Raw genomic sequence first — 72,089 nt, 5'->3', positions numbered from 1 at the left:
TGCATTGTGGGCGTTGTCATGTTTTAGCACATGGTGACCGTCGCAGAAGAATTTTCAAGGCTGTCATTTTGGATTGAATGAATGGAAGGAAGACAAAAAAAATATTGCCAAACTCGACCCACCATGCCAAAGACTCTGCTAGTTTCACTTTTTGTCTCGTTATGATTTTAATAATTTTGGCTCAAAATAACTCTCCACCCTTAGAAACAAGCAGGCATGTTCGGGAGTGGAGAAGGGAAATTTAAAACTAACTGTTGGTCTCCTTCAGGCATTCCTGGGCTGAGCTGCCTTTTTTTTTTTTTTTTTTGGAGAGGTATGTTAAAAATGGTTGTCTTCCTTAAGACTTTCTTATCAGAAGGTTGATGAGATAGGGATCTGATTTGCTGTTTAAGGATTGCTCCAATGTAACATAAAAGATCGTCTAATCACAGCATCTAATTTCTGAGAGGAATCAATTCTTGCAACATCAGTGCAAGTGTCTTAAAAAGAACTTTTACAAGAATTATTAACAAACTACTATGTAGCCTCCATCCTGACAATATGATCAAAATGTGTGCACAGGTCTAAAAGGACAGCAGGAGAGCCATAGAGCTACAGGGAAGAAGGAAGAGGCTTTGATGCTCTCCCAACACACTCCCATACACACGTGTACACACACACATTCATGTACACACATGCACACACACAAGTGTACGGACATGTACACACACATGCACACACACACATGCAAACATGTACACATGCATATATGCACATGTATGCACACATGTACATATGCATGCATATGCATGGACATGTGCACATGTACACACATGCACATATGCACACATATGCATGTACACACATGTACATGCAGCACACGTGCACGCCATCACCAACTTCTGGAACATTCCCCTGTAGACTGTGTTGCTGCTGCCACTCCCCTCTTCACCCCATGCTGTTGATGGAATGTCTGGGTGGGGTGAAAGCAAAGCTGCAGTTTGATCTGCACAGGAGGAAAAAGTAAAACCTTACCCCCCTTCTGCCAATCAGTCCTGTCCCCCCATCTCTGCCCTGGTCAAGTTCCTGATTGCTTGGGAAATGCCACAGGTTTTCCTGCATAGTTATTTGTCATCATGCCACTGAGCAGTGAAATCCAGTTAGTTTGTTGGGCAACAGATCCTCAGTCACGAGATCCCATCATCTGGGGTTTGTGATAATCTCAACAGTGACCAGGTGGAAGCTCACCGTGGTCCATTCCTGGAGAGAGTGTGCTAACAAAATTCAGCGGAAAAGGAAGATAGGAGAGAAGACACATAAATTACTTTCAAGTGCCCCTGGAAGAACAGACTTGTTTGTCTATAAAACATGTCTATTCATAAAAGTCCTTTCTTTAAGAGCTTTGGACAGGGGATTTTTTTTCGATGTAACTCTAAGTGCTTGAATATAATAAAGCTGCATTTCTCTAATAATCCTGTGTAGATGAGAGGCTGTATGCTACTATGGAGGAAAATATTGCCTGGGCTTCCTTACTAACTTGCTGTGTGGTCTTGGGAAATTCACTTCCCTGAACATGGTTTCATTTTCTATACCAGGAGTCCCAAACGCCCAGGCCATGGACCAGTACTGGTCCGTGGCCTGTTAGGAACGGCGCTGCACAGCAGGAGGTGAGCAGTGGGCGAGCGAGCATTGCCGCCTGAGCCCCACCTCCCGTCAGATCATCAGGCATTAGATTCTCATTAGAGCGTGAACTTTATTGCAAACAGCACATGTGAGGGATCTAGGCTGCAAGCTCCTTATGAGAATCTAATGCCTGATGACCTGAGGTGGAACAGATTCACCTGAAAACCAAAACCATCATACCCTGGCACCCCTTGCTGTGGAAAAATTGAATTCCATGAAACTGGTCCCTGTTGCCAAAAAGACTGGGGGCTGCAGTTCTATGCGTTGAAATGGGTAGGACGAGATGACCTCTGAGCTCCTTCCAGCTTTACTGTTTTATGAATGTACAGCTTTTCACTGAAAAACAGCCTAAGATCCCACCTCATCAGGCAGAAGCACAGAGTGGCCTGAGAAACACTTGGGCTCACGTGAATGCTGCCACCTGAAGTGTCCTTGAGACTTCTGACTTGACTTCAGCCCTGTTTGTCATCTCTGTCCATGGCATCCTTGGTGTACTCAAGGTTCATCTCTCCAGAGGGCGGTCTCTGGTCAGGTCCCAGCTTCAGCTTTCTGGAGGATGCCAGACTGTGTCTTTGAGGTGCCCTTGATGTGAACTTGTGTGAACTCCATTGCCAGGATTCTACATCAGCCTACCTCTAACACACCCTCCGACTCTGAAGCCCAGCCAGCCAGCCATTTTTGTGAGACATGGTAACAAACACAGAAATGCAGCTGAGCATCGACTGTGCAGGGTGGGGCTGGCACAGGGTCATGGCACTGGGTTCAGAGTCAGGGCTTCTGGATTTGGGGTCTGGCTGTGTGATCCTGGGCACATTGCTCCCAACTTCAGTCTGCAAGTGAGAACACGAATGTCCCACCCTCCAAAAATCTCATGGGAGCCAGGGTCACGTCTGAGAACTACCCAAGATAATACGGAGGAATTGATTTATAAACTATAGCATGCAATAAAAAAGTGGAAGCTTGTGGTTCCAGGAAAACCCGAGGAGACACGATGATCTCCCTGGAAGGCTACCCAGCTTCTAGAAGCCACTTCCAACCTGTCAATCCCTTCAGCGTGTACAATAGTCACATTAGGCAGTGGTTCTGTTTTGCCACATATCTCTGCACTGTTTTTCCTACAGAGTAGCCTTTGCTGCCTCTGACGGCAGAAGCCACTCTTCCTGTCCCTTCTTGCTGCCCACAGCACCTGGTGGGACAAAGGACTCTCTACCACTGCATATACACCAGCATCATTTAATAACGAACAGTTACAGACAAAGTGGTTTTCCCCTAAAGAACAAAAAGCCCTTTTGACTAATATATTTATTTCTGGAACTCATTCCTAAGGACACAATCTGAAATAGATAAAAAGTGTTGTATGTAGAGATGTTTGCTGCTAAGTTATTTTTCAGAGGAAAAAGTCTTAATTAAATGTCCACAGTAGGAAAAGGGTTAAATAGATTTTAGTGTCTCAACTAGGTAGACCATCTTAGTCTGTTTGGACAGCTATAACAAAATACCATAAATTGGATGGGTGACAAACAACAGAAATTTATTTCTCGTAGTTCTGGAGGCTGGAAGTCTGAGGTCAGGATGTCAGCATGGTCAGGTTCTGGTGAGGGTATTCTTCCGGGTTGCAGAATGCCGACTTCTCACTGTGTCCTCACGTGGTAGAATGGGGGCAAGAGAGCTCTCAGGAATCCCATTTATAAGGGCACTAATCTCAATCATAATGGCTTCACCCTCATGACCTAATCACCTCTCAAAGACCCGATCGCCAAATGCCACCACTTTGGGGGTTAGGATTTCAACATAAGAATTTTAGGGGACACCCACATCTAGACCTTAGCATAGACTACAATCCAGCCCTTGGAAAAGATATTTGAAAGAGTGGAAGTGGTTCAGCATCACATTTAGCGAGAAAAAAAAAAAAGAATAGAGTATAAAATAGTATATGTGGATGGCATTGAATCTATAGATAACCTTGGGCAGTATGGCCATTTTCACGATATTGATTCTTCCTATCCATGAGCATGGTATGTTCTTCCATTTGTTTGTGTCCTCTTTTATTTCACTGAGCAGTGGTTTGTAGTTCTCCTTGAAGAGGTCCTTTACATCCCTTGTAAGTTGGATTCCTAGGTATTTTATTCTCTTTGAAGCAATTGTGAATGGAAGTTCATTCATGATTTGGCTCTCTGTTTGTCTGTTACTGGTGTATAAGAATGCTTGTGATTTTTGCACATTAATTTTGTATCCTGAGACTTTGCTGAAGTTGCTTATCAGCTTAAGGAGATTTTGGGCTGAGACAGTGGGATTTTCTAAATATACAATCATGTCATCTGCAAAGAGGGACAATTTGACTTCTTCTTTTCCTAACTGAATACCCTTGATTTCTTTCTCTTGCCTGATTGCCCTAGCCAGAACTTCCAACACTATGTTGAATAGGAGTGGTGAGAGAGGGCATCCCTGTCTTGTGCCAGTTTTCAAAGGGAATTTTTCCAGTTTTTGCCCATTCAGTATGATATTGGCTGTGGGTTTGTCATAAATAGCTCTTATTATTTTGAGGTACGTTCCATCAATACCGAATTTATTGAGCGTTTTTAGCATGAAGGGCTGTTGACGAGTTTCTTCACAGAATTGGAAAAAACTGCTTTAAAGTTCATATGGAACCAAAAAAGAGCCTGCATCTCCAAGACAATCCTAAGTCAAAAGAACAAAGCTGGAGGCATCACGCTACCTGACTTCAAACTATACTACAAGGCTACAGTAAACAAAACAGCATGGTACTGGTACCAAAACAGAGATATAGACCAATGGAACAGAACAGAGTCCTCAGAAATAATACCACACATCTATAGCCATCTGATCTTTGACAAACCTGAGAGAAACAAGAAATGGGGAAAGGATTCCCTATTTAATAAATGGTGCTGGGAAAATTGGCTAGCCATAAGTAGAAAGCTGAAACTGGATCCTTTCCTTACTCCTTATACGAAAATTAATTCAAGATGGATTAGAGACTTAAATGTTAGACCTAATACCATAAAAACCCTAGAGGAAAACCTAGGTAGTACCATTCAGGACATAGGCATGGGCAAAGACTTCATGTCTAAAACACCAAAAGCAACGGCAGCAAAAGCCAAAATTGACAAATGGGATCTCATTAAACTAAAGAGCTTCTGCACTGCAAAAGAAACTACCATCAGAGTGAACAGGCAACCTACAGAATGGGAGAAAATTTTTGCAATCTACTCATCTAACAAAGGGCTAATATCCAGAACCTACAAAGAACTCAAACAAATTTACAAGAAAAAAACAAACAACCCCATCAAAAAGTGGGCAAAGGATATGAACAGACATTTCTCAAAAGAAGACATTCATACAGCCAACAGACACATGAAAAAATGCTCATCATCACTGGCCATCAGAGAAATGCAAATCAAAACCGTAATGAGATACCATCTCACACCAGTTAGAATGGCAATCATTAAAAAGTCAGGAAACAACAAGTGCTGGAGAGGATGTGGAGAAATAGGAACACTTTTACACTGTTGGTGGGATTGTAAACTAGTTCAACCATTATGGAAAACAGTATGGCGATTCCTCAAGGATCTAGAACTAGATGTACCATATGACCCAGCCATCCCATTACTGGGTATATACCCAAAGGATTATAAATCATGCTGCTATAAAGACACATGCACACGTATGTTTATTGCGGCACTATTCACAATAGCAAAGACTTGGAATCAACCCAAATGTCCATCAGTGACAGACTGGATTAAGAAAATGTGGCACATATACACCATGGAATACTATGCAGCCATAAAAAAGGATGAGTTTGTGTCCTTTGTAGGGACATGGATGCAGCTGGAAACCATCATTCTTAGCAAACTATCACAAGAACAGAAAACCAAACACCACATGTTCTCACTCATAGGTGGGAACTGAACAATGAGATCACTTGGACTCGGGAAGGGGAACATCACACACCGGGGCCTATCATGGGGAGGGGGGAGGGGGGTGGGATTGCATTGGGAGTTATACCTGATGTAAATGACGAGTTGATGGGTGCAGCACAGCAACATGGCACAAGTATACATATGTAACAAACCTGCACGTTATGCACATGTACTCTAGAACTTAAAGTATAATAATAAAAAATAATAAAAAAATAAAAAATAAAATAGTATATGCACCATTCATTCATTTATTCAACAAATGTTTCTTGAGCACCTACCACGTACCAGGCATTCTCACAGGCCCAGGAAATGGAGTTGTGCCCATGGCAGGTGCACTTCAAGCTCCGGTGGGACGCAGCCACCAGTGGGGGAGTGGGATGGGGGTAGACCGGCTATAAGCAAGCAAATGAGTCAGCAGGAGAAATGCCCAGCGGTGCAAAAGCTTCCCAGAGGTGATGGTGGAGAACAGCCCCCGCCCGCCATGGAGACAGCCTCCATAGAGTGACCTTCACGCCAAGGTTGTATTTGCCAGATGGGAACACCTGTGGGAATGCCAGTGGAAGGAGCACTCCAGGCAGAGGGAAGAGTTGGAGCAGATGTTCTAGGGTAGGGACAAGGGGGGCTCGCTCGAGGAGGAGAGAGAGGGCAGTGTGGCTTCTGTCCTGGGGGCAGCGGGACAGGAGTGAGGGGGGCGGGAAGGAGAGCAGGGGCCACATTCTGAGGTCTGATGGAAGGGGAGGCACAGAGCGGGCTGAAACTTAGACGGAAATGAAGGAGGATGCAGCAGTGAGCTGGGTGCTGGGCAGCCAGGAGACAAGGGAGGCGCGAAGACAGAAGTACTGGCTTTCTCAACATGGGGACGAGGGGCAGGCACCTCCTGACGGCAAATCAGGAGCCTGGCTGGAGCAGGCTAGGAAACAGAGGCAGTGGCTGGAGTCAGTTCCATCAAGGAGTCCTGTGGATGAGGGGAGCGGAGAAAAGGGGTGATGCCTAAAGAGGGCCGTGGGGTCTAGGGAGGCCTTTGTCCCCCAAGTGAAGATCTAGGGTGGCCTTTTTCTGCTGTTGGGAGTGAATGGGGAGACGTGGATGATTCAGGAGGCAGGAGGAGGAACAAGTTCCTGAGAAAGCAAGAGAGGACAGAATCCAGAGAGCAGTGGGGTGACGGTGCTCCCCCGGGAGAAGGGTGCTCCCTCCACAGGCCACACAGGGACACAGAGGGCATGGGGCAGGAGCCGCTGGGCTGGGGACATTGGTCACGGGAAGATGAGAATGTTTCTCAGATCACTTCTGTTCTCCCACTGAGGTATGAGTACAGGTGAGACTGGAGAGCTCATGCGGGCCTGTATGTGGGTTTGGGGACAGGGGCAGGAAGGTGATTTCAGTGGGGAGGAGAGGTCATGGGCAGGGAAGTGCTGGGTGCCCACTAAGACTTATGACTGGGAGTTTTAAGTTGCCCTCCACCAGCATGAATGTGAGTTTCTAGATAATTAGAATGTGATAACTACATAATCAGGACACAGGATGACCGCATACTGCATACCGTGTGTATACATAAAACCAAACTTTAAGAAATGGAGGGGAGATACACCAAAATACTCACGGAGAGGGGTTTTGAAGTGGCGGGACCATAGGTGATATATTTTTCTGTCCTTTCAATATTATATGTCTTCCAAATGTCCTATGTTGAGCTTTTATCGTAGTGGAAAAATTAATTATAGCCTTTTAAAAGAAAAACTATGGAAGCAAAGGCGAGGGTAGACACAGTTCCCTATATATCAGATATTTTTATCTGCCAGGGTTTCTCAGTGATACTCCAGCAACGTATTCAAATCAGCTGGAAAGTATTTCCAGTTAGCTTTTTTTTTTTTAAGATAAACTTTTAATTTTGGATACTTTGCAAGGAAAAGAAAAGTTGTAAACACGGTGCAGAGAGTTCCCGTACACTGCTCATCCAGGTTCCCCTATTGTCAACATCTCACAGAAATGCGTTCCGTTAGTCAGAATTAAGAAATTATCCTTAGTCCATTACTATGAACCAAGTCACAGACTTTAATTGGATTTTGCCAGTTTTCCCACTAATATCTCTTTTTTTTCCTTCCAGCATCCAATCTGATATACCACATTGCATTCAGCCAATTAGCTCTAAAAGATTCCTTGGCCCATATGCAAGAATTGTTTATTTTTTAATCTATCTCAGAGGGTTACTGTGAGAATTAACTGAAATAATCCGTAGGGAAAAGCTTTGTAAACCATAAAGTGCTACATGATATTGGATGAGGTTGATGATGGGTTAGACTCATGGGCTGAAATTGAAGGAAAAAGAGACTAATAAAAACTTGCATTTGTATATTATCATGTACTATCATCATGTACTTCTTAAAATGCTTGAGGCCTTCGTCTACTAATAAAAAGCTATCACTTATTAAGTGCTTGCTGTACACATCAGGCACTGTGTTAAATGGGCTTACCTCTCTTAGTTTCCTAGGACTGCTACACCAAAGTGCCACGAACTGGGTGCCTTAAACCAACAGACACGTATTATTTCACATTCTGGAGGGCAGAAGTGCAAAACTGAGGTGTCAGCAGGGTTGGTTTGTTCTTGGAGGCCCTGAGGGAGACTGTATTCCGTGCCTATTCCTAGCTTCTCATGGTTGCCAGCAGTCCCTGGCGTTCCATGGACTGTGGAAGCTCCATCCAATCCTTCCTCTCTCATCACATGGTATTCTCCCTGTGTGTGTGTGTTTCTGCATCTGTGTCAAAGTTTCCCACTTCTTATAAAGACACCCGTCATTAGCATACCCTAATCCAGTAGGATCTTATCTTAACTTGATTATACCTGTTAAGACCTTATTGCCAAAAAAGGTCACATTCACAAGTTTTGGGTGGAATGGATTTTGGGGGGAACACTCTTCAACCCACTGTGTGTTCCAGTTTATTAACTCATTTACTGTGGCTCCTCAACCTTACGAGGTGATGCTTTTATCATTCCCAATTTACAGACAGAAAAACTAAGGCTTAGGGCCGGGCGGGTGGGTCACGCCTGTAATCCCAGCACTTTGGGAGGCCGAGGCGGGTGGATCACTTGAGGTCAGGAGTTTGAGACCAGCCTGGCCAACATGGCGAAACCCCATCTCTACTAAAAATATGAAAATTAGCCGGCTATAGTGCGGGGTGCCTGTAATCCCAGCTACTCGGGAGGCTGAGGCAGGAGAATCACTCGAAGCCAGGAGGCAGAGGTTGCAGTGAGCCGAGATTGTGCCACTGCACTCCAGCCTGGGCGACAGATCAAGACCCTGTCTCCAAAAAAAAAAAAAAGGAAAACTGAGGCTTAGGAAGGTAAATAACTTGCCCAAGGCTCAAGTGGTTGTGCTCAAACTCTGGCCTCTCAAGCTCCATCTTCTTTTTTTTTCTTTTTTCTTTTTTTGAGACGGACTTGCCCAGGCTGAAGTGCAGTGGTGTGATCTCAGCTCACTGCAATCTCCTCCTCCTGGGTTCAAGCGATTCTCCTGCCTCAGCCTCCCTGGTAGCTGGGATTACCCGCACGCACCACCATGCCTGGCTAATTTTTTTTGTAGTTTTAGTAGAGATGGGGTTTCACTGTGTTAGTCAAGAAGGTCTCTATCTCCTGACTTCGTGATCCGCCCACCTCAGCCTCCCAAAGTGCTGGGATTACAGGCATGAGCCACCGCGCCCGGCCAAGCTCCATCATCTTCACCACTTTCCCGGTGTTTTCCAAATTGGGATTCAAGGATGTGTCTCGGAACTCCTCTATGTCTCAACAATAAGTTTTAAATCTCGTTCTTTTATTCTGACAATACTCTTCTAAAAATCATTGTCAGCATATTGTGGAACCTTTCCCTGTAACCAAATATTGAGATGTGACATCCTTGTAACATGGCTAGAATTGTGTTGATTTCTGGGTAAACTACAAGCAAACAGCAGAGGACTGTCCATGAAAAGTACGCATCTTGGAAGAAACCCCAAATGACGCCAGGGAATGCCGGACAAACACAGGAGTCTGGGAGTTAAACTGGGAAAAGCTGCTGTGGTTGAGAAGGGTGAGGTCCGGGTTTCACCACGAGACATGCAAGAGCACACACTCAGGGAACTCCAGGGATGTGAACGGGACCAGCGGGCACAAGAGTCACATTGCAAGAGGATGTTTTAGTTCTGGCACAGCATTATCTGTTACGTTAAATTCCTGCTTTTAATTGAGCTCTTACAGGTTTTATGGCTTTGTATTGAATCTTTAAGTTTCTCTTGGTTCTTATAGATATATGAGAACTATCAGCATAAGGAAGTTACACCTAATTTACAGTTTGCACATATTTGAGTAATACTATTGTAAGAAGAATTCAGCTCAACACCTCATGAGGATTTGTTCTAATTGGAGAAAAACTACCTTCTGCTCTCTTGCCTTTGGATTTCACTCCTGTGAGCAGCCAGCAGAGTGGGGTGTGCTGTCACCCTGCACTGGAGGGGGGCCGAGTGGGGCACCTAGTCTCAGAGAAGGCAAGCCACTTTCCAAGTGTTGTCACAGGAGTGGTTCATGGAAGAGCGGAAGAGCTAAGAAGACCTACCAGCCGGTCAAGACTCCAAGCTGTAACGCACAGAGAACGCAACTCAAACTGCTGTCAAACTTAAAGGGAATCTATTGGTGCATGTTACTAAACAGGTCAGTGGTGAAACTTATTTTAGGCTGCTTTTGATCTGGGGTCCAGGTTTGTGACCAGGACCTGGTTGATATCTTCCTTTTCTCCTCCGCTCTGTCTCTCATAGGTGAGGACTCTGAGGTTAACTCCCCGAGGGTCCTCAGGGGCAGCTGGCAGCTCCCGGGACTTCGTGCTTCTCCTTTCAAGTCTAAGGGGATGAAACAGTCTAGAGGAAGCCCACGAGTGTCCTGTTGGCACCAACTGAGCCCCATTCTCGGAGGGATCCCTGGACCTAGGGAAGAGGTGAGCTAGTCGACTTAATTCTAGGTTATGTGCTCACCCCAGAGCTAGGGGCTGCAGCCAGAAGTTCATAGACTGGGCATGGCAGAGGTGGCATCCCTCAGAAGGGAGGAATCTTCCCCTGGAAGGGTGAGGTTCCTGGGCACAGAGTAAATAGGTGATGGACACAGAGTAATAGATGGCTAGGAGACAAAACCCAGTGGCTTCGATGGCAAGCTCTCCCCTGAATTTTCATCCCAACTCCACCACTTTCCTCACTGAGTGACCTTGAACGAATTGCTTAACCTCTCAGTTTCTCAAATGGGGATCATGATAAGAATATCTACATCATAAGGGGTTTTTTTGGTAAACATTAAATGAGATAACACATTTAAAGTGATTAGCCCAGCATCTGGGACCAGAAGTCCTCACCAAATGTTAGCTGTTATTAACAGTAGTTTTTAATTTGATTTCCAAACAGAAGCAAATAATGAAGAAAGTAATGTCTAGGGTCAGGGCTGATGGGGACTATTCTGAGGCTTGACCAGGTAAAGAGCCTGTACTTATTTGGGATAAATATCCCTGGCCCATCCCTCAGTCACAAAACCTCTTAGAAATGGGGTTAGTGGGCTGGATGTCATGGTGCACACCTGTAATTCCAGCACTTTGGGAGGCTGAGGCAGGAGGATCACTTGAGCTGAGGAGTTCGAGACCAGCCTGGGCAACACAACAAATTCCCATCTCCACCAAAAATTGAAAAAATAAACCAGGTGTGATGATGGCACACACCTGTGGTCCCAGCTACTTGGGAGGCTGAGGCAGGAGGATTGCTTGAGCTGAGGAGTTCGAGACCAGCCTGGGCAACAAGACAAATACCCATCTCTACCAAAAATCGAAAAAATAAAATAAACCAGGCCCGATGATGGCACACACCTGTGGTCCCAGCTACTTGAGAGGCTGAGGCAGGAGGATTGCTTGAGCCCAGGAGACTGAGGCTGCAGTCAGTAAGCCTGGGCAACAGAGCAAGGCCTTGTCTCAAAGAAAAGAAAAAAAGAAGAAGAAAGGAAATGGGTTGGGGTGGATGGCCAGGTTTCCTTAAGGGTGAAAAAGTTTCACTTCAAGGATGTCCAGTGTCAACAAAGACCTGTGAGCACCTGTGTTGGCTGTATGTGTGAGTGTGTGCATGTGGGGGCATGTATGTGCATGTGTGGGACATGTGTGTGAATACGTATGACTGCGTGGACACATGTGTATATGTGTGCATGTATGTGGGGTGTGTGGGCATGTGTGTATGTGTGCACACGTGTGTGCGTGTGTGTGCACTCGCACGTGTGTAGGGGATCTGGAAGAGTGACTTGAGTTCTTCTAACCAAGCTCAGTTTTGGAGCCACGCAGGGAAGAGGACACAAAAGGTCAGGGTGGCCCAGGGGGACGAGGGCCCATGAACCGTGACACCTGCCAGAGGCCAAGACACAGCTTAGGGTTCCCCAAGCCTCACCCTTCCCCTTCCCAATGAGGCTGTGCCCTTGCCACTGCTGACCTTGGTTCGAGAACCACGAGGACCCCAGGTGTGTGACACCCTGAAATCGAACTGCATGGAGATAACGTGTAATTTCTCTCCATACATGGTAGGAACCTGTGTACGAGAAGGCAGAAGAGTAGCAGGAATTCCTCTATTTTCCCTGCAACTCTGGCAGGACCCAGCTGTGCCATGCAGGAAATGAGGCAAAAAAGAAAAGCCAAAAACCCAAAACAAACACAAGCAAACAAACAAACAAGGAAACAAAACCTTTGCTGTGCTTGGTGCACCTGCTTCTGCTCCATGGAGCCGTGCACCCTCATGGAGTTCTGAATTCTTGGCTAGTGCCTTGGAACTCATTTGAGGGGTGTACATGTGTGTAGGGGGTATCTTCTTGCTGTTCTTTAATCTACCTGCCACACTGCCATGGAAGTGTAAGCATCTTGTGTGTGTGTGTGTGCCCAGCTAGGATCTGTCCCCTCCTTCCCTGTCTGGTACCAAAACAATAAACAGCCTGCAGATGGGCATCAGGCAGCAGTAGGGGTGGTGCCTGTGGTAGAAACCTGTGTACAAGAAGGCAGAAGAGTAGCAGGAATTCCTCTATTTTCCCTGGGTGAGGGCCAGAGTCGGAAAGAGGAACAGAGCCCTTGGATGCTCTAACTCCCTCCAATTGATCAGAAATTAACAAAGGAGATTTAGATGCTCCAACATTCTTTTTTTTTTTTTTTTTGACAGGATCTTGCTCTGTCACCCAGGCTGGAGTGCATTTATGTGATCTCGGCTCCCTGCAACCGCCACCTACCAGGTTTAAGCTATTCTTGTGCCTCAGCCTCCCAAATAGCTGGGACCACAGGTGCATGCCACCACATCTGGCTAATTTTAGGCATTTTCAATAGAGACAGGGTTTCACCACCTTGGCCAGGCTGGTCTCAAACTTCTGGCCTCAAGCGATCCGCCTGCCTCAGCCTCCCAGTAATGCTTGCTGGGATTACAAGCATGTGGTACCTCACCCGGCCAAGATGCCCCCACATTCTTTTCAAAGTTTTGGTTTTCTAGATAAGGTTCTAATTCAAGTTCATGTTGAAAATTTAATTAAGAACCATGAAAAGGAAATGCAAGGAGTAAATCAGTGAAGGTGCCATTGGTGTGAGCCCATTGTCTCTCTTAGAATGGCAGGGTCTCTCTCTGACATGCAGTCTGAGGATTTGTAGCATGAAGGATTGACAATCATTTTTGAAGATGAAACTGCAAAAAAAAAAAAAAAAAAATGTGTAGTGATGCCTTCTCAGAACCATCTGATTCATAACCAGGATGAAAATGGAAGGACAGACTTAATGATACACGCCAAGATTTATGTACAGAGGTGTTTATCACTGTGCATCCACAGTGCCCAAAATTTGGAAACAGTCTGACTTCCTAAAATAGGGACATGCTTAAATCATGTCACTTTCACATGCTGGACTTGCATGTAGTTATTAAAAATCAAAACTCTCAGATTGCCTAACAGAGAGAGACTCTGCCATTTTAAAAGAAAAGGACATACTCACATGCACCCACCCTCACATGCTCCCCACATTTGCTTTTTATGGTTTTTATTTAAACGTTCAAAAATATTTAACAACAGGAAATACCTATCACTCAAGGCTCAGCTTAAGAAAGCAGAATTCAAAACTCTATATATTGCATGATCCCAATTTTGTGTTAAAAGTACAAAGAAAAAAAGACCGGAAGAAAATCCTCCCATATGGTAACAATGAAAATGATGTCTTCACCACTGAGTCATGAGATTGGTGGTATATTTTATTTTCTTCTCTACATTTTCTTTACCAACCTTTTGCAAATGAATATATATATTCCATTTTTTCTTAGAAAGCAATTTTAAGGACTTTTTAAAATCACAGGAAATAACATCGGGACACATCAAGGCCTCGGTACACATTGCCAGTAGATTAAAAGCTTGGAAAGTTATCTTGAGAATCCTCACTGAGTTGCAAGAAAATAAAAAGACCAAAACTTCCCTACACTAAAAAATCTTTCCTCCACTAAACTTCTCCCTGATGACTCCAAACTCTTGTCTTCCTCCTTCCTTTGCCATCTAGCCTGCTTGAGTTTTCTCTGTGCCATCTCTCTGTGCACCTCCATTCCTCTCCTCAGCTCCATGGACACTGGCCACCTCCTGATATTTAAATCCAGAAGCCCAGACTAATTGCCATCTGTCTTAATCACCTCAGGCTGCAATAAGAATAGCACGGACTGGCTTAAATGGCAGACATCTATTTTCTCATCATTCTGAAGGCTGGAAGGTGATGGTGAGTTTGGTTTCTGGTGAGGGCTCTCTTCCTGGCTTGCAGACAGCCACTTCCTTGCTGTGTGTTCACATGGCCTTTCTTATGTGCATGAACACGCTCGGTGTCTGTTCTTCTTCCTATAAGGGCACCAGTCCACTGGATTAGGGCCCCATTCCTAGGACCCCATTTGACCTTAAAGGCCCTATCTCCAAACAGAGTCACATTGGGGGTGAGGGCTTCAGCATATGGGCTTGAAGGGACACATTTCAGTCCATAGCCCCACTCCTGCCTTACTGACAACTCTATGACCACCAGCTCCCATTCAGCTTCCAGGCACTGTGCTCCTCTGGTTCTATGCCTGCCTCTCTGATATTCCTTCTCTAGCCCACTCACTGCTACACCTTTTTAACTTCCTTCTGAAATGTTCAGGCGCACAGGAGTCTCCTTTGCTTGCCTTATCCTGAGTGATCTGGTCCATCTCCAGTGACCTGTGTGCTGACGGTGCCCAAATCTCCACCTGTCATCCTCAACCTTCCGCCTGGGATTCAGTCCTGTACTTCTTTACTGGGGGTGATTCTACCTCCCAAGGGACATTTGTCAATGTCTGATTATTTCTGGTCATCACAACACGGATTGAGGAATTCTCCTGGCATTCAGTGGTTGCTGCTACACATCCCACAGTGCCAGGACAGACCCACAGTGCACGTGCACAGTTACCCAGCCCTGAAAGTCAGTAGTGCTGAGGCTGGGAATTCCTGGCTATATCTTGACTAAAGGTGTCCCCATTTCCTCTGCCTGCCAAGCAAGACCCATCCTCCTCTTTTGACCCCCTCACACCTGGCTCATCCAAAGAGATCCCCAGCCCCTCACCCTTTACACTCCCATGGCTGTGGCTGAGGCCGTCCTCAGGTCTGCCGGCCACTTGCCTCTTCTACTCCTGACCGTGTGCCACTGCGTCGGAGCTTCCTTTCTACAATGTACATATGACCATTTTGCTCTTCCCAGTTTAGATGCCGGTTGGCTTCAGGACATCATTTCTGACCACATCCCACCATGCAGCCTGGGCTCCTGGAATGAGCCTCTCATCACGCCCTGGACATGTCACGTCCCACGTGACCTGCCCTAAACATGCCACATCACGTCCCACGTGACCTGCCCTAAACATGCCACATCACGTCCCACGTGACCTGCCCTAAACATGCCACATCACGTCCCACGTGACCTGCCCTAAACATGCCATACCACATGCCGCCTCTGGCCCACCTGCTGCCTCTAGGCCTGGTGTGCCCTCCCCTTCTACTCTTACGCATGTGATGAGGTTTAACTCATCTCAAAAGTCCACTTAAAACATCGTGTCCTCAGTGGAGCTCTTCATCTGCCCTGACAGGTGGACAGACCATCTTCCTGACACAGCCCTACTTCCCCTCTGTTACACATGTGAACGTGGATTGTCCACCTCCCTGGGAAGGCTGGTACTGGGAACTCTGGAAGGCAGGGGCCAACTCTCCAAGACTCAGATGTCCCACAGTGGGGTTCTGCTCATCACAGACACTTAAAGAAGGCGTGTTGAAGGAGCGCCTGCTCAGGCAACCCCAGCAGACAGGTTCCAGCAATCTGTGCGTGTGTGTACTGACTTATGCAGAGTCAAATGCCCAGGGGAAAGTGGATAACCCAGAGACACGTGCAAACATGTGGGAAGTCGGACATATCGCGATGTGCAGTCTCAGGAAAACGCAGGTGATGCCGGCAAATTCTTTGGGCTCAGGGATCTTTTCTTCCCATTGTTTTCTTTCTCCAGAAGAATGTTAAAAAAAATACCTAAAAATAGGCCAGGCACAGTGACTCACGCCTGTAATCCCAGCACTTTGGGAGGCCGAGGTGGGTGGATCACGAGGTCAGGAGATCGAGACCATCCTGGTTAACAGGTGAAACCCCGTCTCTACTAAAAGTACAAAAAACTAGCCGGGCGAGGTGGCGGGCGCCTGTAGTCCCAGCTACTCGGGAGGCTGAGGCAGGAGAATGGCGTGAACCCGGGAGGCGGAGCTTGCAGTGAGCCGAGATCGCACCACTGCCCTCCAGCCTGGGCAACAGAGTGAGACTCCGTCTCAAAAAATAAATTCATAATAAAAAATAAAAATATACATCAGAAAGAGAAAAAATTATGCCAATCCTGCACTTGGAATATAAAGTAAAAAGTGGTATTCTTGCCTTTTCAATGTCTTTAATTTCACACCTGGGAGAGAAACACCACCAACAGTTTGGAGCATATCCTTCCAGGTCTTCTTCTGAAAGGATATGAAAAAATAGGCACATCTACTTTAGTAAAAATATATAAATAAACTAGGGCTATGTTATGTGTATCGTTCTGCAAATATCTTTTATCCCTTAAAAAGGTATCTTTCCCCCAGTCAGTATGTATAGCTTTTCTTCATTGTTTTTGACAGTTGCATATTATTTCATTATGTGGATGTACTGTTATGCTTTCGTAATACTACAGACTTCTGCAGTGTAAACTAACATGTTTACATCTAGCACTAATACATGATTTTGAAGGAACCATATTCCCGATAAAGAGCTATGGGCCTAGATTATTGGCTAAGTCAAGGAAAGTATTAAAATGCATTCACTTGCAAAAGATGCTTTATAATTGAAAATAAAAATTTCTCTCCCTCCCCTTCCTTTTTAAAGCCCACGTACTGCCTATTGGAGATTACTGTGATATTTTTACATTTATCATAAAGTCTCTTCTGCAGAGAACTTGTTGAAGAGGAGGCAAGTCTCATGCATTTCTGTCCTCCCTCTCCTCCTTCCCACCCTCCTTTCCACTCATTCTCAACCAAGAAAACCTAAGCATAAATCTGCCTTCAATGGCCCACAGAACAGGTCATCTCAACACATTTGAGAAGACTTGGTGGCTGGCCTGGTGAATCGTTTGGGAATTTTTGAGTTATGAGTTCCTGCCATAGACATATATATCAATAAATTACCAAACAAGCAAGAAGTACTCAGGATCGTTTGCCTGCAGGTGTATTTGTTTATAAACAATTAGATTCAACACAACTACAGAAAGGTATTTTCATTCTATTCTAGCAAATGCAACAATGAAGTTTGGTGGCTGGAGAAGTTCTTGCTCCATATAAAAATAAAAATGTTCAGGCCGGGCACAGTGGCTCATGCCTGTAATCCTAGCACTTTGGGAGGCCTAGGCAGGAGGATCACCTAAGGTCAGGAGTTCAAGATCAGCCTGGCCAACATGGCAAAACCCGTCTCTACTAAAAATACAAAAATTAGCCCGGCATGGTGGTGTGCACCTGTAATCTCAGAGACCAAGCTACTCAGGAGGCTGAGGTTGCACTGAGCTGAGACTGCACCACTGCACTCCAGCCCGGCAACACAGTGAGACTCTGTCTCAAAGACAAAACAGAACAAAACAAAAAAATGTTCAGTGCACTGCAGCAATATGTTCTGAACAGTATTCCTGGATTTGTATTTTTTATGAAAATAATCTGCTGCTCTCAGTTCACTTGTAAAGTTGACTGACCAGTAGCCATGAGAAAAATATTTACTTACAGAATTTCAAGACTGAGTTTCTTCTGTGGAAGATAGTTGGGTGTTGTTGAATATCAGAGACCAAAAACAACAGATGAATTACATGGCATATACAGTCGAGATGGCAAATATCCAAGGAATTGGGATTATGTGGTGAAATCTAAAGGATCTTCTGGCCAATCTCTTCTTCTCACCTCCATGATCTTAATAGAACTTGGTAATTTAAACAATATGCATTTTGACTATGAGTAGTTTGAAAGCTAAGTGACTCTAAGTCAGAACCTTCCAATCAGAAGTGAGATCGCATAGGGTTAGGCTGTCTTTAAGACATCAGGAAATAGCATGAGATGTTTCCTGATTCCAAGGGCATACATGTTAATTTAGAGTTTATTTAGGGATTTCTTAGAACTGGAAGGGCTCTTGGAGTCACCTGGTCTCAAGGCCTCTGGCATCAGAAGACCACAGCCTACTGGTAGGATATCTTCTCATGACTCACGGTGGTAGATACAGAGGCCAGAAGAGCAGAGCAGCTGGACATCTACAGGGGGACACCTTAGAAACGAAAGATCCACAGAAGGGCTGAGATCTAAACTCTGCTGAAACCTCTGGATGATTGCTAATGTCTGCACATGCATAGAGACCCCAAAAAGCCTAGCCAAAAAATAAGCAGAAACCAGGGGGCAGGGCCCACCTTGAAAGACAGACTGGTCCTGGTGAAAAGAGCTGTGTCTTTGAATCTGTGTGTTCCAGACCTACTCAGAGCTTGGGCAGCAGTAAGCAGAAGCCTAACTGGCTTGAGGCATCAGAGGGAAGAACCGAACCTGGCAGGGCAACTGGAAGTTCTGAGGACCAAAAAGAAGAGTCCCAAAATCTGAATGCAAACTGTGTCCAATTGCTGATTCTTGGACTCTGCAAGCGTATTCTTCAAACACTTGGCAGGTGGGTGTAAGGGCACTAGGCACTGTTGTAGTTCATGTGCTGTCATTAATTTACTGTCTCATCTTGTCGATGGGGCAGACAGCAGCCAGGTCTGCGGCTCCTTCAGCTCCTGCCAGGTCCCCTTCAGCTTCTCTAACGTCTGAGCCAACCCCATCACTAAATGCAGAAGCAACAAACAGACACAAACTGTTTAACCATCTCCCCTAATTACGTAAGGTCAAATCCCAATTAAATTGCATATTCTCTATCACCTAGTGGTTCTTGCCGTTGCTGTTGTTTTTAAATCACACTCTGACCACTATGCCATTCAAACAGTTAGCATAAGAAACCTGGAGTGACTATAATAATGTCAGATGAAATAAACTTTAAGTCAAAGAGAATTACTAGAGACCAAGATGGATAATTCATAATGGCAATGGGGTTATATGGTAGGAAAATAAATCAGTTATAAATGTAGGTCTGAGTAATAACGGGGTTGGAAAATACAAGAACAAAATGAACAAAACTAAAAGGACAAATAGAAAATATCTACAATTATAGTTGGAAATTTCAATACTCATATTTCATTATTGATTTCAAAAAAGTCAGTAAATACATGGAAGACTTGGTCAACACTCTCAACCAATTGGACTTAGTTGAGATTTATTCCATCCAATAAGAGCAGAACACACATTATTTTCAATGACACATGGAACATTAAAATAAACCATATGCTGGGCTGTTAAACAAGTCTCAGTACATTTTAAAAGACTGAAACAATACATGTGTTCTCTGACCACAACAGAATTAAACTAGCAGTCAGCAACAGACTGTATCTCTGGAATGTCTCCAAGTATGTGGAAATTAAACAAACACTTCTAAATAACCTATAGATAAAGAAAGAAATTTCAGGAGAAAGTAGAAGTTTTTTTTGAATTGAATGAAAATGAAAGCACAATTTGTCACAATTTATGATAGGCAGCTAAAGAAGTGCTTAGAGGGAAATGAATAGCTATAAATGCTTGTATTAGAAAAGAAAAAGTTCTCAAATCAATAATCTGAGTTTCCACCTTTAAAAGCTAGAAATAGAAGAGCAAATTAAACCCAAAGTAAATAGAAAGAAGGAAATAATAAAAAGTAAAATTCAGTGAAATAGAAAACAAAAATCATAGAGAAAATAACTGAAACCAAAAGACTTTTCTTTGAAAATGTCAATAAATTCAATAAAGTTCTACCTAGACTGATTAAAAAGAAAGACAGAAGGCACAATATGCCAATATTATGAATGAGAGAAGAGACACTAATACAACAATTCTACAGGCATTAGGTAAACAATTAGGAGTTATTATGAAAAACTCAATGCAATGCACGTGATAACTTAGACAAAATATACAAATTTCTTTTTTGAAGTGCAGTGGCTCAGTCTGGGCTCACTGCAACCTCTACCTCCTGAGTTCAAGCAATTCTCCCACCTCAGCCTCCTGAGTAGCTGGGATTATAAGCGTGCACCACCACACCTGGCTAATTTTGTTGTATTTTTAGTAGAGACGAGGTTTAACCATGTTGGCCAGGCTGGTCTCAAACTCCTGACCTCAAGGGATCTGCCCCTGCTTGGCCTCCCAAATTGTGGGATTACAGGCATGGGCCACCACATCCAACCTACAAATTTCCTGAAAGACAATATCACCAAAATAAACTCATTAGGACATAAAAATATGAATAGTCCTATATTAATATAAAAAATGAATTCTCAATTAAAATCATTCCTGCAATGAAAATTCTAGATATTAATGACTTTAGTGGTGACTTGTATGAAATATTTAAGAAAGAAATAATACCAATTCTATAGAAAATCTTTCAGAAAATAGAGAAAGAGGAAACACTCCCAACTTATTTTGAGTCCAATATCACCCTGATATCAATGCCAAATAAAGACATCAGGGGAGAAAAAGGAATCTATGAACCAATATCGTGCATGAACAAAGAAGCAAAAATCCTTAAGAAAATATAGATGACCCTTGAACAACACAGGTTTGAACTGTACAAGTCCACTTACCTGTGAATTTTCTGTTGCCTCTGCCACCCCTGAGTCAGCAAGACCAGCCTCTTCTCTATTTCCCCTTCCTCAGCCCACTCAACATGAAAATGATGAGGCTGAAGACCTTTATGATGAGCCACTTCCACTTAATGAATAGTAAATATATTTTCTTTTTTATGTTATCTTAATAACATTTCTTTTGTCTGGCTTACATATAACATGCAAAATATGGGTTAATTGATTATGTTACAGTAATGTTTCTGGTCAAAATTAGGCTATTGAGTTTTGGGGGAGTCAAAAGTTATATGCAAATTTTTGACTGCCTGGGGGTCAGCACCCCTAAGCTCTGTGTTGTTTAGGGGTCAGCAATATTATAAAATCAAATACAGAATAAGAAAATGCATATAGCAGGAATGCAAGGTTGGTTTATTGTTAGAACATCAATCACTAAAAATTACAATATCAATGGAATAAGGAGAAAACCATGTGGTTAACTCAACAGAAGCAGAAAAGGCAGATAAAACTTGATAAAACTTGTTCCTGAAAACTTTCTGTAAATCAGAAGCAGAATGAAACTTCCTTAAACTGATACAAGGTATTTATGAAAAGCTTATAGCTAATATCATACTCTACCATACTTGATAAAATAGTAAGCATTTTCCTCTCTAGGATTAGAAATAGGTCAAGGATGTCCACTCTCACTGATTCTATTCAGTTTTGTACTAGAAATCCTAAAGTTTGCAATAGGATAACAAAAAAGTCATACAGATTAGAAAGGAAGAAATAAAACCATGTTTATTTTCAGGAAGTATGACTGTATACATAAAAAATCTTAAGGACTCTCCATAAAGTACTGTAAGTAATCAATGAGTTTAGCAAGATCCCAAAATACAAGGTCAGTATACAAAAGTCAGTGACATTTATATGTACTGGCAATGAACAATTGAAAAATGTCATTTTAAAGTACCATTATAGAAACATTAAAAATACGAAGTATTAACAAAAGATGTACAAGACCTGGACACTACAAAATATTGATAAGTTTTAAAATATAATGAAGAGAAGAGCTGTAACATGCACAGGAACCAGAAGATTCAACTGTGAAGATACTAAGTTTTCCTAAAATTGATCTATAGAGTCAAGGTAATTCTGATCAGGGTAATTCTGATCAAACTCTTAATAAGCATTTTTTTATAGAAATTGACAAGTTGATTCTAAAATCTGTATGAAAATTCAAAGGACCTAGAATGGCCAAAACAATTTTTTAGGCAAGAACAAAGTTGGAAGACTCAAGCTACTGGATTCCAGGCTTACTACTGTAGAGCTGCAGTAATAAAACAGTGTGATATTGGCATAAGGATAGACATATAGACCAAGACTCATTTATATGGTTAATTGTTTTCCATAAAGGGACCAAGATAACTCAACGTGAATTTTTTTTTTTTTTTTTTTGGATGGAGTCTCACTCTGTTGTCCAGGCTGGAGTGCAATAGTGTGATCTTGGCTCACTGCAACGTCTGCCTCCTGGGTTCAAGCGATTCTCCTGCCTCAGACTCCTGAGTAGCTGGGATTATAGATGTGCACTACCACAACTGGATAATTTTTTTTGTATTTTAAGTAGAGACGGGGTTTCACCATGTTGGCCAGACTGGTCTCGAACTCCCAACCTCAGGTGATCTGCCTGCCTTGACCTCCCAAAGTCCTGGGATTACAGGCGTGAGCCACAGTGCCCAGCCTGAAATTTTGGTCTTTTGAATAAAGGGTGCTGGAACAATTTGTTAGCCATATAGAAAAAATAAATCTCAATCCTTACCTCCCATCATACATAAAAATTAATTTAAAATAGATTGTAGATCTAACTGTATGAGCTTAAAACTAGAAAACTTCTATATGTCAGCATGAAAGGAAAACTTTGTGACCATCAGCTATAAAAGATTTCTTAGAACACAAAAAGTTTAAAAACTTCTGCTCTTCAACAGAGTTATGAAAATGAACAGGTAAGCCACAGTCTGAGGGAATACATATATTTATAAAACACATATCTGACAAAAAGCTGGTGTCCAGGATATATAAAGAACTCTTACAACTAAACAAGCCAAAATTAAGACAAACAACCCATTTTTTTAAAAAAAGAGCAAAAGGTTTGAACAGACACTTCACAAAAGGAGATCTACAAATGACCAAGAAGCAAATGAGAAAATGCTCACAGAAACAAATCAAAACCTTAGCGAGAGGCCATTAATCAACCATTTTAGTGTCAAAACAACAAACTGATGATATCAACTAGTATTGGTGAGGATAGAGCAAGTGGAACTCTAATATATTGCTGGTGAAAATACAAAATGGTACAGCCACTTTGTAAACCAGTTTGAGAGTTTTATTGAAGTTAAACATATACTTGCCATATGACTCTTAACAATACTCTTTCTACCTAAGAGAAATGAAATACATCTACACAAAGACTTGTACATGAATGTTCACAGCAGTATTCTTCATAATAGCCCAAAACTAGAAATGACCCAGTGTCTATCATAGGGTTAAGGGATAAACACATTGCAGTTTATCCATTCAATGTGGAATATTACTCAGTAATGAAAAGGAACAAACTATGGATACAGAAAACAACATGGATAAATCTCAAAAACATCATGCTAAATGAAAGAAGACAGGCACAGAAGATTGCATGATGAGTATTCCATTTATGAGATCCTAGGAAAGGCAAACTATAGTGACAAAAGTAGGTGGCCAAGGATCAGGGTTAAGGGAGAGGATTGGCTGCATCAGAGCATGAGAGGACTTTGGGGTGATGAAGTGTTCTATGTCACAATTGGGTGGAGCTTATGCTACTGTGTACCTGTGCCCAGACTCACTGAACCTAAGATGAGTGAATTTTATTGCATACAAATTTACCTCTATTGTGCCTCCCAAAGGCAAGAATAATTTCTGGACAAACAAGGACTTAGGTAGGATATTTACAAAAAAAAACTATTCATTCTTCCTTGCTGTATATACACAGCCTATTACCTGAAAAGGGATAGGTAGATTTTTGCTTAAGATCAGAAGACATGGGTCAGATTCTGTTAATCCCACCATGACTTTGGGATGTCAGAAGGGGTTTTCCCCAGGGTCTCCCATAATCATGTGTAGCAGTGGTGACTACTCTTTCCTTTCTCCTACCAACAGCTACAACCCTTATCAACCATGGCTTAGATTGGATTGTTTGTAAGACAAAGGATCAATGCTTGGGGGGATGGATACCCCATTCTCCATGGTGTGATGATTTCTCAGTGCACACCCATATCAAACATATGTACCCCATAAATATACACACCTACTATGTACCCACAAATATTAAACATTAAAAAATAAACCATAGGAGGCTTAGAATGAGTTGTATACCTGCACCTTTTCCTTTTTGTCTAGCATGACACCTTCAGGCAGGAGCAACCCAATGAGACTCTTTTATTTTAACAGTGTACAGTGGGACATTTGAATGTCCTGTGGTACCCAGTTCCCTTTCCATCCACCATCATCATCTACAAGTTCCTCCTTATCTATTCCAAATTCCTAATGCTTCCATCTTCTCTCATTCTCTTCTCTGTTACTTCCCACAAGGTCAATGAAGCAAAGCTCATAACCATCTTCTGTAAAACAACATTTTCTACGCTTGAGGAGAATCATTAAATCATACTCCATTCTTCCATTCTTACACACTGAGATAAATACTCCTCATATTTGTGAGTTTTCTACTTCCTTATATTTCTCCTCAGAGACAGGCTCCCGGGAGCCTGGATGGGAGCCTGGATGGGAGCATCCCTTCTGGATGGGAGCACACTGTAGGAAAAGGCATTGTTTGCCAGGAGCTTCTAATCTGGTGTTCCAGAAAGTGGGAAATAGGTTCAACTTGTGTTTCTACTACTTACTCACTGATAATCTTACTAACTGATAATCTTACTCACTGATAATCTTGGGACAAGTGGCCTCTGAGTCTCAGTCTCTCCATCTGATTATTGGGTGTCCTAATATTTACGAGAAGTGCTGGCGATGAGCAGATGCTCACTGATTCCCTCCCCAGTCCCTGCTCCCCAATCCAGAAACCTGCTGACTCCTCCTCCCTCGGAAAGTGTCCCTTGGAGAACGCTATGATGGAATTCTACTTACTTGGATGATTAAGGTATTGCTTAGACACTGTATTTTTGAAAATTAATGAAGCAAGATAATAATACCTAGTATTGATATAGTCTTTGGTCTGTTATCTTAATGATGCTTTATGAAGCTACTATAAAACTGTTAAGTAAGATTACTGAAAATTAATTAATATTTATTATACTCCTGGAAGCAAAGCAGAGCCTTTATAAATCAGGTATGGCGAACTGAAGAAAATTCTTCCTGAATTTGCAGGATCCAGTGGCACTGAGGCTGTTGACTTGTAGCTAAATTAACCCTCAATTTTAGCCAATACTGCTGAAATCAGCAGGGATCCTCAAATGAGAAACCTGGCAAGAACTAAGGACTAAGAAGAAATAACTCAGAATTCACTCAGGACCCATAATCCATTGGAAAGTACGGTACTTCAGATAATGCCTGCAAAATGACAATAACTGTCCTTTTCCCTTTTATTTCCCTTTCTTTTAACTTTGTCACTGGCATCCTAATTTGTTGGCCTCCCATTAGTACAAACCCGTTCTTTCAGGGGAAAGGAGAGGAGGGGGTGGTCAGTGGCAAGGAGGGAATGACAGATGCGAAAAATGCTGGACTCAGAGTAGCTCTGACTTGGCAAACTTTCATTTTGTGCTGCAGCCATGCTCTGTTTACCTGTCCCTGTTTTAAACTGGGTGGCCTGGTGGTATCTGTAATCTGGTGACTTAATAAATGAACAGAGACTTCTCAAAAGAAGACATACAGATGGCCAACAAGCATATGAAAATATGCTCAATATCACTAATTATTAGAGAAATGCAAATCAAAACCACCATGAGATACACCTCATACCAGTCAGAATGGCTATACTAAAAAGTCAGAAAATGACAGATGTTGATGAGGTTGCAGAGAAAAGGGAATGCTTATCCGAATGAAAATTAGTTCAGCCACTGTGGAAAGTGATTTGGAGATTTTTCAAAGAACTTAAAAGAGAATTATCATTTGACCCAGCAATCCCATTCCTGGGCATATACCCAAAGGAATTTAAATCATTCTACAAAAAAGACACATGCACTTATATATTAATCATAGCACTATTCACAATAGCAAAGACGTGGAATCAGCCTAGATGCATATCAACAGTGGACTGGATAAAGAAAATGCAGCACATATATGCCATGGAATACTATGCAGCCATAAAAAAGAACAAAATCCTGTCTGTCCTTTGCAGCAACATGGATGCAGCTGGAGGCCATTATCCTAAAGAAATTAACGCAAGAGTAGAAAACCAAATACTGCATGTTCTCACTTATAAGTGAGAGCTAACCACTAAGTACGTATGGACACAAAGTGGGGAACAATAGACATTAGGGCCTACTTGAAGGTGGAGTGTGGGAGGAGAGTAAGATCAAAAAACTCCCTATCAGGGCTGGGCAAGGTGGCTCACACATGTAATCCCAGCACTTTGGGTGGCCGAGGCGGGCAGATCACCTAAAATCAGGAGTTCAAAACTAGCCTGGCCAACATGGTGAAACTCTGTCTCTACTAAAAATACAAAAATTAGCCGGGCATGGTGGTGGGCGCCTGTAGTCTCAGCTACTCAGGAGACCGAGGCACAAGAATCACTTGCATCCAGGAAGCAGAGGTTGCAGTGAGCTGAGATCATGCCACCGCACTCCAGCCTGGGAGACAGAGCAAGACTCCATCTCAAACAAACAAACAAACAAACAAACTACCTATCGGGTACTATGCTCATTACCTTGGTGACGAAATCATTTGTACACAAAACACCTAAGACACGCAATTTACTCATGTAACAAACCTGCACACGCACACTCGAACCTAGAATAAAAGTTGAAAAAGGAAAGATAAATGGTTTAGTGTGATAATTGTATTGGGCTACTTTTTTTAAGAAGTCCTTATTTTTCAGAGATACATGTGGACATTCATGTAAGTGAAACCATATGATATGTGGAATTTTATTTAAAAGACTCCAGAGAAGATAAGTAGAATTAAAATTAATGAATGGAGACTCGATGAAAGAAGAATGACACAGTGTGCATGATGGTAGATGCTAGAAGATGGGTACAAGAGAGTTTATGACACTGTTCTCTCTGCTTCTGTGTATGTTTGAAAATTTTCACAATAAAAAGTAAAATTAAAAAATAAATGAGTAATCATAGTTGGTGTCTGTACATGCTTTAATTTACACTATCTTGTAGAGATGGCTTCGATGAAGCATAAATCTGCTTTACACATGGCCTCTCCCTTATGTGTCATTGCAGATGTTCTGTTTGAGTTTCTTTCAGAATTGGCTTATATGTGATTCTCTAATGGAATATCTTGACCAATGCAGGGGGAGAGAGGTGGGTTACTACTTTATATCTAAAAGCCTACCGTAGGCCCTGACTAGGGGTGTGTGTGTGTGTGTGTGACTTTATATAAGTCATATATAAATATTTGCATAGTACCATATGTACAAACCATATTTCTAGGGTTTGTTTAGAGGTTGGGACTTAACGACAGTGTGTTGTAGGGGAAGGAATCTGACAGTCAGTAGAACAGCCGTGAGGGTGAATCTTGGCTCTAATGCTTACTAGGTATATCATGTTGGGAAATTATTGTGAACTCTTAAAACCTCAGTTTCCTCATCTTTAAAATGAGAGCGATAATGAGCCGAGCAGGGTGGTGCACACTTATAGTCTCACTACTCAGGAAACTGAGGCAGGAGGATTGCTTGAACCCAGGAAGTTGAGGCTGCAGTGAGCCATGATCATGATACTGCACTCCAGCCTGGACAACAGAGTGAGACACTGTCTTAAAAACAAAACAAAACAAAACAAAAAACAAACAGCAATAACAACAACAAAAACCAGGGCCAGGCACAGTGGCTCATGGTTGTAGTCCCAGCACTTTGGGAGGCCAAGGTAAGGGGATCACTTGAGCCCAGGAGTTCGAGACCAGTCAAGGGATAAAACCTTGTCCCTACAAAAAATACAAAAATTAGCCAGGCATGGTGGTGCGCACCTGCAGTCCCAGCTACTCTGGAGGCTGAGGTGGGAGGATTGCTTGAGCTCAGGAGGCCAAGGTTGCAGTGAGCCATGATCAGGCCACTGCACTCCAGCTTAAGTGACACACACAGAGAGAGAAAGAACCTGTCTCAAAAAATAAAATAAAATAACAACAACAACAACAACACAGTAACACCCCCAGGAAACAGCGAGAGTTGGCAAGCATGTGGGGAAACTGGAGCCCTGTGCATTGGTGGTGGGAATGTCGAATGGTGCAGCTGCAAAGTGGAACAGAGGTTACCAGGGACTAGGGGGAGGTGGAGGAACAGATGCTTTTTGATGTGTCAGAGTTTCTGTTTGGGATGATGAAGAGTTCTGGAGATGGATACTGGTGCTGGCTGCATAACAACGTCAATGTACTTCATGCCACGGAACGGTGCACATAAATATGCTTTAAACGGAATATGTTTCAAATGTTTTACCAGAATAAAAAATTTTTTTTCCAAGCTTTTCTTCCTGTCTTAGCTACTTTGAAACTACTGTCTTTTAAATATCAAATTTCAAAGTCACCCAGCTCAGAAGGCACGGTTGACAAACTCACTTTGGAGCCGAGGAATCCAAGTTCTCGTCTTATGTTCCCCACTTACTGGCAGCGTGATCTTGGTCATGTCACCTCCTCCTTTCCCTAAGGAGGGTGTGAAATGCTTTTCCCAGTGAGTTGCTCAGCTGAGGTCACTCTGACTTTAAAGCATAACTATGAATTCGAGTTTTCTTATCTATGTCCCTGCCATAATATGACATACCCCCCCCATTCCATACCTTTTTAGAAAGGGTTGCTTTTATGTTTGGTTTCGTGGGGGCGGTGGGAGCTTTTGCATCGTGTTGCGTTGTGTTTTCCCTCACTTTGCATGGTGTGGTCACACCCTGATTGCAACTAGGGTTCTTTTCACCCTTCACTTTTATTGACTCTTGAAATTTCTCAGTTAATTGCGTATTTTGCATGTGCGTCAATCAAAATGCAACCCTTCACCTGTGCCATATTTTCAGACAATCCTCAGATCTGTCTGGTTTTCTTCTGAGAAATGTGTAATTCACCGGCCACCCCATGCCACGGTTGTGTTACCCTCCTCTCCTCTCCTACCAGAATGTCCCGTCTGCCTTAACGGGGACCTTCTCCACAACAGATCCCTCTTCGTCCTTGGTAAAGGAACATTTGCTCATTTCTTGGTAGCTTTTCCTCCATATCTGCCACTGCCCTGGAACTAAACACTCTTCCAACGCTGTGACTGTGTGCTGTGCACTCAGCCTTTCCTTCCCTTCGCCAGCCAACCTGTTACTCTGCCTCCAGCTGCCTCTGCTCAAGAGCTTTCCCCTTACGTATCTAAGTAAGAAGTTGGGAATTTAATAATGTTTCCATTTTCTTCTTTTTCTAATGATACTGCAGCATGAAAACCATCTAATTCCAAAGAAAACTGAATTTCATGATGGTTCTTCTCCATTGTTGGACAAACTTCATGGTCTTGTCATCATCTTGGCATTTAATCACGTCGGCCTCACTGTCCTGCAAGGCGATTCCAGTCTCTGCCTTGCCTTTCGTTGGCTGTAGTCTCTAGCAGCCTTCAGGGTGCGGTGGATTTGAACGTGGTGGTCTGCCGCTCTCTAGACAGGGAGGCGGTTCAGCACAGTGGCTCAAAATGCATCTCCGAGCCCTACGTGCATGTTGGACACTATATCGACCTCTTGCCAGAGGGTCATTAGCTCTGTGAACTTGGGCAGGTAACTCAACTTTCATGTTCCCTGGTCTGTAACATGAAGGGGTCTTTACAGTGTCTAACTCACTGCAGAAACTGCCATGCTAATGCACCATGGCGCTTACCACATATGGACATCATTCCGGGTCTGGACTATGGGGTCCGCCTGGGCAGGAGCTTGCCTTCCCTGCCTTGTCACCACCGTGTCACTGGGCCCAGCACCCTGGCTGGCGGTTAAAGTCATGCGTGAAAGGAAGCAGGCCGGAGGATCAGGACAGAGGATGCTTTATGTTACCCCGTGTGCTCTGGGAGATGCCAGCACCAACTCTCAGGTCTTCCCCATATGACCACTCTCCTCCCTGTGGTTGGCTGGGCTCCTCACCCTCGTGCCCACACTAGAACATAGACACCCTCCCTTTCCAACCTCCTCCCTTTGGTCCGGGCACATTCTCCATAGTCAGAGACTTCTCACATTTCTTCTCAACTTGGATGCCCTCATACGGAAAAAAACGCGCCTTGTCCTGCCTAAACCCCACCCCCGTCCCCTGTCCAGGCTCACAAAGTACTTTTCTTTCACCTTTTCTATACCCCTTGGCCTCTCTCCAGGAAAGGCAAACTGTGATCTGCCTGCCTTTGCTTACGGTTTTTGGGAACCACGTCAGCCTTTCTAATGAAAGCCCAGTGCATTGTTATAATCTGATACTAATAACACTGGGCTCCCAGTCTTGGAAGGAAGCATTTTCCCATTTGAAAACATGTCTTAGCTGCTGCCTTGCCTGATGTACTGGAGTGCGGGCTCTTGTGCCAGGCAGCCTGGGTTTGAATCCACCTCTCCTACTTCCTAGCTGGGTAACCATGGGTAAGTTACTTAACCTCTCTGTGCCTCATCTGTACAATGGGGATAAAAGCTTCAACATTTCACAGAGTTGTCCTGAAGATTAAATGACATAATGCTTGCAAAGCTTAGTGCTTTGAAAGTACTAATGCTTCTGGTACATATGTTTGTTATCATCCTACTTACAAGTGGCCATCCTTTTCATGTTTTCTTGTTTCTGCCTTTTGCTTGGCTGGAAATCCCAAGGAGAAGTTGTCTGGGGTGGAGCTCCCTTCCGGGTCCTGCCCTGGTCTTGTCCACATTCCTCCTCCCCATCCCGCCTTTGCTGTCCTGGCATCTCTTAGGTGCTGAACACACTAGATGATAGGGAGTTAGGAAATGCCTGCTCCAGCATCAATGGGAGGTGTAGCAATTCCATTAAAATGCATACTTTTTGTTTCTGTGCCTCCAACAACTACCACCTTCCGTTTCTCCACAAACACTTATGACTTGTTTCCCGTGGGTCTGTCACAGGGCAGGGGCTGGTGAGGCAGACCCTCTCCTGACCCTTGGTAGTGGATGGTGGTGGCAGATACACAAGCAGGACCTCAGAGACCAATGTGGGAGAGCAACAGGAGGGCCATGTGTGAGGGGCAGGCACGAGACCACCCTGGGCAGAGGAGGGGAAGCGGTGGCCACAGGGGACCCTGAAGGAAGTGGTGCCAAGGCAGAGCCAGAGATGAGGAGGGTGGGCCACACAGGGGAAGGGGGTGGCACATTCCAGGCAGAGGGGACAACTTGAGCTAAAGAATTCTCTGTATGAGGCAAGAGAAAAGTATGAGGGCATCCAAGTTGGGAAGGAATGTGAGAAGTCTCTGACTATGAAGAATGTGCCCGGTCCGAAGGGAGGAGGAGGTTGGAAAGGGAGGGTGTCTATGTTCTAGTGTGGGCACAAGGGTGAGGAGCCCAGCCAGCCACATGGGGCAGAGTGGTCATACGGAGAAGGCCTGAGAGTTGGTGCTGGCATCTCCCGGGGCATGTGGGGTAACATAAAGCATCCTCAGGCCGGAAATGATCGGAGGTGAGCCAGAAGTAAAGGCAGTTGAGCATCATTGGAGAGTAAAGGGACAATTGCAGAATGGCGTGAGGCAGACAGAAGTCGATCGAATACCAGCTCTATTGTGGATGAAAGCCTGCTGGAGGACATAGCTTGACCCTCAGCCAACAGCCCCAAAGAAAACTTACCTCCCCACGCTGCAGGCCTCATCCTTGGGGGTGGCAGCTTCCTTGGGAGAGGAACCTGCCCCAGTGGGTGCCCTTCTGTCCTTCCCTGTGTGTGGCTAGCACAGAGCTCATTCTGCCCCCTGCCACCCAGCGTGCGGCTATTTAAACACTGGGAATTCTTGCTTGCCCTTTTCTACCCTGGCTACCAGAATCTTGGTTGCAGCAGCCCACTGCTGTGTATTAGGCAGATGTGGATAATGTTAGTTGGACTAATTTACGATTCAGAACGGCATGAAGAAAACCAAAGGATGCACTGAGGTATTGTCAAGGCATCTCAGACTCTTGGCCCTTCCCTGTGACCAGGTCCCCTTTCCACATGGCCTGTGCCAGTAAATTGGTGCACCAGCCACCCCTCTGCACAAGCAAAGAACTTCAGAGCCATCCTTTATATTTCCGCTCCCATCCATCCACTACCAAGCTCTGCCCATTCAGCCCCTAAATGTCTCCCCAATCCATCTACATCTTCTTGCTAACCCCAAATCCAAGCTGCCATCATCCACCATTTCATTCCTGGACTCCTAAGAAAACCTCCCAACTAGGCTGCCCACCTCCAGCCTTGACCTCTCTCAACCCATTTTCCAGCCAAAGCCTGGGGGACTGTTTTCAAAATGGAAATCTGATCACGTCTCCACCCACCACCCATCCCTTCTCTGGCTTCCCACGGTGGTTAAGATCAAGATCTGAATGCTCACCAGGACTGGTGGGCCTTGTGTGATTCCCCTCTTCCCACCTCCCCACAGCCACTGGGTCCCACCCAGCCTTCCCTACCGCTCACGCTCCCCCGATTCCTCCTGGGTCTTTGCACATCTACCTGGGATGTTCTGCACCCACTTCAGGCCTCTGAAGCATCCTCCAGAGCTCAGCTCACATGAAACCCCCTCAGGGCAGCCTTCCCTGCCCTCAAGCCTAGGTAGAGTTCTGGGTTAGAAGTTCTTAGAGCTCCCTGTTCCTTTCCAGCCCTTACCACGGTTTGTTGCTCTTAGTTTCTGCAATCATTCTCTCTTTCACAAGACCATGGGTTCCCTGAGGAGTGTTTTGGCTCACTCTTATCTCTCCATGGCCTATGATAGTAGTAGAAATGCAATATAAATTAATGAATTCTTCATTATTAATTTAGAAGCCATCAGCAGAGTCCTACCAATGGGCTTCTTCAGTGTGGAATTGTATGCCAAATTCCTATAAAAATTTAAAGCATTTTTTAACTAAAATTTGGGGAGAAATGTCATAATGAGAGGTACGAGGGGGGCTACATTTTGCATATATTTGCAGAAGTGGAGAAATATGTAGAATGACATTCTCTGGAAAAACTCCCAGACTATTAATATTAACCCAAGGTTAATACTAAAAGCCAGTTCCTCAGGGAGTTGTACTGAACTGTAAAGAAATACACCAGGGTGTGACATTGCATCAGAGACACTGAGCTTTTCACGACTTTGGGAGAAGGAACAGCAACTTCCCAAGCAGGAAAGAGTAAGACAGACAATGTGTTTTCAGCAACTGCTCTAGCAAATTCATTTTCGGTTATAAGATGGTGCAATACCGACATGGAATTCATCGTATCTGTCATTAGGGTGCTAATGAGAAAACATCACACACATATCACCTGAAAGCTGCAATTGAAAGAATCACTGTATCACTGGAAGAAGCTAGAAATGGAGTAATCAACATCAACAAAATCTATTGTTCCCAGGTTGCAAAATTGAGGGATTATTTCTACTGCAAGTCAGAATGAAACCTGTTTGCGTTTGTCAGCAAAATGATCACATTTTACACCATTAACATTTGGCAAGACAGAGCACCATCCATTAGCTAATCTGCAGATGCCCCAACCACAGATTCAGGAAAACAAAGAGCAGCACAGAGCTGTCTTGTCTGCACCAAGCCAAAGCGATGAGCTAAACCTGCATCTTGGTTACGACTCAGGTAAGGTGGGTGCAATGGAATGGTTCATTAAAACCATTCAGGAGCTGGTGGTTGCTGGAAAAGATGTCACTAGGATGCATTGAACATCAGGAGGCACTCAGGCTAAGACACGCATGGGGTGGCCAGGAAAGGCTTAAGACATAGCAGTAAATAAAAGAAACACCCCTCATTAAATTATGGTCCCCAGGATGGCGAACTGGTATTCACGTTTTTGGTTCCAATGTCCTCTCTTGAGCTCCCAGTGCTGACTGCTGTGCTGGGACCCATGCCATGGAGAGTCAAGGGAGGAGTGGGACCCTGTCCCTTCTTCTCTGTCTTGGTTTTCTCCTGGGTATGTGGCCTGAGTCCTCTAGTTTTAATCCTTGGCAGAATCCAGGAAATGGCTTTCCCAGCATAACTTGTTCCTAACTCCCAGCTCTCCTTCCTGGCTTAAAACTAATTAGTCTAGGACCAAGAATTCACAGGTACCAGCCAGCCCCTGGCTACTGGACATTCTCCCCAGAGCAACCAGCCTTCACAAGATGTGGCAAAACAAAACTCGTCTGTATGGGAACTGATGTAGCTCAGCAATGGGCAGCGAAGCCCCGAGAGCCTAGAGGGTGCTCCTAACCACTGCTGGAGATCATCCAACATATTCACCTATAATGTCAAGATTAAACACTAGCAATTGACCCCCAAATTTGTCTTGATAAATGGATTTCTGGAATTTTATAAATATGAATCCAAGAAAATATTTTAAAGTATAAACACTGTAAGATGTATTCAGAGAGAACCGTAATTCAGTATTTGTCCTAGCACATAACAGGTGCTCAAGCATTTATTGAAGGAATGAGTGAGTGAATCCTGACCCCAAGAACAGACATGCTGCCATGGGGTCAAGTGAGGTAATCCATCTTCATACTCAACGTGTCTTTCTTGGCAGAAATGTGGCAAAGACAAGTCTACACGAAGCAAATAAATAGGGATCTGGGGGCAGAGCTGCCACAGATATCTGTTTTATGCATAAGATTAGCGATTGTGGAAACTGAGAACCAACGACATAAACTTCCCTTCGTCAGCCAATAGGACCTTTTAATATGTACTAGCAGGACAGCGTACGGTGGTGAGAGTGAGGCTAACGCCATACCGGAACCTTCTACCCTAGAAAACCACACTAATGCGCTCTGTCAGTGCGACGGCAGAGCTACGATGAGCCGCCAGAGTGACCTGAGCTCTAGATGATGGCAACGCTATTTTGCATTTCTGGAAAGCTTTGGAAATGTACTAGCCATTATTTCACTTGCACACACAGTATCTCTGGGAAGAGAGTGGGGCAGATACCGTCCTGTGTTGTAAAGGTGGGAAACTGAAGCTCCAAGAAGCTATACGGTTTGCCTTTGGCAGGCTAGGGCACAGGGTGAGTAGGACAGGAGCACCATACCCGCTGTCAACTCCATCTACACCCAGCCGGACATCCAGTTCCACCACGACACCAAATTCTTCCCACCTCTGGCCACTTGTTTGTGCTGTTCCTTCTGCTTAGAAAGGAACACTTCCCCACCTTCACCTTCGTCCTCCTGTTCTCTAGGCAGAGCCCTTCACGCTGTACTTCACATCTCAGCTTAGACAGGTGTTTCACAGAGCCCTCCCCAGGTCACCCCATCCGAATACGTCACACTATTCATGTCCTTCTCGGAGCTTATCACAGTGTGCAATTACATATTTATCTCTGTATTTTTCTGTGTCTGCCCATCTCAGTGGCCTTAAACTGCATGAGGGCAGAGACCTTTTCTGGGGTGTTCCCTGCTGTCACCTAGTTCATTGTCCGCATCATCCGCACCCCCCTGGGCCTGTGATGAAGCTCTGGCTCTAAGCCCCAAACCCAGCCTTCCGGACTCTGCAAACTCCAGCTCGCCGCCGCGAGCTGCTCCCCAGAGGGGGCGCTAGAGGGAGACCGGGCAGGCGGCAGGAGGAGCCAGAAGAAACTTTCCCTTTCCTTTTGCTGGCTCTCCTGCTGGGGTTTTCCCAGCAACGTTTTTGCTTTTTCCCTAATAGTTTCTAGGTTTCTCCTCTCCTCTCTCCCAGCAACGTTTCTTTAGTTTTTTCCTCACTAGTTTTAGGGTTTTCTCCTCCCTCCCTCCCTCCCTCCCTCCCTCCCTCTCTTCCTTCCTTCCTTCCCCTTCGTTCTTCGTCCAAACCCTTGTCCCGTGTGGGGTCTCTCCTCCAAGGGTCCAGGTTATATAGTATAATAACAATATAGTATAGTAGAGAATAAAAATGGTATAGCACACAACACAACAATAAGGTGATACAGAATCATCTCAGTGTTTCCCAACCCTGGCTGGATGGCAGCTGCTTCCTGGCAGTTACGTTCCTTAACTTTTTCTGTTCCCCAATGTTTGTTTAAGCAGTTTCTTGCATTACATTCTATTAAAAAAAAAAAAAAAAAAAAAGGTTCTGTTTCCCCAACAGGACCCCTGCTGATACAATCACCGTATTAACTGTGGTCATGGTTAACACTGACTGTTGATTAAATTCCACTCCAGTGTTCCACATGAATTCACCTCACTGTCCCAACCCTGTGAGGTAGGTACAACCATTACCCTCAAAAGAAATGAAGGAACAGAGAGATTCAGTAAGTTGCCTAAGACTTCGCAGCTACTGAACAGCAAAGCCGGGACACATGTGAATGAATCCATGAGTCACCCAACGGAGGAAGGAGCCCTTTTGCACTGCCTAGAAGCCACGTGGACAAGTGTGCGGCACAGCGGTGTGCAAGGGCCTTTCCCTGAGTCCTTTTCAAGGGTTTAGAAGCTCTTCAGTGTGCTTGGGTCTCCAATCTGGATATTTCTCAGGGTGCTCTTTGGCTCCTTCTCAGAGGTACGCCTTTCCCTGCATCTCAGCACAGCCTCTACCTTCAGCCCATGGGTTCATCAACCAGCACGAGAAGGGGATGAAGGTCTGGGAGGACCACAGGCCTTGGCCTGGGAAGGCCTCAGGCTGACACCACGGTGATGTGTGCGTCCATCCCATAACCCCCCGTGCTGCTTTCTTTGGCTTCACAAGCCCCAAGGAGCCACCAGGAAAGATGCTTATTGGGGATATGATTTAGAGAGATGAAACTTCAGCATGTTGGCGAATGCCTAACCCTTAAGTGAAGCTATGATTTTGGAGTAACGGTTATTAGAACTGACGTGATGTGCTCTGTCTGAGGGTGCTCTGGAATCCAAGAGGCTTTCCTCTACTCTGCAAGATAATGACTTCAATTCACTCACATGGATGTTTAATTTTATAACATTGCTATTGGGCCCAGAAAAAAACTCCCTCCAGAGCCCATTATTAACATCCCGAAAATGGAAAGCATAATCTCAGAACAAAGAGCGAGAATAATATTTTGCCAGGGTTTTATTTTTGCGTTGTGAAGGAGGAACTCTATGCCGTTATTCCCCCTTTTTCTTCCTGCCTTTTCATTTGGAGTTGAGTGCACTAGAACGAAAATGCCTCAGCCACAAAGGCAACTAGCTTGCGCGACAGGGAGGAGGGTGGGAGGCTTCATTCCATCACAATCTTGAGTTCAGTGATTATGCCCTTGGTAAAGAGGAGATGTTGGCCACCTGCAAAGGGGAGGCCTGTCTCCAAGGAGACCCCTGCCTCCTGCACCTTGCCTAATTGCTCCTCTGTGGTGGTTTGGACCCTGGATTGCCCCCCATCCATTCTACCTCTTGCATCCGCAAGCTCAGAATTTAGCATCTCTCGATGACTCCCCCAGATAATCAGCCCTCTTCACACACTGCACTCTAGGCCATTGCTGGGTCAATGCTCTAACCACACCTTCCCATTCTCCAGACCTTCAGGCTGGCAAATGGTTTTGGACTCAGTTCCTCAGCCCTCAGCCTGAGAATTTGGATCAGGCCTATTCCCGGGCCTGGATAACCTGGCTCACACATCATCCTGAAAATGGAGGAAATGACAGTGGCTTTCCCCTTGCCCAATTCCCTCATTAACTGCGTTGACTCGGTGCCAGCATAACCCATGCACATTGATTTGCACATCTTCGTGGATGTGCAAGTCACATCCACGTGTTGGGCCTCCTATGCCACGTCTTACTCTGTGAGTGTGAGGGTTTGGTGTTCTCTCCAGAAGCCACAGCCGCTTGGAGCAAGGCAGGGGGACTTGACACATCACTCACCTGAAGCAACCCGGGCCAGGCAGTTTGTCTTGAAGTGATTAAATAAAACGTGATTTTATTCGTAAGTGATGATAATAAAGTGGTTTATAAAATACATGTATTTATTTATCAGTACAGAAAGTCGCATTTTGAGATTTATTCAGAAACATGTTTTAAAACTATAATCCGGAAATGCAATTTAAATTTTAAACAAATACACTAAGCGGTGCAATTTGAACAATGCGACGATGTAGTAAATCTGGATGTGGAAGACTTTCCTTGGAGGCAGAGTCCAGGAGAAAGAACGGGGCTGACCCGGCTAGGAGCCAGCGCACTAATGCAGACGCTCGTTTTAATTACCCCTTCTGTGTTCTATACGATACGTTAGGTGCTGAGTTAGACAGTACCCTCCGGAGAACTCCCCTCCCTCCTCGCCAACCTCCTCCCACCTCCCACTCTCTCCTCCCCACCGCCTCCTCCACACACACTTCAAGCTTTATTTCACCCACTTAATGCACTCTGCTCTGTGTTCAGGTACTTAAAATCTCCCATTACTATCACTCTGGCTCTTTTACGGCTTTTTTTATTTGCTCAATCATTTCACAGTCCAGTTGTTCTTTTCGGTCAGGTGGACTATAAAATACTCCGATAACAAGTTCACACTAGGAGCCGATGGCAGCCTCAATCTGTAATGACCGCAGACCCTTCCGTTACTGGTGTGTTCCAAATCAACACATTCGCCATGCTGCCCACACTGCTCCTACCCAAAGAACAGATTTTCCTTACGCTTCTGATGGCTGCTCCGAGAAGATCTCCTTTCACGCTCACGATTTTTCTTTTAAATAATCAAGCCTTTTTCACCCTTGCTCCTTAATTACCTGTCTTCTCTAAGGGTATTTTAATCTATTGCTATGCATTTAATATTATTTCTCTCTACGTTAGCGTCCATAAATATGAAATAAAATCAGTCTCTGTGGGAAGTCTTCTTTGGTGTGCTACCTTCCTCTGTATGTTCAGGGCACACCTTTACAGGCTCTGTACCCAGAGGGGAAGGACACTGGCTGAGGGTGTCACCCCTTCAGTCAAACTGCCTGTGGGCTCACCCCATGCTACCACTTAGCTCTTCTGTGACTTTGAGCCTGTCTGAGCCATTTCATCGATGATATGGCAATCAACAGTTCCTCCCCACTCCCTTGGGAGTTATCCTGAGGATAAAATGAGATATTGGCTCTTCCTATGTGGGTTAGAATGGGGTGCTTCTCTCCCTGAGGAGAGAGAGGATCTCGTACAAGAGCATGGTGCCTTTCCCGTTTGGCTTGTCCCAATCTCAAGAAAGAATTGTCCAGCCAAAGTTCAAAACCCACCATTGCTGCTGCCTGCTCTGAGACCAAACCTGCAGGAGCCAAAGCCAGCTTGCCCTGAGCAGTCAGCCTCTGCAGAAGGCAAGGTGGGCATTTGATATGGTTTGGCTCTGTCCCCACCCAAATCTCATCTTGAATTGTAGCTCCCATGATTCCCACGTGTTGTGGGAGGGACCTGGGGGAAAGTAATTGAATCATGGGGCTGGTTTCCCCCATACTCTTCTTGTGGCAGTGAATAAGTCTCACGAGATCTGATGGTTTTATAAGGGGAAATCCCTTTCACTTGGCTCTTGTTCTCTCTTGTTTGCCACCATGTAAGATGTGCCTATTGCCTTCTGCCATGATTGTGAGGCCTCCCCAGCCACATGGAACTGTGAGTCCATTAAACTCTTTTTATTGATAAATTACCCAGTCTTGGGTATGTCTTTATCAGCAGTGTGAGAACAGACCTTAGTCTGCTAAATTAGTAGTAAGCATTGCTTACCAATTCAGATCCAAGACAACTTTTAGGCTTGCATCAACCCCATAACGATTCAACTTTTCCCTTCACTCTATTGATCCAAATTCTTCAGAGTTTATTTTCCACAAACATATGCATGACTTATAATATCATTGGTTAGAGCTTGGTATCAACTGGGCCAAATTTAAGAGTATTAGTTTTGCTATTTTGAAAAATAATAATTTACTACATATTAACTGTATGCCAGGCTAAGCGTAAGGTGCTCAACAAGTACTGTTAGCCTATAAAGTCCTTTGATGTGGGCATAATTTTCATCCACTTTATAGGTAAGAAAACTGAGGCTGAGAGAGGCTAAAAGTCTTTAAGTTCATGCAGATAGGAAGTAAGTGGCAGACGGGATGCAAGTCCTGGCTTGCTGGCTGCTACCCTCAGATCTGCTGTCTGGGAGAAGGCTGCGTCTTGCAAGTTCCACCTGGTCCCATGTGGGCTCCAACAGGCTGGCCCCTCACATCCCACAGCCTCCTGGGGTCCTGGTGCCCGACCACCTCAGGTCAGAACGCACCAGTGGATTAGGGCAAAGTGATGACAGGTCCAGAACATCAGCTCCATGTGTGAAGAATGGAGAATTTATTCCCTGCAATCGTTCTTCACATTGAACTCCTGCCATGCTGATGACCAGCTGGCATATAATAAGGCGGTATCTAATGACAGCAGTTCATTCATATCTCATAAATCTTCTTTCACATAAAATTTGAGAACTTTTTGCTCTCAATTTGTCCAGCTAAAAATAATAATCCAAAATTGAAATTCTTCCCTCTTCCATCTTATTTCTCTCCAAGGTATTTTATCCTTTTCTGAATAGAAAGCACCTTGAAAATAAGATAGATGAATTAATTCATCTGGAGAACATGAGATCCACTTATTATCCCAGATAACTATATTTATTTATAATGTTATAATGTACCCTCATCCATTTCTAAAGATTATTTCAGATGACTAATAGTAACAAATATACAAGAACCAAGATCATTAAGACACAAACAAAAACTTGAAGACCACAGATATGGAGGGGAAGGTATGATATTCAGCCAAGTGAGATCCTCAGGTAAACGCTATGTCCAGTGGAGATTAATTATCATCGTAGAAATCATTGTGTCTGCCAGTTGTTACCACATACTCTGTTCCAGTTGCTTCATAGACACTATTTCATTAAAGCCTCCTGACCCACCTGCAGGCAGGTATTATTGTCCCTGGTTTCGAAATGGATTAGCAGTCCAGTGGTTATGACAGTTTGCCAAATGCCCCAGCTTCTGCAGGTCCCCAGCAATTCTGTCGGCCTGTGAGATCACCTTATTCAAGCAACACAAAACTCTATCTCCCAGCCTTCTTGCCCCACCTACATGTCAGGAAGATTCTGTCTCCAGACTTTGCCTCTTAGACCATTGGCTCTCATCCTGCCCCTGTTCTTTGAGGCTAACGCATCCCCTCAGATCCCTTGCTTGTCTTCTCCCCCCCACTCTGGCCTTGCTATTTTCCAGTCCATCAGTCTTCCTGGACTAGCCTGATCCAAAGATCCTTTGGCCACAGGGCAGCTCTGCCTCCCACCTCCCTCTCTGAGCAGTGCTACCTCCCAGCACTCAGGCCACCCTCCTGTTGGCCCCCATTGGCCTCCACTCAGACCACCTTCCTGCTGGCTCCTGAGCAGGCCTTGATCTACTCCTTAACTCACTGCCCGGCCATCTCCTGCCAAACCATCCTCTTTCCTTCAGGGGCACCTGCTCTGCAAAGTTGCCCCTGAACGATTCGTTTATTGTAAGGGCCCAATAAATAGTGTATTGAATAATAGGTAAATCACTAAGTGATAGAAAGATAAGGGACAACTGGCAGAAGCCATGGGCACATCAGACACCCAAGATCACGCCCCGTAAGTGCAGAACCTGTCAGTCAGTCACCAAAGCTTGGGCTCTGGCATGCTGTGACTCCTTGAGCTATTCTGTGACCACAAACATGCCAGAACGCTGCAAATACAGTACAGTTTCAGGTCACCATCCAGCTTAGATTCCACGAGAATGGCGCCCCCTGGAGTTGTGCAGTGCTACAATCCTGTCCTTCCTCTATCATCTCCACATTTAGCAAAGGCTCCTTAGCAGCAGAAAAGTCTAATCACTGTGATTCCAGAAGGCTGGATACACCCCAGTGCCTACAACAAGGATGTACCTTGCTAAGGCACTGCCAGCCCATCCTTGATGGAAGGCCACGGTGCTTGGAGCAGAACCAAACTTGACTCCTTTCACAAGCTGTGGCAGCTGTCTCTACCCTGGAGAGCAATGATGGAATATTCCATGGGAGTCACACTTGGCTTCCTTATAATGCCCACTCAATAGATTGTTTTGATGGAAACATCACAAATTCATTTTGTGAAAAGCCAATGATATTTGCACCCAGGAATTCAATAATAGGACATGAAACTCTGGGAAAGAAATAATCAAATTGTCCATCCAGAGTGGAGTTAAAATTGTCATAAACATTGATCCTTCATTGCAGGGAACAGAAATAATAAACAGTTGCTGAAATTGCATAGCTGCAGAGATTTCATTCTCTAATTGTCAAAAAGCATTAAACATCAACTATTTATTTTGCAGCAGAGGAAGCAAAAACAGACTTCAGTGCATCCCTTCACCAGAGGTTGTCCCTAATTGTCATGCATAGATTGCAACAGAGGTTACTGAGAAAAATTGTTTGCATTTATTAATCAAAAGGAGTCAAAGGCACACAAAGATATCATCAAGGCTCCCTTGTGCTAGGGGGAGGCTGACAACTAACATTCCTGATGAAGTGTTTGCAGAGTGTTTGCAATCTGTTCAAAGCCTTTTTCTTTGCAGGTGCAAACCTTTCTATCTGAAACATCAAAGAAACAATTGAAAATTAAACAGAGTAAACATCACGATACAGGTTTCAATCTTCCATTTTTTAAGACAATGGGAGAGGTATAATTAATTTCAAAGCAATATTTGTGTTCTTTCAAAACTCATTTGTGCACATTAGCATTTCATTAGTTGTGTATTAAGCACTGTTGCTCCTTTTCCCCTTTTTTTGCTCCTTTTGTTTTGTAAAAATTAGAAAGTTGAACTACTCCTGAGATGCCTTTTACTCCAAAGCATCCATGCATAGATAATTATCTTGCTCAGCCTGTTTGATCAGTAGAATAAGTCAGAATTGCTTGGGTAAAGTCAGGCAGCAGAAAATAGATTAAGTGAGAAAGAATTCCTTTCTGGTGATGGTAAGACCTTCAGAAGCAAATGCAGCCTCACTAAATTTTGCTAGTGAATAGTGTATTTTAATATACTCACTGTAGGCACTTTTTAATATGTTAATTTACTTTAATTGCTTCTCTCCATCCCCACTCCATTTAGCTTTAAACTCATCTTTACTCAAGATAAATTAAACAAAAATACAGACAGGATATGCTATTTTGTGTTACATCTGAATGTTAGAAGCATGCTTTTTATATTTTGTTTATGAAACTATATCTGGTTTTTGGACATTATATTCAACTGGCCAGATTTCCTGCATTATCTGAGTTAGACACTAATAACTTTGTCCCTTAAGGTATATTAATTTTATGCAACCTGGACAGGAGATTGACTTTCTCAAGCAGTATACAAGGTCACTCATGTTCATACAAATATAACCCCTTATTATGTTCCACAAAATGGCACAGTTTAATATGAATTCTGTAGTCAGTAATAGTTTTTTAGCAAATAGGAGTAATGCCAAATGTTCTCACTTATAAGTGGGAGCTAAATGACGAGAACACATGGACACATAGAGGGAGCAACACACACTGGGGCCCTGTGGAGGGTGGAGGGTGGGCGGAGGGAGAGGGTCAGGAAAAATAACTATTGGGTACTAGGCGTAATATCTGAGTGACGAAATAACCTGTACAACACACCCCCATGACACAAGTTTACCTATGTAACAAACCGCACTTGTATCCCGAAACTTAAAATAAAAATTAAAAAAGAATAGTCCAGGCACAGTGGCTCACCCCTGTAATCCCAGCACTTTGGGAGGCCAAGGTGGGTGGATCACGAGGTCAGGAGTTTCAGACCAGTCTGGCCAACATGTCAAAACCCCATCTCTACTAAAAATACAAAAAATCAGATGTGTGGTAGCACGCACCTGTAGTCCCAGCTGCTTGGGAGGCTGAGGCAGGAGAATCGCTTGAACCCAGAAGGTAGAGGCTGCAGTGAGCAGAGATGGTGCAACTGCACTCCAGCTTGGGCAACAGAGTGAGACTCTGTCTCAAAAAAAAAGGAGAATAATGCTGGAGATTTTGATTGAAAACATTTATTAAGAGATAAGTCATTCTCTTAATTTGTCCATTATTCAAGTATAATATACACAATTATTCTATTGGCATTTAAAATCCTTAATTTGCGTAGCTTCAATGGGTGGGGAATATTTGCTAGAGAAAATTCAGCATAGGAGGTTGACTGAACTTTGCCGTGATGATGGGCTGCCTCTGCCCCTCCTCCTGGGAGAGCTGAACTGGATGCTCTCTCTGTGCACAGCAGATGCCACAGGGCAGGTTGTGACCCACCGTCTATCTGATCTGATCAATGCCAACTCCACAAGCATTTATTGAGTGCCCACTCTATGTCCAGCATCAGCGTAGTAACAAGCTATGATGCCATGGAATTCCACAGCATTGAAATATGCTCTTGAATGTCACACCCCTTTTCCCGGTGTAGCACTTCCTTCCAAAACTCAGACTGTTTGAACAATGATTTATTTTTAAATTGCCCTTGACCGTTACAGAGTGTTTGAGAAGTGCTGTAACAGGAAGGCCATACATATTTTATTTAGGTGACTTTAAAGCAATGGTACAGGATTGCTATTGTGTCCCCCACTCGGCACTAAAAATGGTACGAGGAATTAAGATTGCAAATCACTCTACCACGTGTTGTGAAACTAAGAACCATCAAAATAGCCCATAGAGTGCCTGTTGTCGTAGTCACAGTCTCGGAGAGACACAGCCGAGCACATGCAGCTCTTTGATGTCCTCTCTCGCATTTGGAGATGCGTTGTTCTCATCATTCTGACTGTGCACCTCCTCTGCTGGGTCTCCAGTATGGGTGTCCTAAAAAACAGCAGCAGGATTAGCTGGCAACTGGGTAAATTTGTGGTTTAACCTTGTAACCAAGGGGAAAAGAAGAAAGACCTAAGGAATGATGAGTCCACCTTGTCTTTGTTTTCAATCTGATCAGTTTCTTTTGGTTGAAAATGCTAATTAAACCCAAATGGGAATAAGTCAAGATGTTTCAGTCTTCAAGCCAAAGTGAGAAGTTTCTGGCTTCTCTACCTTCTGGGGATGAGCAATGAGTATGAGGATTTTTCTTTTTATAACCAGAAACAAGGTTTGAATTTTCCCAAGAGTGGTACGAAAACACCCTCTATTTTTTCGTTACCCCTGCACTTCCTATGTGATCTCGAATGTCAAGTCCCACATCAAGAAAATCAGCAAAGGCACCTAAGAGTCTTTTTTTTTTTTTTTTTTTCCACATAGCTCACTTTATCACCCTATTATAACTTCTGGCCATGAGCAATATTAACTTCTCAGATAAGGGAAAGCCAGGGTTCTACAAAATCTCAGAAAAACCTAAAAGGAAAATCTTCAGAAGAGTAATTTTCAGTGCCTGTGGGGCTCTCTTCGGGTGTGTCAACTCCATGTCACCTGTGATTCCTACGCCGGCTCCAGGGATGCTTAGAGCGTCATCTACTATCACGGTGAAACATCTGATGAGGTCACTTGGAAGTGCACCCATTGAAAACTGACAGCCTCTCTCAGGAAGATAGTCATTAAAGAACACACTGAAGTTCCCAGTAATTTATTTGTTCAAGATGTCCTGGAGGTTGTATTTTGAGGCTGGAGACAGTAGGCAGAGAAGACAATTCTGCAGCTGAAGGAGGCCTGCTCCCTGGAGGGCTCACAGCTGGAAGATATTTACATCCTGGGAAGCTTTCCAGACAATACAGGGTACGTGCTTCATGTGCCCAGTAATGAAGGTTAAGTCTAGGGTAGCTTTGTTTATTTGCGAGGTCAATAATTCCAATGACTTCTTTTCAAAGACTTCCTTCAGAGAGGAGAGAACTGCTCAGAGGTGGAGTTATAGTGTCTCCAGTGAGAAATGCCATGTTCTTTTGAGAGCCTAAGGCCACTTACTGATCAAGAAATACAAATTTCATTTTACACGGCGCACAGGGATGTGAACTGTGATGAAAACCCAAAGTGTGTATAGCCTCCCAAAATTTCATATGGTTAGGGAGACTTGAAAACTCTTAAATTCTGGGGAGATTAAAATGTTCTATTCTGGTCAAACCAAAAGAACACAGGATTATTTGATTCCTTTTTCACAGTTCTACAGTGACTTGCTGTGTGACCAAAGCAGAAAGTATTCAGTCATTCGTTTATTTTATAGGAAATATTTGAGTAAATATGTACTGTGTGGCAAGTCCTGAGCTAATTTCTAGAGGTAAGGAGGAAAATGCACGGTTCTCCTTCCAAGGGGCACACACCTAGTGGGGAGATGAACGTGAAACAATCAAGAAGAGCATTCAATGACAACAAGCATCAGCTGAGCTTCTGTCAAGGCCTGGACGTGCTGGGCACTGGGGACCCAAGGGGACAAGAGAGGCCATTGCTGGCTTCCTGGGTCACAGGCATCCATCGTAGGACAAGGACATGAGACAGAGGATTAGTGACTGAGTGACGATGTGGCCAGTGCCATGAGCCCATGGAACAGGGCAGTGACCCACGTGCTGGGAGCCGAGGGAAGTGACATCCAGAGCCAGCACAAACAAGGCCATCAGAGAAAGAAACATGTTCAAGAATTCCATTTGTGACACTTTTTTAAAAAGCATCAAACTGGTTATTGTGTGAGAAACCAGAACTTACTGAACGGCTGCACACAGATTGTGTGGTTTAATATTGCCTTTGTGTTTCATCACATTTCACAGAGAGGAGCCATCCCCACTTCAGTGCTTTTGCTTCAAAGTCTCACACTGGTTCTGGGCTGGTCCTAGGTAAGACTTGCTTATTGTATGTCTTGCCCACCCTGCACTAGACTATACACTCCACAGTGAAGGTCTGCTTTGTTTTAGTCACAACCAGGTCCCCAGCCCACAACAGTGCCTGCCTACAGTATGCACCCAAAACGATTTGTTTAATAACAAGTGAGTTCAACAGGAACCTAAATAACTACAAAAACGATAACGGAAATCTCTGCCACCTGGGGAAGGTACAGCACATACACATACATGCCCTGAGACAGAAGAAAAGGTGCTCAGATGTACTTTAGCTCTGAGTTTCAGCTTAGAGCCCATTGTCTAATATAAGGCTTTCAGTGACTCTGCAATGCAGATACTGGTACTCCCATTCTGCAGATGAGGAACCTGAGGCCCACAGAGGCTGAGTGAGTTGCATTGGGTCACACAGGGAATAGGAGAAACAGGCACTGGCTCAGGGGTACTGGTCGGTTATGACCCAAGTCCAATTCTGACTTGGGACACAGTACCCAGATATTTGATCGAACATGACTCTGACTTTTTCTGTATAGGTGTTTTTTGGATGAGGTTAACACTTTAATTGGTGGACTCTCAGTAAAGCCAATTGCCCTCCTTAATGTGGGTGGGCCTCGTCCAATCAGTTGAAAGCCTGAATAGCACAAAGTCTGAACCCCCCTGAGCAGGAAGGAATTCTGCCAGCAAATGGCCTCAGGACTCAACTGCAAGTCTTCCCTGCCTAACCTGTCAGATTTTGAACTCTCTTTTGGTTCTGTTTCTCTGGAAAACCCTGACCAATATAATTTCTGAAAGAAAATACGATTTAAATTCCAGCTGATAGGACCTCAAAGTCTATATTCTTGCCACTGGGCCATGGCGCTTCCTAGATAAAAAAGCAGGAAACAGCCATGTTAGGAAGTGAGATATAAAGAAGTATAGAGGCTCAAATAAGGAGTGAATCCATCAGTCTCTTGCTGCAGTGGCTCAGCCCTTTGGTGGCCAGTCTAAGCTGGGTCAAGTTCCAAACAACGGAATTTCTGGGCCAGCTGAGGCTAACAGTGACAAGAGAGGGATGATTTCCGGCAGAGGGGCAGGTGGATAAAAAGATCTTGCCCAAACCTGGTATGTTGTAAAACTCCAAATTACAAATTGATGAGATCTGACATCAAGATACCCTACGATTTCCTAGTCCATCTTAGGACCCTAATATTCAGATAAAGCCTGATCCCAAGACAGGCATAAAAGGGCTGTGATAAAATTGTTGTCACTCAATGAGCCTGTGACAATATAGGTAAAAATGCTGAGAAGTTTGGAAAATTTAATCCAATTAGTAGCTTAGGCTCTTAATGTGCTATTATGTCCAAAAATGCTTTCAAATTGCCACGTTTTTAATAGAAAGAAGAAAAACAGGGATATTTTATTAAATATTTATCTTATTAATAAACACAAGATAATCATTGCTTTTTATTTTGAATTAACTTTTCCATTTGGGTTCAATGCACATTTCAAAGACATAGTCTTTTCTCTTGATGTGAGGGGACTTAATTACAGAAGCACAATTGGACTTCTCCTCTGTATGAAAATGAAGCAAATGAAATTGCTTCCCCCCGCCAATGGTTGTTGCTATGAAGACACACAATTGAATATGACAGTTTTCTGCTACCCAAGAATTGTTTTTGGATGAAGTTTGGGGATTATATGCAATTATAGAACAGTAAATTTTCTATGACCATTCATGTTCAAGGACTTATTTTAAAAATAAAACGAAAGGCTAAGTACAGAATAAATGGAACCACGATAACAAATGTCCTTTACACCTCTGTTATATTGGTATAACAAAGATAACAAAGATAGAGTTGTAGCAGAAATCAGTACACTGTAAGCTAATTCCGTCCATGGGAAAACCATGTCCACACAGCATGACATCTTTTTATATCTCCTTTCCTATGCCCTAAATATTCACTGTTCTTCCTCTATATGTAGCTCTTTCTTCTTTACTATGTGGCCAGAAACCGTGAAAGCTGAGGAATATGGCGTCGGGCTGATTGGAACCAGCAGCCCCCAGGGCTGAATGATTGCTGCTGCCTCCTCGCCCACTCCCTGGTTCCTGGCAGTTACATCTGCAGATGGTTTCCCCCAACGAGAACCAAGGCTCAGGAACGTTGCCCGAAGCCTTGCAGACTGTGCACTCTATAGTGGTTAGGGGGTGAGGTGGGAGGGAGAGGTGGACGAAATTCACCCAGCTTGCAGTGCAAATGGAGGCCCTGGAGTTGCACCGTGTGGTGGCATGCCTCACTTTCCAAACCTCCCTGCTAGAGGTAGGGTATGTGCAGCCCCCATTTCCTGGTCTCTAGGACCCACCTTGCAGCTCCTTGCCTCCACTGACCCCATGGTACTAAGGGTCCTTCCTGGTTCCCAGCCCTAGAGCCCTTTGCACCTGGGTTGAACTCTGGATTCCTGCAGCTCTTAAGCCAAGGCACCCTTTCCCCCAGTCACTTTGGTTGGCTCAGGGTCTCTCATCTGGCTTCTCAGTTTTCCCTACATGGTTGCAGCTTGTTCCTCCCACTAGGATGGAAGGAAGCCTCGCCCATTTGCCCGGTCTAGCTCTTGCTAAACTCCTTCCACAGGGGTTGCATCCTGCCCTAATCCTCCCTGGGGCTCATGGTCAGATCTTCTGGAACAATGACTGCTGCGCACCAGACATCCGATTCGTCTCTGCTGGTTCCCATCACCCTGGCCGGATACTCAAAGCTCCCAGAATCTGAGCTGGGGTGGTTGCCCCTCAGCCATGCTGTTTGGGGTTGCCAGAAGGTTCCCTTTAAGAATCACCTCTCTCCCCCAGTGATGACTGGGCTCCTTTGACCCGGCTTCCAACTCATTCAAGGAAGCCAGTGTGGCTCCAGCCAATCTGGTATGCTGTCCCATCTCTGACAAGTATCCCTTGAGAAATATTTCAGGAAATAATTTTTTTTGATCACTACAGGCAATGATCAAAGAAAACTAATTCCACTGTGTTTGTTACAACATCAGTGAAAGAAGTCAAGACTATAGTCTCAGAAGGAGTATAAAGTATGCAATAAAGGCCAATGCATAATTAATGAAGAGCATGTCTCTAACACAGTGCTCTTCAAAACCAAGCACACAATGTGTAATTATTCCTCACATCATCACAGGGAGTGGGCAGATGCTAGTTGCCTCTTATAAATAAGGAAATGGGAGAAAAGCCAGACTCTCTTTCCAAAGGAAACCACCACTAGAAAGTAGAATGAATAATTCTGAAACTCAGTTGTGATGCAGTTAAAAATGTCAATATAAATCTCTATTTCACATTTTCACTAATCTGAAATAATCACTGGGCATGTCTGTTTTACAATTACGGTGCCGAGAACCCCAGTACTGCCCCAAGTTCAAACCAGTTTACAAGTTAGAACTTGAGTTATGACAAGAAAACCATTCCAACTTCTTCCAAATGGCAACATGGCCCAGTTGGTAAGAAAGAGCGGAGAACTTTTAACAGTGACCTGTTATTTCTGTTCCAATCCCAGCTCTGCCACTACTTATCTCACACAGCTTCTTTGGAAGGGTTAAGTTAGCTGATGGATAGATTGATAATTGTCAATGTGCGGAGCTTGCAGTGAGCTGAGATCCTGCCATTTCACCCCAGCATGGGCAACACAGTGAGACACCGTCTCAAAAAAATAAATAATAATAATAATTGCCAATGTGTTAATATCTATGCCTGGCATATGCTGAGCATTATATAAATAGTGCTTTTACTCTTACATTATATTCACATTTCATTTTCACCCCAAAGTGGAAGGAGTTACCCAGCTTGATTACCCTTGTTATTGATTGCAATTGATTCAAAAGGTGGTTTTTTGTTTTGTTTTGTTTTGTTTTTTTAATCAAATCTATTCTCAGAGTTAGGTAAGTTGAATACATGTAACAGAATGGTTAAACAAGTTCTAAAAGCAATGGGATATTCTGAAAGAGTCACAGACTCAAATGTCTCCACACAGGTAATAGGAATGTGATAAGTGGCTTGGTATGAAACACTAGGAAAAAAATATTTTAAGCAATATTGGCTAAAAAAGTCACCTTTAGGTGATGTGCAATGGGTGCTAGTTCATGATGAGTTTGTTCTAATATATTTATTGAAACATGTTTAGTATCTTTATCAAGTCACTGCTTCTCTCTCACAAAGATTTTTAAATAATAAACATACTAAATTGCATTCTTTGTGAAGGCTTTCTTTCATTTTGATATTTCAAAGGGGCCTAAAATGGATTCCAGGTTGCAGGTGAGTTTATGGAATCAATCCCCTTATGTTTCAATGATTCTAGTAATTCCAGTAACTCCTCAGCCTGCATTGGTGAGATGTATTTGTGCCTATCCTCCAATCTTTCAATGATTCTAGTAATTCCGGTAACTCCTCAACCTGCAATTGGTGAGATGTATTTGTGCCTATCTATGTAAATCTAATTCGTGTTCTTGGGAATTAGAGTTTTTGTTTGTTCTCTTTTCTCAATTAGAGTGGAAATTTCTTAAGTGTAAGAACCATAGTTCTACTCAGCTTAATAATCAAACGTATCTATTAAGTGCCTAATTGTATCCAGTGCTGCGCTAGGCCGACAGGAAGAGATTTCAAAGCTCAGCCTTGCCTCTCATGCTTGTAGTCCTGGGGGAGCTCACACTCTCTGAAATGCCCCGTTGTATGTCACCATGTCTGTCGAACGGTGCTGTATAGGACAGTGCTTTGCATCCATTGCTTCATTCAGTCCTACAAAAGCCCAATAAGGCTGTTCTATTGCTATCCCCATTTCACGGATGTAGAACAAAGCAGAGAAAGACTTAAATGGTGACAAAGCTGCTAAACGTACACTTAGGATAGCAACCATGCTGTGTCCCCTGTGGTCTGTCCTCCACGATCACACTGTGTGCGGTAGAACTTCTGTGGCTGCAGCACACCCAGAATTCTTGCTCAGACTTCCTCTCTCCCAACACATAATTTTGGCCATACTAGTTTTTGAACACGTGTAGTAATAATAGAAGGGTAGGGCTAACTGGGCTTAGGAACCTAATTCTTCCTCCTGTCCTTAAACCCTAGATATAGTAGGATTTAAAAAAAAATATTAACTCTATAGCATTGGGAAGAAAAAGAAAAAGAAAAAGAAATGTTAGAAATGTTAGTGTTTCGTGAGTAAAGGAAAGCAAACAGGAGAGGTTTTATGAAGAAACAAGATTGGAGGATATCATGGCAGAAGGAGACACTTCCAAGAAATCTACAGATTGAGTAGACACAAAAATAAGTAAGGCCATAAGACATTGGAGTAGCACAATTTATAAGTTTGACCTAATCATTCTAAAATAGAATTTTCTAAACCAAACTAGAGAATATATATTCTCTTCAAACATTCATGAAGCATTCACAAAAACAAAACGTGAATTATGCAGAAAATAAAAATCTCAATAAAGTCCCCAAAGTAGAAATCTCAGTGGCCACTCTTGCTGTCTGTATTGCATTAAAATTTAAAATTAGCAGTAAGGGGTAGGAAAAGAAAATCTTTGGAAATGGGAGCAAAAACGCATTCTTTTAGTTTGTTCTATATTACTTGCGATTGTTATTTAGAAACAAGTGAGAAGTGCCACGTGTACAAATAGGTGTATATATATACACTTGTAGCAAAGATGTAAAGACAGGCGATTTTACTAGGGAGTAGGTGGAAATGGAAATAACAGAATGGACTTTTAGAAGCAGAACCAACAGAATTAGGGAGTGGAGCTGACTGGCCCTCATCTACCGCCACTGTCTGGGCTCCAGCATTGCCTTATCTGAGCCGGACAGACAAGGTCTTGCTCACCAGTGTGTCCCAGTGCCTAGCACAGACCCACACCCAAGCCAAGTGATGAATATATTTTTGTTGAAAATCTGTATTTAGGCCTGTCCATTCAGCATGTTATCCTACCCAATGAGGCCACTGAAACTTAGTTACAGTCCTTTCCCATCTTCAGCAAATATTATGCCTGGCCAAGCTTTGAGAGACAATGACCATCTTATATTTATGTATTCTCTGCTGTTGGCAAAGCTCTTCAGTGTAAGTTACCGAGCTTTGATCCCGAAGACAAGATTATTATTCCCATTTTTCAGATGCCAAAACTGGGACCCAGCTTAGCAGAACGAAGACTTGGATTCACTATTTGAAATGGAAATTAAAGTCTATGCAAATAAGTAAATAAGCTAACATTTACTGAGTGTCTACTATATGCTAAACACTGTGCTAGGTGCTTTTAAAAAGTCACTATTACCTTATTTTATCCTCGGAAGAATTTTGCAAGGACATTTATAATCTATATCTATTTTCTTTTCTTTTCTTTTCTTTTTTTGACAGTTTCGCTCTTGTTGCCCAGACTAGAGTACAATGGCACGATCTCAGCTCACCGCAACCTCTGCCCCCTGGGTTTGAGCGATTCTCCTGCCTCAGCCTCCCGAGTAGCTGGGATTATAAGCATGTGCCACCACGCCCAGCTAATTTTGTATTTTTAGTAGAGACAGGGTTTTTTCATGTTGGTCAGGCTGGTCTCGAACTCCCAACCTCAGGTGATCCACCTGCCTCGGCCTCCCAAAGTGCTGGGATTACAGGTGTGAGCCACCACGCCCAGCCCTAATCTATATCTGCTTTCTGTATCAATCCGGAAACAGATGGGAATCTGCTCAAGGTCACATGGCCAAGAAGTTGAGGAGCCAGGATTTGAAGCCAGGTCATGGGTCAAGGCTCATCCTGTTTTCCCAAGGTGGACCACCCCTCATTTGACCCAGGGCTTCAACTTAACCGTCATCGGAGCATGGACAAGTAAAACATTTCAGTGCAATTTAATTCTGACCTAGATCTTTCCTAGAGCAGGATGCTGCTTCTGTCATTTGAAAGTGATACTTTATGAAACTAACTAAGCTAAGGAACTGTTTGAAAAAGCAAAATGCTATTGATTGCTTAATAGCTGCTGCATAAATCACCCTGGGACACAAATCATCCACTGCTCTTCAAAGAGCAAGAGCCCGATATCTGCAAGAAGCTGAACAAATGACCACACAATGCATATTAGGATTCAGTGGGAAAGACGCACAATAAAGGTGGTTTATAAATATTTCATGGGCTTGATAGTTATTGGTTCTAGAGTTCTAGTTTTTATAACCATTATAATCAGTTATTTTTAAGAGAATATTCAGAAGAGAATCTTAAATTCTGATAGGTAACTACAATAATATTATAAAAGCACAAATCATGTGGGTTCACTTTGTATGAAGTATAGTCTAAAATACATCAATTTATTGATTTAAGAAATAGGTCTGGAGACAGAAGCAATCCTTAGGAACCTCCCGACAGCAAAATAAATAGCTCTAATTATGAGTGTAACACCCACTCTGTGTTTGCCACAAATTTTACAGCTATAAATTTAAAAGCTACTTAGTGCTCCATAGTTTAAGTGTTCTGATACTGGTATCAATTTCTACCTAGCCAAGAAAATTGTCCCAAAAGGGTAAACTCCACACTCCCATTCTTCAGAGGGAAATGATAATACTGAGAAATTTATTTGAGGATGTAGGATAGGTTGATAAGTGGGTGCATTTGTTCACTCTTTTACTCATTCACAAGTTCAAGGAGCATTTTTGGAATAGCTACTAGGTACCTGTAGGTTAACTGTTTTGAGGAAGGAGATGAGGTGCAGGCAAGCTAGAGGCAGTATGATCCATTGATCAGTATTCCTTTAAAAAACTTTATTTTGGTACAGTCCATATACAATAAATTGCACTTGGTTTAACGTGTACAATTTGATAAATTTTGCTACATGTGTACACTGGTGAATTTATCATCACTATCGAGATAATGAATACATCCCCATCCCCAAAGCTCTCCTCCTGCCCCTTCATAATCCTTCTCTCCTGCCTCTCTTGGCACACCCTCCACCTCAGTTCCCCAGGCAACCCCTGATCTATTTCTGTCATTATAGATTAGTGTGTATTTTGTAGAATTTCATATAATTGGAATCACACAATGCATACTTTTGTCTGACTTCTTTGACTCAGTATTATTATCTTAAGATTAATCCACATTGTTGCACGTGTCAATAGTTAATCGCTTTTATTTCTGAGTAGTATTCCATCATGAGACTATACCACACTGCCCTGAGCTGAAATTCCACAGTCTCCCACTGTTCCTTCCAAGCCTCAGTAGTTTCAAAAAAAAACCAAACACACATCTCAATTTGTTGTCTGCCTTTGGTCATTTTCTAGAATCATTCTGAAGTGATTCTTTTTGACCATTTTATCTAGTTTTATGTTGTCTTTTTGGAGAGAAGATTGCCATTTTTTTTTTTTTAATCTATCCCATCAGTGCTCAAGTCTCCATATATTCAGGATAAATTAGAAGCGTGGTGCCAGGATGGAAGAATAATGGGCAGAGCCAGCCCAGCAGCAGCCGTGTGATCGTGCTGGACTTCGCCTGGGGATGGGAAGGTGCAACACAGTTCAGAGGAAGAATCAGCAGCACACAGGCGCTCGGGTGAGACACTGAGCAGACTTTCCTCAAAGATCCACCTGTAAAATATCCGACTGGTAATTTTAAACTAGTTTTTCGCTGTGCCTTTTCTTAATCCACTGATAGGAGGACAGCGATGCCAACCAGCACTTGTGATGCAACAGACTTTATTTTCAAGTGAACAGCTCAAATCCAGCATCGCTGAAAATCTGAAGTGTTCCATGTTCCTTGCCAAGTAAAGGCATCGCATTAAAAAAAAAAATCAACATTTTCAGAAAGTCTTTTTAGTTTTCTCATTAGGACAAAGATTTCTGAAAAGACAGAGGCGAGCTTCTTTAGACATCACATAAAGCAAAGTACGCTCCAGGGATAACTGCAAAAACGAACTAGGGGAGACCGCAGCCAAATGAAATGCGACAAGCAACTGTCATATTCCAAATGGTCAATCAAAAGCTGGAACAATGTGAATGCAACAGAAGTCTATTATGAGGAAAATAATCATCTCAGGACAAGGGACACTTAATGATTTGCAGATTTAAGTACAAAATAAATATTCATCCATGTCCAGGGGATAACTTTTCAAGCTCTAAGCATTTTGTGTGGCTGAGAGTATTACCTGCAATAGTGGGGGCCCTTTTAAAGTGAAAGGAGAAACAAATAATTCATCTTCATTTAAATTTCAGTACAATTGCAAAATACACTGGTCTGCTAGAAATGTGAATGATACACTGAGGATATCTTTTTTACATTCCAGAGTATCTCACTGTTTGGGCAGAATGGTTCTCTTATTGGAATTGTTCACAAAGCAACCTATTATATGGTGAGAGGTACCCTCCGGGCACCATTGAAATTAATATGAAAGGAAAAATCAAGAATGCCAAGTGCAGTGCATAAAACGCAGGTAGGTGGTGGCAGACAGATAAGCAGCCTAGGAGGTTTAAGTTGCAGAATCTGAAGCTGCAGGAAGACGTGTTATACAATTTACATTACAACCAGTCACGATTTTAGAATGGGTAATGAAAAGCTCATACAGTTAAGTATTGAGTCCATAAAAAAAGACAAAAAGCTTTGCAGCACAAGGGAACTAAATGATGGGTAAATAGACAAAGAAGGTAATCAGGGAGCAGGAGGAGAAGGCCGGACGTGCTTTCACAAAATTCATCTGGTTTTGGCAACTCCACCTGCACATGGCACATGGCAATGTCTCTACAGTTAAATTATTTTCCAAGCAGGACTTGTCAACCTTGGCACCACTGACATTTTGGGTCAGATAAGTCTTTGTGATGCACCTGTCCTGTGCGTGGTAGGATGTTCAGCAGCACCCCTGGCCTCTGCCCTCTGGACACCAGTAGCCCATCCTCCCTCCACTGTGACAACCAAAAAGTTCTCTAGACATTGCCAAATGTCTCCTAGGAAGCGAAATCGCCCCCGGTTGAGAACCATTACCTTAAAGGAAAGCAACAGTAGAAACAACTCCAGTGAATTATTTCACTTTGTGATCATATGCACTTCCTCCTTTAAAGAGCGCTAATTATAATAAAATGTTAATTTTGGCCCAAAAGTCCTATTGCCCCTTAAATTAATCTGGAGGTAAACAATCAATTTACATGAGTTCTAGAAAATATTTTTGCTGACTTCTACCCCAATCTGTCTTAAAACAACTGGGAAAGTGTTTGGTCTTCTATCCATTAGTATAGTGAGCAATGCTTTGTCACAAAATAAAGCCATATCTACGCCCTCCCAAGATACGGTGGCAGAATAGTAATTCAACAGGTTCTTCACGTGAAGACATGTAAAAAGAAAGCCAGGTATATTTTCTAAATGAGAGAGAGAGGCAGAGAGAGAGAGAGAGAGAGAGAGAGAGAGAGAGGCACGTTTAGACTTCCTGTGAGCCACTGAAGCAGCAGGGATGGGCTCATGGTCACTAGTCATCAGAGGTATGGAGGAGTCATTTTGATTCCTCCCCAGTAAGTTACTCTTTCCAATTACATGCCAGCTGTGTGGTTATCGCTATATGTTCAACTAGTTTCTGCTGTGTTTTTTCCCCAACCTAGGAATAGAATTCTACTATCAACTCCATGAGTGCAGGGATAATGTCTTAGCTGCCTGTTCACCTTTGTATCTGTAATACCTAGCCTGGTCCTGGTCTACAGCAATCACCCAACACATGCTTCTTGAATGAATGAATGAGGACAGAAATGCCCATTTATAAGCAAATAGGTTAGAATGTCAGTTCCTTAACAACAGGTCCTTTTCTTATTTCTGTGCCACAAACAGCTCTGTGGTTGGTACATATTGGGGATTAAGGTTAAATAGATGTTTGAGGAACTCACCTGGAAATGTGAGGTCTCCGCCTATGTTGTCTGGACAACAAAGCCCATCTGGTTGAGTCCGGGGCAGATGTGCTTCTGGGGTCCTTTGTTCCTACGTGTAGAGCATGGTCTGGTGACCACACTCACCCTTTGGGCTATGTCCTTGCATGACAGAGAGACAATACATATTCCACCATGAAGACCCAAATTAAGACCACTTGCGCAGAAAGATGCCAATACATGCTTTGCAAAAAGACATTGTCACCTTATCTGACAGGTGAGGATGCAGATTTTGTCCCTCAGCATCGAGGTCCTGTTACTAGAGAACGTCTGAAGTGCTACAATGGCTACCCATACACAGGGCGTGGCATTATTGGCCATGCTGCAGTCTAGGCAAAGGCTGCAATTAAATCATCTGAGGCATCACGGAGTTATCCTCATCTTAAATGGCATTATCTCTCCAATTGAAACTTGAACAACTCATCTAAAATGAAAAATCAAAAATGTGCCAAGAAGCAGAGCTGGAGGAATGATGATGTGGCTCTTACGGGAGGCGCTGAGATTCTCTCTAAGAACAGAGGGCCCGGCGAGTGGCACGCTGGGATCTGCATTCAGCTGCCGGAATGACAGTGCCCAGAAGCTACTGTGAATGGTAATGACAGGCTATAAAATACCCCTTTAAAAATCCAGCAAAAGATAAAGTCGGTAGATTGTAACAATGCTGCAAAAACCAACCGTTAGCAGATTAGCACAGGCACAGCAAGAAAACACAACTAAAAATTATTCAATCAGACCAAATGCTTGCAGGGAAACTAGGCCAAGAAAGCAATCAAAATCAAATAGAAGCAAGGTGTGTTTATATAATTCAGCAGTTCAAAAAATTGAGAAATGCATTGCAAAAATATTTCAAGGGTTTCCAGTCTTCTTTTAAGGGGAAAAAAAATTAATGAAACCTTCATTAACATGAAGAAAGAATAACACAATTCTCTATTCCCTTCCCTGATCCAACCAGTGTTACTAGGAGATGTCATATTTCCTGTGAGAATTCCAGGATGCGATCATAAAATACAACACACATTTATACAATTTATGCTAAGTTTGGTTATATGGTGTACGTGGCAGACCTCTTGAATTAATTGCATTAAATGTTTTCAGTTATAGAAAGAAGATTCATGACTCACAGAGGCCATAAATGAAGCATGGCATGCAGGTAGTAATTACCTTGAATTGCATTCTTGAGTCTTTGAAGATAAATTAACCAACAATGAGAATTTGATAGCTAATGCTGCAATTAGTTACAGGTATAGTGCAGTGACCTATATAACTTACTATTTTTAAAAGTCTAAAATTTACACAGGTTAATAGCATAAAAGATTCTTCACTGTTACTCATGGCAGAAATGCAGTTCTATAAAGGTACCACAGTGGCCTTCTTATAATAATTGCTTAACTCTTCATAAAGAGATAGAATTATTCATGGTAATTCTTTGGCTATGAATAGGAAAGGCTGAGATTAAGCTAGCTTTCACTGAGCAGTGCTATGTCCCACGCACCTGGACAAATGACACCTCATTCAGCAGTTCAAATAAGTGAGAAATGCATTGCAAATCCCTTGGTTCTATGTGGTTAGATACCCTCCCATTCCACAAATAAGGGAATGGCAGGGGTGGGGTCGGGGGGAAGCAGTGGTGCTGTGGCTGTCTCAAGACCACTTGTATCTACCCTTCAGCTCACTCTCATCACTGGGCAAAGGTTGGATTGTGTCTAAATGAGATGCCTGCCAAAGCATTCTTGGTGAGTTAAGAGGTAGGTACCAGATATGTGCTTTTGCTGCCAAGCATCCCTTCTTCTGGGGAACGAACTCTCCCTCAGTCCCTAATAGTCTTGCTGGGCCCATGGGGTTTGAGTGGAGTTGACCTCTGAGTCCAGGAAGGAACATATGACCTTGATTGGGCACTCAGAGCACAAGATGAGGCAAGGTCGATCTGAGAATCTGTTCCCTGGGTTCTCAAGCTCAAAGGAGCACACAGGCCTGAGCTACAGCAGTCACATTGTTCTAGGTGGGGTACCTCTGCCTGAGAAAGACCAACACGGAAACATGGGAAATGGAGAGACACAATGATATCAACATCATTTTAATTGTACCCTGAATCCAACTCTATCTGAAAAAAAAATTTAATTAAACTGTATACACTATTCCTATTTTATGAGTTTTTCCCTAATGTCCCTTTTCTGCTCCAGGACCCCATCCAGAATACCACATTTAGTCATCAGGCATCCTTAGACCTCTCTGGGCTGTGACGGTTGTACAGACTTTCCTTGCTTTCATTGATCTTGACAGTTTTGAAACGTGATGGTCAGGTATTTCGTCGAATGTCCCTTGATTCTGGTTTGTCTGATCCTTTTCTCACGGTTAGACTGGGGTTACGGGTCTTGGAGAGGCAGACCACAGAGATTAAGAGCAATTCTCATCCCACATGATATCAAGGGTACAGGATTTATCGTCGCTGCTGTGAGTGTCCTTCAGTAACAGATCCCCAGGGACACACGGTAGGTAGACAAGCTGGGTTTCTTTCTCCATGCAGTGAGGGAGAACAAACAGCATGGGGAGCTGTAGGGTGTCTCAGTGGGAGGATGTTAGAAAGAATCTATTATAGGATTTTGGCTTTGGTCGGGTGATTTGGGGGTGGGTCTAAGGAAGCGGAGGTTTCTTCTAGGTTGTATGCTGTCAGAAAGCAGGGCAATTCTATGATTGGGTATCTCAATAAATCTTATCTATCAGGAGGCAAAACTGGGGCAAGCTCCCACTCCCCCACAATCATCAAAATGTTATTGGAAAACAGATACCAAAATAGGAGATCGCTGCTATATACCTTACGGAATCAAGCATAATTATATCATCTAGTTAGATTAACTAGAATTACTGAACTGATAAGGTTTTCTGCAACAAACACAAAGTCAGGAAGTTGTGTGGGTGATTAGCATCTTGCTGGTAAATGAGCATCCTTCCTTTGGCCTGGTTTTTCCCCCTGCAGGCTGGCACAACCCTGTTGAACAGCCTACATAAAGAACTACTGTCTAAGGATGGATGGAAATCCTGTTCATCTTGGTGCAACCTGGACATTCTATATCTATAAAATAGGAATTTGGATTTTGAACTAGCTAGCTGCTGCTTTTTACATTTTTTCTTATTTCTCTTCCAAGGATGGATATAGTAAATGCTCTAGCCAAAGGCACGCTGATCCTTATCTATATCAACCTACCTATATATAGATGGATATAACGATCAAAATCTTATCTATAGGGAGGGGGAGACCAGCGCAAGGAAAAAGCTAGAATTGGTAAAGAGGTAGCAGTCACTTATTTTGGCTGATAGACGGGGTGTTTGGTATTTTTCTGGGTGGCATAATGACCTTGTTATTGTCTGCGCTTAGACAAAATTATAGAGTAGCCTTGCTTTGTCTCATTTTATCAGTCTCAGAATAACTTTGAGTTTGGCATTCTATGAGATCGTGTCTAATTGGAAAATTGTGTGGTCTATCTGACAGCCAGACCAGCTTTGGAATGTCAGTTTTTTCTGTCTCAATGCTAACCCCGGTCACCTTTCTTTGCCAAATTCTTTCACCATAGAAGTACTTTTCTGTCTCTTTGTATTCTCTAGTCTTTGGAAGAAAGTGACAAAGTGTAGCTGATGTTTAAGGGGTGGAGAGTTATGCTCTACCTCCTTGAGGGGTTAGCCCTGAAACTGCAAATCTCTTTTTTGCTTAGGCTGGTTTGAGTTGGGGTTTGGGGAACCCCAAACAGTTCTGATGCCTGTTCTCCGGCCTCAGTGTCCCCCTTGCTGGACATCTGCCTTTGTCAGGGCCTGGCCTCCTATCTGGAATTCTGGTTCCTGCAGCCCAGATCCTGCTTTCTGGATCTGTCTCTGCTAAGACACTGTAAGATCCAGTCTCAGTATGGGGAGCGCCTGGATTGGCTTTTCTTCTCCTTCTGGTCACCTGGCTCTGTCCTCTGTTACCTGGAGTGACTCCCCCTGCACTGCTCCCCTGGCCCCAGGTGAGTGGGGCCCCAGCGGTAGGGCTTCCACTGGGAAGGGTCAGTCCCATGACTATGCTGTTGGATGAATGACCTCAGGATGCATCCTCTTGAAAGCACAGAGACTTGCGACAGAAATGAAAGCAGGGTGGACTCAGGGTCAGAAAGGTGGGAACACCTCAGTGGCCATTTCTGTGCCTGGCTTCCATGAAGATGCAAGTGGATTTCCAAACTCCAGAAAATGAGTGGTACCTTGTAAGCCATCACTCTCCTCCTTCATGTATCAAGTCGACTCCCACTTTTATCCCTCCAAGTGCTCTTGAGCCTCAGGGCACCAGGGGGAGGTTCAAATGGCTACTGCTGGGGCAGACTGCAAGGTGTCCCCTCTCGGCCTCAAGCCAGACAGATGTCAGCTGAAGTGGATGAAAGGTGGCTGATGTCATGTCAGGAATATGTGTGAAGTCCCTCAGACCAAGGTCTGAGTCCTGCCTTTACCAATGGCGACTGTGGGCTATGCACGTTGCTTAACCTTGCCAATATCCAAAGTCCTCATCTGTGAAATGGAGATAAAATTGGAATGAAACATCCAAAATTATTATTCTTCAACTATTTTAAATGACAAAAGCATCATTGTCAGGTATCAGCCTAACTAGTGGCCTCCACCCCATGGACCTGCTGTTGGGAAGATGAGGAGAGAGGCTGGTGCTGGTATCCATTCGTCCATGCCAAGCACTTAACATGCGTTAGCCACTGGGGCAGCTGTGCTTATTTTAGTTCCTCTTATTAATAAAAAATTTATTACAAAGTCACCAAGAATATTTCTTTAAAAACAGATTAAGGAAGATGACATGTCCAGACCAATGAATTGGATTCTCAGTTTTTTTCCAGGTATCATGTTGTAGGGGGGTGCCCTGTATCAATTAACAACCTGTTGGGGGTCCATCCTACATATCAACTAAGAACCAAATGTGCTTCTGGGATGCTGAGGTGTCCATCACACTCCAGGCAAGGACTAAGTCTGAAAATTCGGCCTGAACAGAAAATCAAGTACTACTCAATGTGTCTGTCTAGAAACAACAAAATATCATACTGATGGGAGAAGAGTATCTAGCAAATGAAGAAAGCAACAGCATTCTGGCTGTGAGCTGGGATGATCTAAAGAAAATAGGTTGCTCTTTAAAAAAAAAATCCCAAGGAAAAAAAGTAGAAGCTTTTGTTCTGCACTAGAAAAGATAGAGTTCTTTCACTTCAGCAGTCAGTTGCTGTATACCACATGCATCCTTCTGTGTAGGAAAATCAATAAAGACAATAAATAAATGGCAATCCCATTGAGGGCTGCTTACTAAGTGATTAAATGTTTCAAACCCCAAATACTTGCATGCTTCAGGGATACAAATCTGAATGAACATATGTAAATGGAATTAATGCTCAAATAATTTTCTAGTTACTTAGTACAAATGTGCAATTATTAATACTGCCATAATTTATGTTTGAATATTTACCCTCATTTTCCTAAGCATAAAACCTTTAATCTACTTTTCTGACATAATTTGAAAATAAACGTGGGAATCTTTTTAATCACCTTTGGCTTTTTGTGGACGGTGAAAGGAGACCAAAGAAAGTCTTTCAGGGACACTTGTCTGAGGTGAGGCTGGACAATTTCAGATGTCTCTACTTCCCCCTGAGAAAGGGGAGCATACGATCTTTCCAAATCCACGACGAAGTTGGTGCTAGGATATCAGATTTAGATTCCACTTTGTGTTACAAGGACCCTGTATTGGGCTGTTCTTGCACTGCTCTGAAGAAATACCTGAAGCTGGTAATTCACAAGAAAAGAAGTTTCACTGGCTTATGGTTCTGCAGTCTGTATAGGAAGCATAGTGGCATCTGCTTCTGAGGAGGCCTCAGGAGGCTTCCAATCATGGCAGAAGGCAAAGGGGGAGTAGATACATCACAAAGCAAGAAGAGGAGCAAGAGAGAAAGAGGGGGGGCATAGGTGCCACACAGTTTTGAATGACCCGGTTTCACGAGAATTTACACACTACAATGAGAACAGCATGAAGGGGAAGGTGCTAAACCATTCATGAGAAATCTGTCCTCATGATTTAGTCACCTCCCACCAGGCCTCATCTCCAACACTGGGGATGATGATTTAACATGAGATTTGGGTGGGGACAGATATACAAACTACATCAGACCCTGACAGTACAAATAAGCGTTTTTATGGCTTTTTAAAAATATATATATATAAGAAAAGTCCTTTGAGATATGCTGAGGGGCCTGGGGGAGGACAGAGTACAGAAATGACCAGAATCTTTCCACATGTTAGCACTGAGGAGAAGGTCTGCCCCTGAGCCCAGATGTTGTTTTCTGTTAGCTCTGGAATCCCTTTGGTGCACACAGGGTGGGCGCTCAGGGCTACCTTCTCCCTGCACCCTGCCTCGCTCCAGCAGGGGTTCACGTCCCGTTCATCACTACAGACTGTAACTATATCACCTTGGCTTGAAATTATTGTCTTTTAGACGCTTCCCAAGTGTTTTCTAAACTTTGATGCAACACAGAAATGCCTTCAAGTCTTCACCTCTGCTCCCTTCCCCTCCTCGCCACGCACATGGAAAGGAAGCAAAGCAGTTGCTCTGAAAGGTCGTGAAGATGGGAAATAGCCTCTTCCACCTGCATCCCTCTAGCAAGAAAGGAGGCTTGGGTTTGAATTCCAGCTCTGCCTCTCACTCATTAGTGATCCTGGAGAGAGTTCTTCTCTTTGAACCTCGGTTTTATCATCTGTTAAAGAGGAGAGAGGAAAGGTGGGGGAAATGGAAGTACAGAGTGGGGGAGGGAGAGGAGGAAAGAAGAAGGAAAGGTGGGAAAGTTGGAAGAAAGGAGAGGGGAGAAGTGGAAGGAGATGGGAAGGAGGGAGGAGGAAGAGTCATCTGGGTAGTCGCCAAAGGTTCCTTCCAAACTTGAGATTCTATGTCTGGGAAATTCCCTGATCCTCCAACCCTTGTTTGCTAACCCTTCTGACTTCTCACAGGCCCTGCTAGCCTCCTCCCACCCACTCACTGGCTGCATTGGGATCACAGTCATTCTGTCCCAGAAAGCCTAACAAGTTAGAATTTGAATGCAGAATTTTCACTGTCTATGAGCCTCCAGTCCCCGGTACCTGGGAATCGGAAGAGGAGAGCTGGGTTTGAGCACCAACGGTGTAAGTGTATTTCTGTGTCCAGTGAAAATTAAACAATATGGTATCAGGAAATGTAGACATTGATTTTAATAATGGATAATGGAGATCCAAGCAGGAAGAGAAATACTATTCAAAGTGCATTTGGTTATAAAAAGTAAATAACACAGTCATCTATGTTAAACTCTTAATCATATGTCACTGCCATGCAGAATCATGATATCCTGAAATACATGCCCAATTGTTTAAAATTTTTAAAATGTATTTACTATTTATATGAAATTAGGCATGTCATTCACTTCAGTAAAAAAAACAAAGTTTAAAAGCATATACAGTGAAGTCTTCCTCTTACCCTATCCCTCAGCCATCCAGTCCTCCCCAGAGGCAAACAATATCACTAGCTTCTTATGTGTCCTTGTTTATAAAAGCAAACATATAGCTTCTTCTCCTTACCTTTTACATACATAATGACCCACCATAAATTGTGTACATTTCATATCATTTACCAAAAAAAAATCAAGTGGTCACATGGGCTTAGCCCTCATAACTGTCTGCTTATTAACTTTAACAAACTTCGGCATGTTTAGATGATCACTGATGCATTACTTACATAACAACCACATATACAGAGCTCACAACATGCCAAGCATTGTTCTAAAATCTTTATAAGTATTAACTTGCTTGATGGTCTTCTACCCCACAATCTGACCAATGGATCTATTAAAGGTATCTGAAAGGAAGACTCATTTTATCTAAACTGGTAGTTCTCAAGGGGAGCTGTGCCACCCCAGGGGGCATCTTGTAAATTCGCAGTGGTATTTTCTGGTTGTTACAGTGACTGGTGAACACTGCTGGCAGTTAGTGAACAGGTCTGGCAATAGATGGGACAGTCCCACATGGCAAAGCATTATCCTGTCTTCAGCACAGCTTTTAAATGTCCTATTGCACATTCAGGTAGGTAAAAAATCCACTTGTGATGATCCAATCCCAGTACCTAACACTGGTCAATATCTAAGTACAAATATTCCTTGCATGGTTTTCATATCCACTACTGACATTTTCAGGAAGGCGACAATGATGTAAATTGAGGGTAGATGTATTTGGTTTCACTGGGCACTTTCTCACAAGTTCTTCACCATTTCAGAATAACATGTTGCTAATAGCAATTCTTCCTGTGGGATGTGAATCATCAAGGCAACCAACACACCTGCATCAGAGCCAACCATGTCCCTGCTGACTCATTGGTCTACATCAACAAGAAGCGTGGATTCACTTTTTTTTCTCTACCCCGGATTTGGAAACAAGAGACTTAGAGGTGAGTGTCAGGATATGCTTTCAAACACCAGGAACACTCTTTCCATTCAACAGACCATGACCAATATCCAAAATAAGAATCACCCAAGAACTGCGGGATGTGCGTGGCTGTCACCTGAGTACGCACAGTGTATCTTGCATTTTTCCTGTGAATGCCTCACCTCCCCTTTCTGGGCAAGTGGGAGCCTGGGACTTGATCTAGGTAGGACCTGTAGATGTGGGAGGGGCAGGGTTTCTAAAATCTATATCCTGGCAGAGGTTGGCCTAGGGAGAAAGAAAGAGCCCAGATGTCCAGAGCAGGCCAATGGGAAGAATGGAAGAAGAGGGAACAAGACCGTAGACTCAGGAAGCAGAGCCAGGAAAGATTCCTAGAGAAAGCGAGGGCAGAGAGACCTCTGTGATAACCTGTAGGGGAGCCAGGGAATAAGAAGAAGCTTAAAGGATCCTGCATCTCCCTCCTGGAACCAGCCTACGGTAACAACCAACCAACAGGGAGGCAGATGGCCATTTGCAGTAACTCCCAAAACCAGGGTTAAAGACTTCACAATCTGGTTTTGCAGACATGATGATGATTCAATTATCCTCCTCTACTTGGGCTGCACTACTGCTTAAATTTGATAAGGCAAAGAAGACCAAGGAAATGAACTTTTAACATAAAAAGACATAGATGGAATGTTAATTGACTCTTTAGGGATTTCAGATTGGTCAGTGTAACCTGAAAACAGTGGATTAGTTTCCTGTGGTGTAAGACTGAAGATGAAGTTAGCATCCCCTTTTCCTGTTGGTGGGAAGGACAGGAGGTGGAGAGGACCTATGGAATGGGGAAGGCTTGAGGGCCAGCAGCATTTAAGGTGCAACTGCATCCCGGCTCTCCACCTGAAGGATGTCTTCTTACCCGGTGGGTCTCAGCTTAAATGACAGCATCATCGGAAATACTCACACTATCAAGGAAATTTACTAAAACAGAATGCCCATGAAACTTAAGAAAGACAGTCAGATGATAAAACATAGGAATAACACAAAAAGGGGATGGGAAATTAAGGAAATAAATTGAGGGCATAATAAACCCCAAGGCAGAAATAATCACTCCATTATTAACAATAAGAAAAAAAATTGGCTTTGCAGAAAACTAAGTCATAGACTTAAGGAAGAGATTTGCGCAAGTTGAACAGAATGCAAAAAGAAACAAGAATAGTGACAGGTAAGGAGGGCACGCCACAGAGATCAATATACAAATACCGATGTCCTGAAACAGAGAACACACCAAAAGATGCAGAAAGACAGATTTAAAGGATAATGGGAAAAACTCTCCTGAGGTGAAAAAATGGAATCTTCCCATCAAACAGATTCACCAAATTCAGTGAAATCATGATCAACAATAGGAAGACATATCTTGGGGAATCTACTGAACTTTAGAAATAAAGAAAGCTGCACTAACTGAAGACAGGACAAGTCTCTTCAAACGGTAAAAATCAAGCTCAGCTCAACCATATTTAAGGTCAACAGATATTTACAGATTTTGGAAAACAGATGAGTGACCCAAGGCTTCTGCTATGCAGTTAAACTGGCACTCATACATAACAACACCACAAAGACATTCGCAAATGTGCAAGGACTAAAGAGAGATATTGTCCTTATATGTGAATAAGCACAACTGCTGAATAAACTCTGGTGAACTCAGAGAAGATGTAGACTAGGTACACCAATGTCTAAAAGGATTTGAGGTAAATATCAAATCCACATCAACAAAGCTAACTAACTGTGGTGATTATGTTATTAACAGAATGTAAGTTTATGCATGCAAAAAATAAAATATTTTACTGGAAACATGAAAAATATTTATAAAACTTGCTATTATAAAGTGAATACAATGTTTTACATAAAAATTAAAATGTAATAAGAAAAGACTGGGATAAAAGATAAATACTAAGTAAAACTATCAGAAAATACCAATTAAACTTAGGAAGAAAGAGAGGGAATCAAGCAAAATAAATGCAAGAGTCCTAATTTCCTCACACTGTTCCATATCCTAAATTCATAAAAGGAGAGAGAGTTAAGCATATTGTTTAAAGTTGTAAAGGTAGCCATTAGTTAGGAATTAAAACAGATTAAATATATTCCATATGCCCCCAGGACAATAAACAATCAAAAACATATAGTGAAAGAAAGAACACAAAGGAAAAACCAAGGAAGCAAAAAACCCCAAAAACATTAAATAAGATTAAAACATTGAAATGAAACATAGCTATTATAAAAATAAATGCAAATGTGATAAAAGTTAAGTTCTATTTTTAAAAAAAGAATTTACATTTGGGATAAGAAACTAAATCCAGCTATCTGCTGTAGAAGACAAACTTAGAAAGTAAAAGGATGGCCAAAGCTACAGCAGGCAGCAAATGGAAAGTAGTAGGGTTTATAAAGCAGTATTAATATTAGACAGAGTTGAAGTTAAGGAGAAAAGCATGATAATGCTGAGGTATAAAACTCACTATGAAAATGCATGTTTGCTTGATCTTTATAAGCCAAACAATATAATATCAAAGTAGATAAAGTAAAAATTGCAGGAAAGAAAAAGATAACTGTTTGAAACAAGACAGTAATGGGAGAATTTAGCGTATCTTTTTTAGTCACTACTGGCCTCTATAGACTAAAAATAAGTAAGTAAAGAGAGGAAAACAAAAACAAAAACAAGAAAACCTCACAGGATCCGACTAATATAATCAACAACAATTTCTTTTCAAGTATTCATGTGTTTTGTAAAAGTTGAGCAATAAACAAAACTAGTAAATTCTAAGAAAACATAAATGGTTCAGATTTTCTGACCACAGTACAATAAAATTAAAACTAACAACAAAGGAGGAAAAAAAACCCTCCCCTACTAATAAATGTACAAGCATCTTCTAAACTACTCTCAGGCCAAAGAATTCAAAACCACAAATGCAGAGTAAATAAAAATAATGACAACAAAAACAACACGTATTAGATACTAAAGCTGTACTCAGAGGAAAACCCAGTTCTAAATTCTTTCACTACTAATCATTAGAGAGTGAAACTAAATGAATTAGGCACCCAAATCAAGTATTTAGAGAAATAATGAATAAACACAAACAGCAAAAGTAAGGAATGAATAAAGATAAATGCAGACATAAGTAAACTGGCAAACAAAAATGGCAGAATAAAACCAAGAGCAGTTCTTTAAGAGAAAAGAAAAAAAAACCCACAGTAAAATAAACTACTTACTAGACGAATCAAGAAAAACGTGAGAAAGCACAAAAAAGCAACATTAAAAATAAGAATAGAAAACTAACCATAGATACAAGGGGAGCTAAAGGAATTCAAAACAATATTTTGTGCAACTCTAGCTAATACATTTGAAAATGTAGACAAAAGGCAGGCTATATAAGCCCATTCTGTTCCCTGGTTTTCCAGCGTCCCTTGCTAAGGAGACATCTGCAGAGGTAAGGAGTGGGCTTTTGGGGAAATGCCTGCATTCCTGAAGATGAACAAACGCCACTACACTCCCAGAGTACTGCAGGCTTCTTGCAGTCCAGAGGGAAAAGGCAGCTGACTGACAAATGACACAGCTGAGCCATGGAAGGAACCGTAACACACTTCTACCCGGTATTCTCGTGGTTGGAGTGAAGAAACTTCTTGTTTGAATCCCTACGACCCAAGTTTTCTGTTATTGCAACGAAATACATTTCTAATCGGAGGTGTACCTTGTTACCACAATATAGCCAGTACCCTGCATTCATTTTAAAAATGGGAACAAATCAGAGACGTCCCTCTGACTAGTCTCATCTCTCATTTGCTGGAAATGTTGGGCAGTGCAACCCGAGAGTAGAACCAAAGGAGAAACAGAAAAAGAAGGAGGCAGATTATTGTTATTTTACATATTGTGACTCATAATCAGAGCACCCAAATGAATTCACTGAAAACTCTTGTTAAAAAAATATAACTTAAAGTGGCTGGCTACACAATTAATATTCAAAAATAAATAGATTTACTACATAAAAGAATCACTAATTAGAATATATAGTAGAAGAAAAGATCCCGCTTATAACAGCCACAAATCGATAAAATACCTAAGAACACATTTGGAAAAACAGGACTCAAACCTGTAAAAATTTACTTATTCTTAAAAGGCAATGCTTAATATTATGAGTTCTTGCCATATGAATTATAAATTCAATAAATCTTAACAAAAAGAAAGCTAGTGGAAATATTAAGCAAGCCAAGGTGAAAATGATGAACAATAATATTAAATGGAGCAAAAATACTTGACCTTCGTTTTTTTTTTTTTTTGGAGACAGAGTCTCACTCTGTCGCCCAGGCTGGAGTGCGGTGGCATGATCTCTACTCATTGCAACCTCCGCCCCCCGAGTTCAAGAAATTCTCCTGCCTCAGCCTCCTGAGTAGCTGGGCACATGCCACCATGCCCAGCTAATTTTTGTATCTTTAGTAGAGGCAAGGTTTCGCCATGTTTTCCAGGCTGATCTTGAACTCCTGACCTTGAGATCCACTCGCCTCGGCCTCCCAAAGTGCTGGGATTACAGGCATGAGCCACTGCACCCAGCCTTGGTCTTCTTAGAGAAGCAATCTACTAAGAAGATAAAATAATTATGTTTTTATATCTAAAATTGTGCAATACAAAAACTGTGAGAAAAGTCAAAGCAATACTAACAAAATAAATAGTGAGATAATTTAATACAGCTCTCTCAGAAATTGACCGATAAATGAAGACACAAAGAATTTGAATAACATAATAATTCTAACTTAATAGATATATGCAGAAGTGTATGGTCAAAAAACAGAAAACAGGCATTCTATTCAAAACCACAAAACCTTTCAAAATATTTATATATTATGTCACAAAGAAATCTCAGTTTCTAAAGGTAAAAGCCATAAATGTCACTTTCTCTGACTATAATTCAATTAAACTAGAAATTAATAACTCTAAAACCTTGAACATTAAAAAATTCTCCTCTAGATAACACTCAAGTTAAAAATAAAGTACAAATTAAATTATAGAACATTTAGAAGCTGAAAAAATCAAAGTACAACAAATCAAAGTTCTTGGGTTACGGCCAAAATAGTATTTTAATAGAGGAAAATTTATTTCCTTAAGTACATTTTTTAGAAAACAAAGAAGACTAAAATTAAATGACTAAGCATTTAACTCTAGAAGTTAGAAAAAGAAAGAACAATAAATCAAATAGAAGGTTAATTCATTTATGTTTCATCTCAAGAATAAAATTAGAAATTACTGACATAGAAAGCAAAAAGGTAAACTCGATAGATAAAATCAATAGTTGGTTTTTCAAAATAGCTGATAAAATAGACCCAATCTCTTGGCAGTTCTAACCAAGGAGAAAATGGAGAAAATGCACTTAATAGAAAATAAATGTAAAATATAGGTAAAGTCATTAAAAAACCATACAAGGAGAATAACTACACACTTTCTTCTAAGAAGATGTTTTAAGTCTTATACATTTTATAATATTTTTAGTAAATCTTGTAAATTTTGTTAAAAGAAATTTAACACACTGTAAGAGGACTATGTTGTGGCAGTGATCCTTGCCCGCACGTGAGTGAGCTTGACTTTGCTTAGAAGCTCTCTTCATTCCACTGTCACCTCAACAAAGATTTTTACACTGGTAGCAAGACAAGCAGTTGAAATTTTTACTTAAATTTAGACCCGCTGCGCTCACATAAAATATCTTCAAAATTGAGTGTAATATAAGGAAGCACTGAAGGGAGTGGTGCCGTGAGTTCAGGGCTGGCTCAGAAGCCCAAGAAGCTGAGGTCCTCTGCCTCACTACAGAGACTGGAAGAGACACCTCGGGGTGGGAGAAAGGAACCCATCTTTGGTTGTTTCCTAGAAGAGTTCACTGAATTGCTGGAAAATTTTAGCTATG

This window comes from Papio anubis, chromosome 11 (genome assembly GCF_008728515.1).
Source record: "Papio anubis isolate 15944 chromosome 11, Panubis1.0, whole genome shotgun sequence".
In the NCBI taxonomy this organism is placed as follows: Eukaryota; Metazoa; Chordata; class Mammalia; order Primates; family Cercopithecidae; genus Papio; species Papio anubis.
Note: the sequence above shows the minus strand (reverse complement) of the source record.